The following is a 72,089-nucleotide window of genomic DNA, read 5'->3' as shown; positions in this document are numbered from 1 at the left end:
TATGTTGGGCTGATTCACATTAATGTGAAGTCCTCTGTATAACTTCCTAGTTTCCTCTTAGGGACCCCAACTGGAATGGGGGCAATTTACTTCCTGCTTTCCGTGTCCCTCCTGCTTATTGCAGAGGCTGAAATAAGGATTTGGATGAAGTACTATATTTAGGATGTGATTTGAGGGAGTGAGAAAGTGAGACAGGGAATAAAGCATGTGTTTATCCCTGGGTTACCATGATGGGAAACTAGAGTTCAGTCTCACTGAGAGTCCTCAAAACCTGTGTAAAACAAAGCTCAGAATTATTACACTGAGGGATGAACAAGGTGGGGTCTTTATCCACCAATTCCAATCATTCACTGATTGAAGGTTGCTTCTAGGAATAAACAAGCACATTCCTGCAGCCAGAAAAAAATCATTCAGGTGAAGAGATGCAAGTACTTGGGTTAGAATACCAACAGACTTTATGGAAATTGTCCACCGAAGCTGCAGGCAAACTCTACGTGAGTGAAGGCATTGGTGGGGATACCAATGGCATCTGCTTACATCTTTTCACCTTATTAGGACATGCATTCTTCTCTGGACTGAAGCCTAGGAAGATGCAAATGAGATCCACATCTGACTAATATGCTTTTCTCTTTCTGACTTTTTCTTGTCACCATCCTCCAAAGACATAAGTAGTGGCATTTCCCACTTGTCATACCTTGCTTCTTCCTAATTCTAAATCCAGTCTCACTGAAGTGCTTTTTGTTTTTTTGGTTCTTTTGTTTGTTTGTTTGTTTTTTCATGGAAAACCAGAACTGGAAGAATTCTATGGGTGACAGCTCTAAGCTTGGCTCTTGATTTGTCGAGTGGAAGCTAAATGAGTGTTCAAAAAAAAAAAAACGCTTTATTGAGATAGAAATATACAACATACAATTCAGTCATTTAAAGTGTGCAATTCAATGGCTTTTAGTATATTCACAGATATGTGATCATCGACACAATCAATTTTTGAGCATTTCATCACCTCAAAAATTTAAATCTGTACCATTTAGCTATCAACCCCTTCCTAGTCTTAAGCAACCACTATTCTAATCTCTATCTCTGTGGATCTCCCTATTGCAGACATTTAATATGAACTGTATCACATAGTATATAGTCTTTCATAACTGGTTTATTTCACTTAGCATAATGACTTAAAATGAATCCATTTCGTAACATATATCAATATTTTTTCCTTTTTATAGATGAAGAATATACCATTGTATGGATATGTCAAGTTTCATTTATCCATTTGTCAGTTAATAAACATTTTGATGGTTTCCACCTTTTGGCTATGATGAACAATACTGATACAAACATTCATGTACAAGTTTTTGTGTATATCTATTCTCATTTTTCTTGGGTAAATACCTACGGGTGGAATTGTTGGGTCATATGATGAATTAATGTTTAATCACTTGAGAAGCCAAGTGAATTGAATAAATACTTTTGCTATATATATAATGCCTGTATTTCAATATTACTAAGTTCCTGCACGATTCTATCATAGATCTTGGAAGCTGAACATTACTCTATAATTTCTCTTTACTTTCTTTTTTTGAATAAATCTTAATTACTCCAGTTGGACCAATATCTTGTTCCGACTAAGGTGAGTATTGCATATTTGAAAATACGGAGAAGTACGCAAATAATTTTTTGAAATGTTCTCTTTACGTGTGTAAAAAATTATATGAGGGTTTGTATGAACCTGCAAGTATCTTTGTAAGGATACACACCAAGCTATCAACAGTAGCTTCTAAAGAGTAAGATGAGGGAAATAGGGAAAACATACTCCCATTTTTAACTTTCTGACACTGGTTACTATATGAATTTTATTGCAATGAGTATATTTTTTAATTAATTAATTTTTTTATTGGCTGTGTTGAGTTTTTGTTGCTGCACACGGGCTTTCTCTAGTTTTTGTGGGCAGGGGCTGCTCTTTGTTGTGGTGCACAGACTCCTCATTGTGGTGGCTTCTCTTGTTGCAGAGCATGGGCGCTAGGTGCATGGGCTTCAGTAGTTGCAGCACATGGGCTCAATAGTTGTGGCCCATGGGCTTAGTTGCTCCACGGCATGTGGGATCTTCCTGGAGCAGGGATCAAACCCTTGTCCTCTGTATTGGCAGGTGGATTCTTAATCACTGCACCACCTAGGAAGTCTCCGCAATGAGTATGTTAAAAAAGGATTTTTTTTGAAAGCCTAGATGATCCAAATGTGTGACCGAAATTAGTCAAAATGTGATGAAATCCAAATATTCTTCTTGGAAAGACTCATATATTTAGATTTCATTAGGTGAACTCCTCGTAGTGCTCCCTTAACTGACTTGCATTTTTTTTATTGACATACAGCATATGTAAGTTTGGGGTGTACAACATGATTTTATACACACACATTGCAAAATGATTACCACAATAAGGTTAACTCCTCCATCCTCTCACATAATTACCTTTTTTGTGTGATGTTAACATTTAAGCTTTTACATAGTTTTTTAAAAAAACCATTTAAAAAATATTTTATATCTTTTGGCTATCAATACATTCAAAGATAACAATATTTTTACTGTCATATTTTATTAAAATTTTACCAAGCAACTTATATGAGACAGCAGTATAAAATTTATAAAACAGCTCAAAATACAGAAGAATAAAGTTTGGTAGGAAATGAGGATTAGAACATACAAGTAAATTTAGACTTTACAATCATCATAGATGCTGCCAATCTATATTACTGGCAGAGAAATATGAATTCACATACCGCTGAGTGAGTGAGGAAAAAGTAGGTTACATAACAGCATGTTTAACATGAGCCCATATAAGTTAAGGTAGCTGTTTAACTGGGGCACAATAACTTAAAACTAGATATTTATTATCTCAGGTACAGGATGTCTTATAGATAGGCAGTTTCAGGATTTTCTCATTGTTTTGATTATACCAGCAAGGACACAGCTTTTTCTTTTTTTCCACTCTGCCATCCTTAACAGTTGTTTTCGAATCCTCACTTTCATCATTTCCTATTATTCGATGGCTACTACATCTGTAGGTGTCATGATGATATTTGAAGCAGGAACAGGATGTATTAGTTATGGACTTGAGTTAAAAACAACAAATTCACTCCCACTAATTTAAGGGTTTTTTGTTGTTGTTGTTTTGGTTTGGTTTGGGTTTTGGCTTGGAATTTGTCTTTTTTTTTTTTTTTTTTTTTTCAGATCTTTATTGGAACTAGTTTAAGTTTAAAAGTAATTTGCAGTATATTAAGCAGCTCGTGAAATCAATGGTAGGGCGGGGAAAAGACCCTTAGTTCAGCTTTAAGGAGAAAATCTCAAAATACATCTACAAAACACACCAGAAACTTCAGCCACTGCCATTGCTTAGCACTAAGTTCCAGGAACTTGGTTTTAATGAATCTTAAGTTTATCACTAAACCTGCATCAACTGTCCAGGTTTGCCTGGTACTGAGCAGGTTCCTGGGGACACAAGACTTTCAGTGGCAAACTGTAAAAGCCCTGGCCAAACCAAGACGAGTACATCACCCTACCTGCCCACTGTTAAGAAACAGGTACCCCTGCCCCTGATGATACCAAAATCCAAATACCTCAACCATCTACCGTCCCTGATAACTAATGGAAACTCCCCACACAGCACCTGTTTCCTAACGGTGCTCACTTTCAGATGCTTCTCATGAGAGTGTCTGATCGACTGGGCTTAAATTGATTACCTGTCCATTTACGAGATACTAACTTCTATGTCGGGCAATTCAAAAGATAATGAGCGGCCATAAATGTGATAAATGTCTACTTCAGAGTGTGAGGGCGCAGTGGCAATCAGTTTGCTCCAGTGCCTTTCTGTTCTATCAAAAAACAGATAAAGTTTCCCAGAAGCCCTCGTTGGCCAAAACGGGTAGGATTTTAGATGAACTTAACATTTTTTTGTTCTTGTTTTACTGTTTGAAATTTTAGAATGAGAAAGTACATTTTTAAAAGCTGTTTTTAAATTTAAAAAGTGAGAATCAAATAAAAACATCCTTAATTTGCTCAAAGTAAAATAAAAGAAAGAAGGAAGTAATGAAGAGGTATATAAACAACACAACATGGGAAAACAGAATAAAAAGATCCTATAGGAGTAAAGATGGTTTCCACATACTCATGACACACAGTGGAATAGCTGTGGCATGGGCCCAGCAGTAAACTAAGTACAAAGGGCTGTAACCAAGTGTGTGTACAGATTATGGACTTTAAATGGTTTGGCCTACGAAGGAGAAGGTTAAAAAGTGAAGAAATGATTTGATCATTGACATTAATGTTGATAAACATGCTCCTTCACTTTTTTTATCTTACATTATCTTTTACAAAGTCATCCCTCACTTCTTATCCTATTTAAAACTTACAAGCAACTCCATTATAGGGATGGGTAAGTTATCACTAACTCCATTACATGTATGAAAAAAGGGAACACCAAGAACTTCAGCCATTTTTCACACTCTGTGAATTAGCAACAAAGTTTCACCTGGAACACTGGCGATTTGTCTCCCTGCACCTTGTTTCTACCCACTGTAAACACATAGCCACCTATTCCGTGCAATGGCACCAAGATGGGAAAGAGAATTCTATCAACACACAGTGAGGGAGGCAGCGCGAATGCCATCTCCTCCTGAAGCTTATGTCACTGTCTAGATGGGACAGATCTTCCTCTCCTTGGTCTCCCACTGCCTCTTCTACTGTCCTTTGCTTCAGTTCCCACACAGCACTGCAGGAGTTTATTTTTATGTCTCTTTCCTCTACCAGCTGGACATTTCTTGATGGCATAGACAGTCTTATTCCTCTTCATATTTCTAGTAGTTGGCTTAGGGCCCAAGACACCGTGGTTGCTTGATAATATTGGTAAATAAAAGGATGAAAAACATAGGTGCAAATATGTGTAGCTTGCTTCAGATGAATCTGAGTTTAGAGTCTACCTCAAACACTTAAGAACGGGGTCCTTGAGTATTTTTACTTTTCTATCTGCAGTATATTGCATTGTTCTGCTATAAAAGATTATGTTGTGTCATATCACATCACCTACCCACCTCATAGGGTTGCAATAAGGATTAAATAAAATACAATTTATAAAGCATTTCAAACAGTGCCTAGAAGTTGATAAATGGTCAATGGTATGTAATGGTTTTAGAAAGTAGGATGACATATTGATGTGTTTTTGTCTTTCCAACTAGAATCAAAGCTCCATTAGGGTGGAAAATTGTCTTGTTCACCCCTTTATCCCTAGTATCTGAAATAGTCTGGCACATAGCATATACTTAGTAAATATTTTTTGAGTAGATGAATGAGTTGAATTTTGATGGAAATATATCATAGGATCCAAAAATGCCTAATTTTGCCCTAACAATCGTGATTTTCCTCCTCTGTGAGTTGACTAAGGGAGTTTTACACATAAGGATTCCAAAGATGAACCAAAGGACTCCTTTATGATAGGCTTTATTGTAAATTTTTTTTATGCTTATAAGTTTTGTGACAAGTGCATCCCAATGCAGATTTCCGAGATGGAACATGCAGCTGGAGCTTGTGAACTGAGTGAGAAATTATCCCTTCCCCTCAGTCTAATTATTGGGATTGTACCAAGTGCGGTACAAACACAGGAGGAAAGTCAAAACAGAGGAGACAAGAGGGCTAACCCTGCTGAATTTTCTCCCTCAGTTGCATTAATGAAAGAGGTACACAAGGAACAACACAAAGAGGTGCTTGATGCTTTGCCCTAGTAACCTGGCCTATCAGTACATGGGGACTAACTGATGTTTTACATTTCATCTGGGGAATCAAGTCTCTTTTGAGGGAGGAGAAAGCAAAGGAAGTGAGGAGCCTCCTTTAAAAATAAAAAATAATTGAAAAATATATAGTATATATTTATAAATGAAATCATTTTTTATCTGTATTCACATATCCTTCCCAGTTATTAAGCACAGTTTGTTACTAAAAGAAAGATAGAATCCATCTTTCCTGGGTCACCATACAAACAGAATGCAAGGTTACACTCTTACCTGTGGAGGATATTAGAACGGTGAACTTGAAACTCAGTAAGCAGAGGAAATAAATCTTGAATGCCCTTCTGGTCCAGGGCTTGCATGATGCTGCATTTTATCCTTCAGTGAAACAGCTGCCCTTAGTAGGTGAGCCAAGCACAGGGAAAGAGATCTGATACCTGTGGCGTAGACCTAGTTTTGAATTTTGAATCCAAAATACCAAATTTAAAACCTGTGTGATTCATGACTCATTTTAAAAAGAAAGTGGCATTGCTACCAGAGTTTCAAACCAGATCAGTCTGATGGCAAAGCTGTGCTGTTAAATTGTCTTCTGCTGCACAGGCAAGGCAGAAATAAATATTTCTTGCTTTTCGATGGGTATGCTTATTCCATGAAGAGCAACTTAATCTTAGGCTAGTGAATAATCTTCTTTTAAATATTGAATCTGCTTTTTTAATGTCCACACAGCATTGTTGGTTTTTTTGCCCTAGACTGTAGAGAAGCACATTGAAAGCAGCAAAGTCCTGATGACTTTCCATCCCTCCTCACAATAAAGCATCATTGCCTCCAGACACACTTCACCTGTTAAGGACCAGACTTGCCTTAGCTGATCTTTTTCATTGCCCTCCCAGAAGTCTTTGTCCATCTCCAATACACCACCCTGGGGTTAGAAACAAATTGGATTCTATGAACCCTTTTTTGTTTGTTTTTTGTTTGAAATTCTGGTTTTAATGGGATTGTAAAGGTTATAATAGAGGAAATTATTTGGGGCAGTGGTATAAGGCACCTCTTCCCTTGGGCTTTCTAGACCCTTTGGTTAGAGAAAATCTCTAATGAGGACAAGGTCGCTAGAATATATTAAATTGCCACATTATTCTGCAGCCCAGGTTGTATTCCTAGATTTGGCCAATAACCTGGCTCATTCATTATTAATTCATTCACTTCCTCAACTAGATGCCAGGAACTGAAAAAAAATATTAATACTAAACAGCAGTTTTTAAGCACTTGGGTATTTCAGGCACTGTGAGTCGTGTGTTTTACATACAGGATCTCATTCCATCCGTACAATTGCTTGATGTAAGTCATGTAAGCCATTTCATAAGAGGAAACTGAGCCTTGAGCAGATTAAGGAACTCACTCAAGGAGGAAGAGGGAAGGAACCAGAATTCAATGCCAGGCGATCTGAGCACATATCAAACTAAAGAGAGTTCTTATTCCCACGGAGCATATACCTCCATGGGGAGCCAGATACTAGAGGTTAATTAGCTAAAGTGCAATCAATTACTATTTGATCATAATTAACCAGCCATTGTACAAGTGTGATAAGGAATGAGAAAAGGGATTGAGGACTATTAGATTCTATCGAGATGTTAGAGAATGCCTCCCTGAAGAAGTGACACTTCAGTCCTTAATTGACACAAATGTTTAGACGGAGTTCGTCAAGTAAAAAGTGGGAGAGGCAGTGAGCTTTGCAGGCGGAGGGACCTACCCTGTGAAAATAAAAGATAAATAAATAAAAGAAGAAACCAACATTTCTTGACTGATTAATAACAACCAGGCTATCTATCCTAAGCCCTTTATAAGGCTCTTATCTCTTTTAATCCACATAGAAACTCTTTAAGGTAGATATTATTATTTATCCTTATTTCACTCATGCAGAAACTGAAACTGGGTATAGTTAAGTAATGTAACCAAACCCACAATCCACAAGGGTGGGACAGGGCTTGGATAGAATTTAAATTTTTGATTATACTTTGTTGTAAATGGGAAGGAGTCTTGTGCAAACTTGTTGTGGGTTGAATAGTGTTTCCACAAAACTTGTCTAAACAACCTTTGGAGAGTGACCTGATTTGGGCCTTGAGATGAAATCATTCTGGATTTGGGGTGACCCCTAAATCTAATGACTGATGTTTTTGCAGTGAGAAGCCACAGAGACACAGAGAAGAAAGCAATGTAAAGGCAGAGGCAGAGATTCGAGGAACACACCTCCAGGTTAAGGAACTATAGGAACTGCCACCAAACACTAGAAACTAGGAGAGATATGGGACAACTTCCTCTCACAGAAAGAACCAATCCTGCTGACACCTTGTGTCTGGGCTGCTAGCCTCCTAAACTGTGAGAGAGTCAATTTCTGTTACCTTAAGCCACCCAACATGTGGCAATCTGTTACGGCAGCCCTAGGGAAATAATACAATATCCTTTGCCACAGGGGAGACAGGTAATACAGTTTAGGAGGATTTATTTATTTATTCAACCTTATTCGCTGGTTATACTCTTTGTCAGATATTTTGACAAGAGTTATGAAAAATGCACATGATGTAAATATGGGATCCACTTTCAAAGACTGTAAGGCAGAAACCGATAGATGTCATATAAAAGGATAGATTAATAATAATAGTTATAATAATCACTCTCATGTATCAAATACTTATATGTCAGGCACGGTGAGTAATAGCTTACACACATTATTTAATTTAATGTGCAAAAGGTACATATATAACATTACATTTAACAGATAAAGACACTGAAGCATGATGAAGTTTACTTACCTTCTTCAAGGTTGTACATGTCTTCCGATGCCAGGGCTGTATCTCAATTTCCAGTGAGAGCATAAAGGAGGGAACGTAATTAAAGAGAAGACATTTGATCTGGGTCTTGAATGATGAGTAACGCTGGGCATTGAGGAACGAAAGGCAAGGAAAAGGACATTATGGGTGAGAGTAACTGAGCGTAAAGGCAGAAAAACAGAGAGTGGGGCTTTGTTAGTAACAGAAAGCTCCAATTTGTTGGAATGTGTTGTACACTAAACAAGAAACATGGGAAACTGATTTGCAATGGTAGATTCAGACCAATTGTTGACCCATGAGTAAATGTCAGGCGGAACTGGGAAATTTTTCTGTGAAGAGATTGGAGTTCAGAAAGATTGTGCTAAAGCAGGCAAATGATCCGATGATTGCTCCAGAGAGATGAATCCCACAGGAGTGTGAAAAATGGACTGGAGACCGGCATAGACTGGAAACCAAAGATCCACTTAGGAGCCAAATGTCATGAGGGAGAGGGGCAGAATCCATTCACATTCCTCGGAAAACAACGCTTAGTCCAATCCCCAACTGCTCATTTATTTAAAAATACCCGTTGAGATTTTCTGTGATGCCCAAGCAGGGATCCATATGTACGTGTCCTGGTTTCATATCATAACTTTAAGGAAAATTTCACAATGTCTGGAGGCTTTGATGTCCTGCCAATGAAGAAGAAAGATGTCCTCAAATTCCTTGCAGCAAGAACGTACTTAGGCAGCACCAGTGCTGACTTCCAAATAAATGTACATCTGCAAAGGAAATAAGTGATGGCATTTACATCATAAATCTGAAGAGGACCTGGGAGAAACTTCTTCTGATAGCTTGTACCATTGTTGTCATTGACTATCTGGCTAATATCAGTGTCATATCCTTTAGGAATACTGGCCACGGAGTTGGGCTGAAGTTTCTTGCTGCTACCAGAGCCATTTTTATCACTGGCCACTTTGCTTCTGGAACTTTCACTAATCACATCCCGGGAGGCTTCCAGAAGCCACGTCTTCTGGTGGTTATTGATCCCAGAGCTGACCACTAGCCTCTTACAGAGCTGTCTTAGGCTAACCTGTCTGCTGTGGCTCTATAACAGATTCTCCTCTGCACTGTGTGGACACGCCATCCTCTACAACAACAGTGGGTCTGATGTGGTGGATGCTGGCCCAGGAAGTTCTTTGCATGTGTAGTACCACTTGACCACCCCTGAGCGGTCATGCCTTATCTCTACTTGTACAGAATCCTGAAGAGATTGAAAAGGAAGTGTAGGCTGCTGCTGGAAAGGATGTGACACAGAGGGAGTTTCAGGGTGAGTGTTCTGTTCCCGCTCCTGAGTTTTCTGATGCTCCTATCTGAGGTTACAGACCTTGCATCTGAAGGCACAGGTGCCCTCTGTGCCTCGTCACCTGTTCCCTAGGGAAGAATGCAGGGTTCAGCCTGCCACTGAATGGGTAGGAATAACCGCTAACTGGTCTTAAGCTGTTCTTCCACAGGCTCTTACACAGAAAAAATGGAATCCAATTGACTGAAAATAACATCAGTTTCTTTAAAACAAACATACAACAACAAAAAAAATCAAAGGCCAGATTCTCTCCTAGAGCATCTAGAAGAATGCAACCCTGCTGGCATCTTGATTTTAGCTTTGCGAGAGCTGTGTCCAAATTCTAACCTACAGAACTCTTAATATGTTTGTGTTGTTTTAAGCCACTAAGCTTAAAACATTGTTCATTTGTTACCACAGCAACAGGAAGCTAAAACAGACAAGCAGAAAAAAAAAGACATTTTAGGTAGTATTATGATATAGAATAAAGAATTTAAAAGGATAATATGATAGTAAGCCGGTGAAAAGGTCCTAACACTGAGAACAGTTAAGATGGAGACGGATAACTAGGCTTCACTAGAGGAGGTACTTCGGCATTCTGCTTGAGATCATCTATCCCTGATCTGAATGAGGAAATTTAAAACTGGTATAAGCTCAGACATTAGCATTTTTTCTGTGATGAATGTTGTGTTTTATCTGTGCCTAAAAAGGAGAAACATGGGCCCTGCTTCAAGTTTTACACAGTAGAGGTAGGGATTTTTTTTTTTTTTTCGCTAAGGCTTTTTGTAAGAGAAGTTTAAGGTTCACAGCAAAATTGAGGAGGATTGTGTAGAGATTTCCCATATACTCCCTGGCCCCACACATGCATAGCCTCCCTTGTCATCCACATCCCCAGCAGAGTGGTGCCTTTGTTACAACTGATGAGCCTATGTTGGCACATCACAATCACCCAAGTCTGTGGTTTACTTTGGGGTTCATTCTTGGTGTTACAAATTCTATAGGTTTGGACAAATGTACAACTACATGTATCCATCAATATGATATATTTTCACTGTCCTATGAACCTCTGTGCTTCAACTATTCATCCCTCCCCCACAAACCCACCGCTACCCCCATAACCCATGGCAACCACTGATGTTTTTACTGTCTCCAAAATCTTGCCTTCTCCAGCATGTCATATAATTGGAATCATATAGTACGTAGCCTTTTCAGACTGACTTCTTTCACCTACTAATATTCATTTAATATGCCTCCGTGTCTTTTTATGCCTTGATAGCTCACCTTTTTTTAGTGCCAAATAATATCCCATTGTATGTAAAAAATATGCCACAGTTTATTTACCCATTAACCTACTGAAGGACACCTTGATCACTTCCAAATTTTGGTAATTATGAATAAAGCTGCGAAAAACGTTCAAGTGCAGGTTTTTGTGTGGACATAAGTTTTCAACTGTTTTGTTTTAAATACAAAATGGACACAGATTTCCAATTAAACTTGGATAATTGAACATATAGTTTGTGTTCATTTTCTCCAAGAGTCTCACTAAAATGACAGTGAAAAAGTTTTTTAAAACTATAAACCCCCAAGGAAAAAGAGGATGGGACACCAAGCAAGATGTTACCCAGAATCTGGTACCCAGCGTATAAAAGCTGGAAGGCTGGTGGACAAGTGGAAAGTGACCTAGAGAGTGGGTAAGTGTCTTCTCTAAATGCCTTTCAGTGGAAGCCAACAAGAAGTCATTCAATTCACGCACAAACCATGGAAAAGCATGAGAATTGAAATGACCAGGTAACTCTGAAAGCAGGATGGTCGGCTCAGGGTTAAAAACAGATGACTTGCTGCAATTGTGTGCAAAGGGGAGTTAGACCTACCCCAGCCTACACAGACAGGCAACTGGACCTCACCTATCATGGAAGAATATAGAAATATATCTCTGCAAGGTGATCATATAGTCCCAGACCTCAAGGACAGAGGTGTGGCTGAGGTCTGGGGTGAGAAGAGATGCCTTACTGAAGTTAGGAAGAAAAATGAAAGTTTTCATTCTGAATAGTAGGACTCTATCCCCAGCTCCTTTCTCTATTCAGCTTCTAGAACACTGCTTACGTAATGTTTTCCAGGAAAAAGCTTGGAGGGCTCCAACATAGACAAGAAGGAGGGTTAATTACCAGGAAGTTTAAGTAAGAATGTTTCCTGATTTGAAGAACATAAAAGGCTCTGCCTCTTCGTGACAAGCACAAAGACAACAAAAAGTCCCTTATTAGATTTTCAGAACACTAGAGATAGAGTACCGTAATGTTTCCAGAGAATGATTTTGAAAAAAAATACGCATTCTTTAGGAATCAGAATGGTATTAGCAACACTAGAAGATGGAAAGCAATGAGACAATGCCATCAAAATTATCGGGGAAAGATACTGTACTTAGAATTCATAGAAGCCAAACTATCAATCAAGTGTGAAGGTAGAAAAAAATCAATTTTCATATTTGCAGAGTTTCAAATAACAAGCCTTGTTATAAATAAATAAGTAGCAGGCCCCTGTTTCTATGCATAAACAGTCCCCTGTTTCAGGAAACTGTGGGAGTATGTAATCCAGGCAGGATATAGGATCCAGAAAGCAAGAAGGTGACACAGAAGAGAGATGGAAAGATGGTGAGTCCCCTGAATGATGGTGACCAGGGACTCCAGGCTGTCATCTCTGTAACAGAACTGGAGAGCATCGAGTGTAGATTGAAGCAGAAGGGCAGAAAGCTTCAGCAGAAATGTATCTGGGGGAAAAAGGAACTGATAGATTACCTGATGAGTTTGATTATATCAAGAAAAATTAGTTCTCTTAGTACATTTTGAGATGGATTAATGACAGGAGTATAGAAACAGTAAAACAACATCAACACATAGAAGGATACAGTTATGAACTCTAGGGAAAAGAAAATGGTATATAAGAAAGGAAATGAAAAGCAAAGTAGCTCTTTGGTTTTGCTGTGAGCAGGGAGAGGTGGATGGCTTGAGCTGGAATTCTAACTCTGTCACTGAACTGTGTGATCTTGTGAGAGTTGCTTGTCATTATTATTTTGATTGTTATATTAACATTACATTTTGATTTAAATAAAATTAGTGAGAGAATGGGGGATAGTGTGTGTGTGTGGACGGGGGTAATGATTATAATAGCTGTCACATATAGTGCTTACTTATTCTATGCCAGGAACCCCCTTATCCTTTAACACACTCACAAACGGACATACACACATGGACATACACACACACATTCCTTTAAGCTTCTCCACAAAAGTGGTGCCTCCTAGTAGCAAGAATTATTAGTAAGTGAAATGAGTCAAAGGACTGCTGTTGTTAAAAAAAAGTTTGACTTTTAAATCTAGGTTCATATATAACTTTGATAAAAGTTAAACTAAATGTAAAATGTATAATGCATTAGAGATATGCTTGTATTGTCTTACTTGCTATGATAAAAAAGCACTTTAATTTCTGTTATTACCAACATTTGGCCTCCCTAGGATAGGAAGTCATAAGCTATTGAAAATTATTCTCTCGACCTACCTTCTTCTGATCTTACAGCCTCTGGGCTAGGAAACACTGTAAGAAAGCTCAGCTCCATTCAAATGGTGGGGCTGCTTTTGCACACTATTTGCATGTTCTGATATTGTTTCAAGACTCATTTCAACCCTGAAGACTTTCCCCAAAAGGAAAATACAAGCGGCCAAAGAACGGGGGTTCATTTGCTCCCACGTCAGCTCGATCTAAAAGGAGTCAGTCACATCAGATCCATTGTTAGCTGCATCTGTCCTGAGGAGGAATTTTTAGATGATGAAGCGCCCAAGGGTGGAAGAGTAAAGGTTGCTGATTGATGCTATTTACCATTGACATTTTCCTTTTCTCCACTCACTAAGTAAATGTGCTAATTTTTCTTTTTTAATATCTGGGGTCATAGCAGTAATGAAACAGGAGAGTGGGCTAGGGAGAAATAAAATATGCTTATTAGAAATTAACTCACACAAGCAGTCTCCCAATGTCATTTGAGACCATAATCTTCAAAGTGATCTAATGATGGCTCTTGTGTACTGTCCATGTGTCTGTGGATAATTTTTCTCCAATCCTTGAAAGAGTTAAATGTATGATGATCATAGGGGAAAGGAGACTATATTTTTAAATATTTTTTTGGTTCACACATAGGCTATTGCAGTAGTTACTTTCTGGACTGAGATCCCTTTGCCTTCATCTTCTCTCCACACAACTTATCAAACTGTTTGTTGCCTGATAACTTCTAGGAATGTTACTGTGCTTGATAAAATCATTTCTTTGCTCATGATTAAATTTTTTTTCCAATTATCCATAAGAAAAAAATCTAAAGTTCTTAATTAAAATCTGAGGTCTCTGAGAGATAGATAGGGTTCTTATTTATTTCTTCTTCCCTGGTATCCAGTAAAAGATGTAGTACATAATTATGACTTAGCAATGTCAATAAACATTTAATTGAATTAACTTGAAATTTAAGGCTTTCTTGTGTCTTACCCTGTCCTGTCTTCTAATGTTTTGTTCTATAATTACTCTTATATTATATGACCCTTCCCTCTTTCCAGTGTTGGATTTGTCTATCCATCCTTTTTCCATTCATCCATTTATCCATTCATAAAATACTTTTAAGGTGATAAATCAAAATACTCTCAGTTTCAAGTAATGGAATCTCCAACTCCAATTGGTTTACGTATTAATTGAATGAGATACATTGACTCAAAAATTTGGAAAATCAGTCTAGTTAGAGGGCAGGTTTCAGGGGTGGTTTGATCAGATTTCTGACTCTGCTTCTTCACAATGAATGACCAAAGATATTGGCACTCAGTATCCAGAGTCTCAGTGAATGACCACAGCCTTTCCATTTTACATAATAAAACCTACCCAACTGTGGTTCTCCCCACGGTACAATGATGTATTTGCTGTTATTATAATCCCACCAGCAGGCACACAAAAATTGTTTAAATTATATAGTTATTCAATCCTGATTTATCAGTGCCCTTTTATTCTTTGTACTAGGAAAGAAGCCACACATATAATAAATAGTACTTGAAACGTTTTCTTGCTGACTTTCAAATAATTGAAATCAACCTGCCGTAGGTTAGCCTTTTTAGCTCAAAGAAAATTTTCTATTTGACCACTAGAGAGCAGCAGTTAGAAAACATTCATAGCTGCTACTGTATTTCATTACATTTTATTTGTTCCTTCTCCAAAATTATGATTAGAGTATGCTTACAACAGATCAATATTCTGTATTTTAAATATTCTATACTACCACCAAGCTATTTATTCACATATTTACTTTGTAAAGTGTCACTTTAAATATTCTTGAAGTTAAATCTTTTCATGCCTTTCATAGCTTTAGTAGCTTAGAAAACGGTGTGAAGAAGTTAGACAGTCTCTAGGTGTTTGCAGCCAAGTGGGGGATTTCAATAATGTTATATGCTTTCTTTCAAGGGATATCATATTCCATAATCTGGAGTCATAAGCATAATGGTACCCAAAGGGAATCTGTAACCCAGGATGATGGACGGAAATAGCATTCCTGTAGGACCCACAGAAGAGAGAGAGAGAGAGAGAGAAGGAGAAAGAGATTTCAATTAGGTAGTAATTTCATCAGACCCAAAGAATATTACATATTACTGTCATTTAATTACTTATTAGTCTGTAAAATACCTTAAGTCAGAGTGATCTGTTTTAGACACCTTCATATTGAAGTGTATATTTCTTTTATTCTCTTTACAAATTGCATCTTTTTTCTATAAATTTTTCCTGGTATTCTCTTATACAATCACACCTATTGAAGAAAAAAGTTTTGAGAGTTTAAAGAAGCTAATACCTTCAAAGTTCTTTTGTGATTTGTCGCACTGCTCTATGTATGCAGTGTAGAATTCAAACCTAGGAATGCTTTTCTGGCCCTAGAAGAGCAATAGTTGGTCTTCATGCACTTTAACACTTGGATTTTTCCAAGGCACAATGTTGTGTAAGAGAATAAAGACTTTTTCCCCCTTAGGTACACAAAGAAATAAATGGAATAAAATGCATACATCTTTCTAATGGTAAATTATAAAGGTAAGATACACACAAAAAGGACACACTACATATATGACTATATATATGTATTTTGGTAAAGTGTATATACTTAAGATTACAGTTTACATTTATTTAAAACTTCCTACTTCCAAATTTTTAATCAGACAGATCACAGGTAAATCAAAAGGTAATGTATATTAGGCCATTAAATATAGCAGTGCAGAGTACTGAGTTATGTATACAGATGTGAGTAAGACAAACTAAATTATTTCTTCTCTCTCTGGTTCTCAAGAAATTGTATAATCATAGGTAATATGACTTCCTGGAAATGTCTCTGAAGCTAACACTATGAAGTAAAGTCAAATAAAGCTGAAATAAAAATTGTCCACTTAAAAACCCTTGGTAAGAAAAAACTCACAGATGAATCCTAGAGCTTATTTGTATAGACTCAGTCTGAAAGAAGTGTGTAATTAGAATGAACATTGATTTAAGAATTCAAAGTCAAACAAAGCCATACTATAAAAAAGCTTTCCAAAGCAGTTTTCTCTTTAGGAATGTGCACACTGTACAACTATTGTAAAAAAGCTATAAAACTGTGCTGAGTCAACTGGTTTACTATACCCCAGAAAAGTACCTGGCCCACAGTGGGTGCAAATATCTCTTAAGTGAATATTTGTTGAATATTTGTTTATAATAAGTAGAAAATGTTGCATTCAAAACAGCCTAGAATTAGACACCTTGAAATATTTTTTGAAATAAATTTGCTTTAAAAATACCTTACCAGTGACTTATAAATAGCATTAATTATAATGCCTTTAAGTATATATAGTGTGTGTATATATATGTGTATATATATATGTATATACATATATTTGGTGATAAGAAAGGAAACTTAACCTTATATTACTATTTCAAAACACTTATAAAATTTTTACAATTTATTCTATTGGGACTAAAAACATTAACCCACTTTACCCCATGAATACCATGTCATTCCTAAATCTTAGCAAAGTGAAGTTTCTTTTTAATGATTATTTCATTAATTCCCAGACAACCAAGTTATTTCTAAGGACATTTAGTATTTGGTCAGGCAATTGCAAACATATTGCCCACAAAAGATACTCCATATTTTTAGGTGTAGGTTTTATTTTAAAGAGTAACAAAAAAGAAGAAGGGGGGGGGAAGAGAGAAGAAGAAGAGGAAGAGGAGGAGGAGGAAGGGATAGAAGAAGAGGAGGAGGAGAGGAGGAGGGAGGAGAGAAAGAAGGAAGGAAGGAAAGAAGGAAGGAAAGGAAGGAAGGAAGGAAGAGAGAGAAAAGGGAGAAAACAGTTTTAATTACATAATTAAAGGCAATTGCTTCTAAAATAATAACATATCCTTCCACCAGAGGGCAACATTTGCAAGACATTTAAATGATCTCGCAAGTATTTTTTAGCACAAAGATATAAACAAATGCAAATTATAAGATTGCTATTGGGTAATATCTTATGTAAATTTCAAAGAATACTATGATAACAATTATTTAAACAAATGCTTATAAAACAATAATACTCAGTAAAACAAGCAATAAATTGACTTTATATAAGAAAGACTTTCAGAAGGGAACATACTTCTTCACATCATTGGAATTTTTTTCAGTTCATTATCAGCCATTTAGTTCAAATACAATAAAAAAAAATCTTAGGGTGGAAAAAATGAAGAAAATATTGTTCTACGTCAATGAATAAATTAATGAAAAAGTCATAGAATTTTACAAGTGGAAGGGCTGCTAGAGATCACGTACTGCAAGCCTTCATTTGTACAAATAAGTAAAGCAAAGTTTACTAAAGTTAAGTAATAGATTCAAAGTTGCAGTGATGGTAACCAGCAGATCCAGGACACACACGCAGGTCAGCTGATTTCACATTTCATACTGTACACCATTGATATTCAAATTGTGATGCATGGGTCCAGCTCTGGAAACTTGTTAGAATTGCTGAATCTTGGGCTCCACTGTAGAGCCATTGAATCAGAATCTGTATTTTAACAAGATCTTAAATGGCAAAAAAACTACTCTAATCCATGCTGCTTCTTCATCAATGATTGCATGATTTCAGGCAACTCATTAAATCTCATTTTCCTCATCAATAAACTGGGAATAAAAAATAAACTGGGAATGAAATTAGTTTGAAGAATCATTATAAAGAATAAATGAGATCATGTAAATGAAAGTCATTCATAAATTATAACACTACACATGTTAGTTATAGTCAATGAAACCTTCTCCTTTCATTGCTACAAGTGCTTGGAAAAAGCAGACAGTTCTCCTAGAGGAAGAATTGTTTAATAATGCAATGTAAGGCTAAAACTGGATGGAAGATGTTAAGGGTAAGGGAAGGTGTCCAGAGAATGGAAGGCTTTTTGAATGTCCCTAAATTAATGCCATATATGTAACTACTAATTTTTCTTTGCATAAAGATAAATCTGATGAAATTAAGGTCACAAAAGTACATCTTCAGTGTTTGGATTTGGGGACCATGCATGAAGAAAATATGTTGGATTAGTAAGCAATATCTGAATAGATGTCTGTTAGGGGTGTGGCTATTAACTTAAGAATAGCCCAAATGGTAGCCTAGTAACAAGGCTTGTAATTTTTCACATACAATATTTTCCACTTGTTTATAACTTTCTTCAAGATTTCCCCTCTGGCTGGGATCTCTCCAAGTGCCACCATCCTTCTCTCACCCAATTTCTGTCACCATTTTTATAGGACTAAGTTTCTCTGCAAGTATTAAGACAGACAAGGAAACATCACCTCCTGAAATCTTTTCTGTACACTTTCACTCTCAGGCTGGGTTACTTAACTTGTCCAATTTCACTCATAAGTATTTGTAATTGTATTTATGTGTCTATTCCCCATGCATTTTGTGAGATCTTTCAGGGAACAATCCCAGAATCTCACGAAATTTTTAGCACTAAATAAATATTTTTAGAATGAATAAATCAATATTAGCAGTAATTCTGATTCAAACACTCATCCTTCTATCAAGAGAATGGAGGAGAGAACCAAATGACATTGATTTCAATAAGGTGAATGTAATTATTTTACTCTACAAACAATGCAATTGTGTTGGATTTGTTGCATATATATTTGCACATACATACATACAGGACTTAGCAATCAGGTTTTCCAGTGGTTTAGATCTCTAATAATTTGGGGTGAAACTTAGTAAAGAATACTTAGAAAAATCATTTTTATGTCACCATCCTAGCTTCACAGATAATTATTTGACTTCTATTTTTTATTTAACTTTCTGGAATTTCAAAATCATGGATATCCCCAAATGAATTAAATTTAATGAATTTGGTCACTAAAGATTTGAAAAACATAGATATTTTGAAAAGCACTAGATGAGTCAAGTCCTGACTAGCTTGAATATTTTGTTTGGAAGAAGGTAATTTAATAAGTTTTTCTTCCCCTTTTTATAGTTGATCACTTTTGGGGGTAGATACTATTTTGAGGCATTCCAGAGTTTTAGAAAAATCTTGTTCAGTATTGTAATAGGAGATATATATTTTTTAATGCACATCAAAATAAGAGAATGATGCTTCCAGTATCCTTTTCTTCATTATAATTTATAACATACAATTTGATAAATATTAAATTTAATAATGATAGATAATTTTAGCTACTCCTGAAATTTTTTTCAACTATCCATTCAGTGTATGCTTATTCATTGTATTATTTGGCCTATTTGGGTAATATTCTTACATGATTCTGTATTTAGAGCCATACTTCTGAGATTTGGTACCAGAATTCCTAAGAAAAATAAACTCCCCCTGTTGGCTTAAAGGAAATCCAAGGATTTTGACTTTGTGAATGTGGTTCAAGGACAATCTGTTTTGTAACTATTTGCCTGAACTGCATCTAAGAGGTTTGTGATTCACATCAAATGCATTAATAATTAACATTAAGCTTGCATAGTTTTCTTGCTTTGCTTAATGAAATAGATTTGTTCATGCTATTCCTATATATGTGAAAGCAAATGTCTTACATGAATGTCTCTGTGTAATTCTCCTTTAGGAGAAGATGGTACAAAAAAATTACATTTTAAAAGATTATAAGTAGTTTTAAATAAATCTTAAAAATATCATCAATGATAATTTGTTAAAAAGCACAAGGTATAGCCACAAATTTCATCATTATATTTCAGCACTATGCTGAAAATTAGTTAAGTGAAGAAGCATACAATTCCAAGGAATTTATATTAAACTGCTTGTCTTAAATTTAACCAAGAGCACTGAGGAAAACTATTCTTTTTAAAAATTATTTCTCTATTCCCCCTCTTTCCTCCCCCCCCACCTCCCTCCTTCCCTCCATCCCTCTTATCCTTCTTTCTTGCTTCTTCCTTCTCTTTCTTCCTTTCTTCCTCCCTTTTTTCCTTACCTATCAGGGGTTAAAACAAAACATGAATGATATAATTATGCACTTCGTGTACACACGCTTTATATTCAAGGGAGCCCAGGTGCTCCTTACCACAAATGTAAGTAAAATATGTTGTAATCATCCTTCCCTGCAACACTGTCAGAACCGGCACCAACGTGCTGGGCAAAACATAGGAAACTAGAAGTAACTTGTCAATTTTTAATAGAGTCTTTCTCTCTTGCAAAGCCAAATGCACCATTCTCCCTGCAAACCCTGACAATGATGACATCTTCTCACTTGGTTTCCATAGCATCCATTCCTGAAGATCCCTAGGATGGTCCTTGGTCAGGGCCATCCTCCCAGTTCCCTTAGAAAGTTGGCAACCTGGCCAGCCAAAAGAAACCTCCCCCTTTCCTGAAGCTTACTCTTATCCGTGGTGCTGAAGCATTTTCCCGACAAGCGCCCACACGGGCGCTGTCAGAGGTGCTGAAAAAAAAAAATCTTCCCTGACGCTGCCCAAATCAGAACTGTGTATCTGTTATTTACTCACGTCCTCAAAGAGCAGCAAGCTTTCTCCATCTTAATTCGACTCTACCGCAGAGCAGAGCTTGCGCCGGCGTGATTGGAGGAGATCATGGGCAAGGAGGAAAAACTAATAGCAGCATCGCTCACCTGAGAACTGAGATGCTCCCATGAGTTTTGGAATTGCTCCGCTCCTTACAGCAGAGGCACCATTTTAAAAAGTGCTAGTCTTTTGATTTTGTCCTTACACAAGGGTTCTGTGGTATTTCCGCCCGCGTTTAAAAGGCAGAAGATTTGACAGCAACAAGGCTTTCAAAACCGGGAATTTGCATTGTTTTCCAGTGGACTGACTTCCAGGACAAGGACTCGTCTGCACCCGCCCAAAAACCATGGTACTGCGTGCGCCCTTTGCCACCGGATCCTCCCCTTCCAATGAGACTTTCTGATTGTGTCTACCAACTCTCCTATTAGGAAACCCGTGGGTTGCATGCAGCTATTCTGTTGTATTCCCGTTCTCACTCTCCCTCCCTTCTCTCACTCTCACTCTTGCAAGAGGCACAGGATACCATTCTGCTGAGAAGAAAAAACCTACAACTACCTTAAGTGATTAAGACAATATGCGCAACTCTCGCCTTTCATAGCTATCTCCATTTAAATCTGGCAAGAGCCGACACCAAGCTTTGCAAGAATGGAGTCGGTAAAACAAAGGATTTTGACCCCAGGAAAAGAGGGACTAAAGAATTTTGCTGGAAAATCCCTGGGCCAGATCTACAGGTAAGGGAAAGCAAACCTATGTTTGCCTGGGACTCAGCACGAAAAAAAAAATCTGCAGAGCTATTTCCTTAAATCCTGGTTGCTTAGAGAGATTGTAATATGATCGGAAAATCTTTTTTGTTGCTCACTGATGGAGCAGGGCTGCTCTGGAAACCTACTTATTAATTCAGGAATGTTGCACTAAATTAACCTGTCTGGTGTGTGTGTGTGTGTGATTTTTGTTTGGGTGCCTGCAGGTTCTTATCCTTTCCTACAGAGGATTTATCCCCTTTACAATTAAGAAACGACCTACACCTGTTCAAAGAGCCTTTCTTTTGTTGCTTATAGTGACACCAAATTACATTCCTTTAATGCAGAAAAATGAATAAAAAAGACAATCACCTAAAAATTAATCAATAAAATTCCAAAGAGTAGTGGCAAAAAGAAAGCTGGGTCTCAGCTTCAAAACTATTTGAGTAGAGAAGCCCTCAGTGGAATCTTCCTTCTGTACTGAAAGAAGAATCAAAATATATCAATAATTGATCGCTGAAGCAGTGCCTCTCTTTAAATCTGAAACAGTGTGTATGTATTTTTAATTATTTGACCTCTCCTAGAAGTCTATTTCTCGCATAGGAAATGTCACAGTGCTTTTAAGAAAAGCCATAATAATAACCAGCCAAATGACTTTGGAAGTACTAGAAAAGATTTAAAATTTTAATCTTCCCTGTAGTCACTGTACTAATTATTCTGTAAATTTCACAACTTTAAATTTTTTAAAGAACCTTTTAAAAATATTTTAAACGAACACACATTTTTCTTAATAATATGAAAATCAAGAAGAAAGGGCAGAAACAAAAGGATAAACGATTCTAAGAGAGCGCTAATTTTTGCATGTGGGAAACTGAAGCCTTTGGAAACGTATAGGATGTGCAAAGAACATGACCAATGTACCTCCCAATTTTCCAAGTCTCTCTGGTTCTGGTGGGCTTCTTGCAGGCACCATCATGCACCTATGCGGCAGTAGATACTGCAAGGGCCCTGCAGTCCCGCAGCTGCCCTGGAAAGAACTGTTCTTTCCCAGCCCAACTGCCATCAGGTGGGGAGTTCAGGTGCAGAGTTTAACTTGGCATATATGAGTGTATGAAGCTGCTATGAAAAAAATCACATTAGTTGAATTTTTCACTCTTAGAACAAATAAATTGCCATGTGCTCTAACACTGAAATTGGACTTTAGGAACGAGAACTAACACAGCCGCAAGTACCTTTATGATTTGTCCCCAGCTGCTATCCTGGAGAATTTGGAAGTCTGACATTTTTTGCTGCTAGCCTCAAATTGCTTGACAGCCATCTCCTAAGTTATGCATTCTTGAAATTGATTTAAAATTTTCATTTGCTTTACCTGTGTATATGAAAACGATGGTGTGTGGATATAATTATTTAAAGGGGCACACATAGAAAAAGATATATGGTGGATTGAAAAAATCTGCAAATTGTAAACGGAGAGGCTCTTTGTTTAAATATCCATCTGAAGGGTCCACGGTGTGTTACCCTTCAGATTCCTCTTCTTCTTTTTAATAGAAATTCCACGGATATATTGTGGACCAGGACAACACTATCAGCTTTTAGTAAAGCCATTCCATCACTCTGCTTTCCCCTTTCCCCTCCCACCAAGGACGAAAGCCTAAAAGCAATTGAATCAGAGGGGTGAAATCTTGTGAAATACTATGCAAGTTAAAAAACACAAAACGAAACAATTCTGAGATCCTCTACCTTGGCGTGGAACATCTTAGCAGAGTTGATTTGGGGGCGCATTCGTATATCTGGGAGTCGCATTTTACGTCTTTGGAAATGGGCCCATGGCATTTTTCGGTGTTTGTAACCGAGATAGTAATGACGCAAGATTGTGAATAATTAATTATTCATGTTCTGGCTGTAGGAAGCTTAGGTGTCGGCCATATGTTGCGGAGGCCTTTGTTTCAAACTGGGGTAACAAGGGATAAAAGAGTAAGCTGTGTAATAGGAGAGTAAACGTTGAACTGGCACCCTGGGGCTGGAGGAAGGGTTAGGAGAGTGCGTGACACTCAAAGAAGGTTCACAGACCTTCTCCGCGTGGGCACCGGACGGGGCAGGCCTTAGTCCTCGGAGGCTCCCGGGCTCAGCTGAGGGGCGGGATCCTGGCGTCCTCAACCCGGAAAGCTTCAGCTTGGCTAGGAAGGAAGGGGTAGCGCGGGTGCAGGACCATGCCTGGGCCCGCACTCTGGGGAGCAGCGCTGGGGAAGCTGCATGGCTGGCTGAAAGCGGCTGTCTCCAGGGTAGCCCACTGCGGGTGGGAGCTGTCTACACAAGCGCTGAGAAGGCGCCTTTCGAGTCACCCCTTCCCTTTACAAACTGCAGACCCCGCAAGAAAGTTAGGCCCAGGCGTTGTATGTGAATCAAGGCGCTGTGGGATGGATCCCGAGGGAATGGGGACTGGGCTGTCATAGGCCAGAAGATATTAAAGTCGAAGAGATGCTGCCGCGGGGAGGGAGACAGGGAGAAGGCTAGAGAGCCCTGGAGGTCCTGAAGCCTGGGGTCAGCCCAGCACCCTAACCCCTGAGGGCGGGGAAGCAGTTCAGGGCCCCTTTCCCCTGGGTCCCCCACCGGTCCTGGGAACTAGGAATGCGCTGGCGTCGGGAGTGCCTAACCCGCGGCGTCTTTACCTCCCCACGCTGTGCCGCGCAGGGTGCTGGAGAAGAAGCAGGAGGCCGGGGAGACCATCGAGCTGACGGAGGATGGGAAGCCCCTGGAGGTGCCTGAGAAGAAGGCGCCTCTGTGCGACTGCACGTGCTTCGGCCTGCCGCGTCGCTACATCATCGCCATCATGAGCGGCCTGGGCTTCTGCATCTCCTTCGGCATCCGCTGCAACCTGGGCGTGGCCATCGTGGACATGGTCAACAACAGCACCATCCACCGCGGGGGCAAGGTCATCAAGGAGGTGGGCAACCACTGGCCCTGTGGTTTCGCAAAGCCACTCCACCTGTGTTTGGGCCCCACTACCCCCGCGGAATGAGGAAGGCTCGGCTGCCGCCTCGGGCCCCCTCTAGCACCGCCCTTCTAGACTGGGCCGCGGCAGCCTTAACAATCCCTTTTCGCTCTGGAGCAAGTCACTTCTGTTCTCTGGGCCTTCCTTTCCCCCCCTGCAAAGTGGAAAATAGCATCTAGCTCACTAGGTTTTTGAGAAGAGTGACTTCATACAAGGAGTTGGTCCTTAATACTGTCCGCTAAATCTAAATCGAACTGATTTATTTTACTCGGAGAAATAGAGCAGCCGGTTAGCTATAATTTCCCCTGACTTCTTCCAATTCTCACCAAACATTCTGAATACTCAAAATGAAAGAAAACCGAAAAACAAATCAAAACAGCTGTGCACATATATCGGCAGTTTTAGCCGAGAGGTCTTTAGGAGCCTCCCACCTGGCTGGAGGAGAGAGGAGCCGCAGCAGCGCAGGACAGTCTTGGGGTCACGGGGAATCCGGTCCAGTAATCTTCTGACGTGAGTTGGGTGACGCCTAGGGAGAGGAAGGTCAACGTCAAGGTCACAGAAACCCGTGGGTCCGGACTTCCTGTTTAGAGATCTGTGCGAACGTGAGCCAGGCGGAACGAGAGTTGGGGGCTGGGATGAGAAATTCGGGGTGGGCTGTGGATGGGAAGCTGTAAGCGGTGATGGGCCCTGGCTATTCCGGGAAACCCTGCAAAGTGAGTTTGGTTTCAAACTTTATTCAAGGGGGTGGGGTGAAGGGGGTCCCCAGTTCCCTAGGCCAGATAAGGGCTCTTTCACCTTTCCTGTGCGGATAGTTCGCCCCAGTTTACTGTAAGATTCACCTTTTGCGGAGGACCAAGCTGGTGAGGGCGGAGTGAAGGCCCTGACCTTCCGACACACCCCTCTCCGGCTCTTCAGACCACCCCTGAGCAACACCTCCCTCTCCACTGACTCCCCCAGTTTCCCCGGGCTTTTCCAAATCTCTCTGGCCCGTGCCCACCCCCACTTTGCTGGGACCATCCTTCCCACAAGCTCCTCCGACTTCCGCACCTTCCATCCCATGCTCCCCACCTTCCTGCCCCAGAATCTCCCCAGCTGGGTTCCATTCTCCAAGAGAGTCCACTACTGCGTGGGCGGCGTCGGCTAAATGGACCCGGGTCGGGTGTCTCTATTCCCAGCCAGCGAACAGAATCTCCTCGCGGAGACTCCTAATGTCGCAAACTCAAGCCCTGATCCGACCTTCCCGGCAGTTGTCGGGGAGCAAAGCCAGGACGGCCGGCTTCGTTATTAATCACAATCCATTCCAAACGAGCACGATTCTTCAGTTAAAAGAGGCATTTCTTCTCTGTAATCTATAAGATTATACCTCTGTAAGAAGGTATAGATTAAATTTTGTTAGGAAACGAAAATTAAGCCACCCCCACGCCCGGAAAGCAGGGAGTACCCCGGGCGGTGAGGGCTGCTCGACCGAGAACTACTGAATGTGAATTTTCAGTCCAAGCACTGACTCTACTCTCTCCCTCTACCTGTTTTTTGTTTGTTTTATTTGTTTTGTTTTTGTTTTCCTACTCCCATAGAAAGCCAAATTCAACTGGGACCCGGAAACCGTGGGGATGATCCACGGTTCCTTCTTTTGGGGCTACATCATCACTCAGATTCCGGGCGGCTACATCGCTTCTCGGCTGGCAGCCAACAGGTAAAGCGGGGGCTCAGAGAGGTGGGGCTTACACCCTCCGAGGGGCAGCGGAGGCTGCGGGCAGGAGCGACAGCCCCACCGGGATGGGGAACTTCTGGACGAAGTCTCCTAGTCCCCTGGAACCCAGTCTTGGGGCTGGAACACCGTGCCTGTTTCCAGAATAAGGCACCCCAAAGGATTTGAGCTTCCCAGGGCGGGCGCACGTTGCCGCCGCCGCCCACCTGCCCTGGTGTAACCGGCTTCTCGCGAAATGGTCGACGTGCCTGGTAGGAGCTGAGGCCAGGCGGGGAGCCGGGGAGCAGAGAAGGTGCCGCCGAGTGCACAAGGGGGTGGGGGGCGTCACTGCACTCTGGTCTGCACGTCCCTCGGGTGCCCCAGCTCCGTGTGATGCTGACCTCGCGGTAGGAAGCAACGAAAGCCCGCCCAGATGGTGCTCTGGGTCTGCAGGATTTGTTTCTATGGAGCCAGGCGGGAGCCCCGGGTGTGATTCCACCTGTTAATGAGCTCTGCTGAGAAGGGGCGGGAGTGGGGAAGGCGCTCAGCTGCTTCCAGAGGCCTCCAGCCCGGCTGCAGTGGTGGCTGCAGCGCAGGTCCTAGCGCCAGCCCTCAGGAATGCCCCCAGCGCCACCTGCAGAGGCACCCCCAAATATGCGGCAAAAGGACTGATGGGATGGGGGTGTCAAGGAGCACAGCCTGGCCCTCCAACGGTGAGAGACATCTTCATTTGCTTCACTATGTGTATGATGATAAATAAAACTCAATACTCCTTAAATCTAAGTGTAAAGCTGAGAAAGAACAGATGCACTCGCCCTTCCAGGTATTGCTGCATAGAGACCCCAATAAAGACTTCCGGTCTTCTTTCAGCCTGTACCTATGACTTCACCCCCTCCCTCCCCGCTAAAGGTCAAGTTTTGCTGGAAAGTCATCTAGAACTGGGCACCTCTCTAGTCTTGATCTCCTCTCTGCGTTCCTAAACTGGTCTCTCCTTATCCCTCAGTGAAATCTCCCAGGCCCCTTCCCTGGGTTTTGTCACCTACAATGTCATTCAACAGAGGCGTTTTCTTGCCCAAGATTTCTCAGTCATCTCCAAGGCCTAGGAAGAGATTCTTGGAAATTTATTTTAGGCGTAATGCCCCTAGGGTGAGGATTTTTGGACTGTCCTTCAAATCTCAAGAGGAGGGTGCAATAGATTAGCAATAGTGCCTTTTGAATATTGTCTTTACCCTGACATGATGGTTAATACACAGACCCGATAGGAGAAAAAATATTCTTTTAAAAAAGGTATCAGTTTAAACTGAAAATTTATCAACTGCATAGAGAACCCAATTTTATGAATGGGATAAATTTTAAAAACTGATATAAGGCAGAATAATTTAAAGGAATATTCCCTTAATTGTTACTGATAATGAACATGTTACATTTTTGACTCTTATATCCATAATGCAGTGTCTTGAATCTTTTTTTTTCCTAAAAATATTTTCTAAAACAAATTTCTCAGAAAGATACTTCAAACATACATTTGTAAAATATTTTCACTTCAGTGGAAAAACATCCAACAATTCACCAAAAAAAAAAAAAAAAGACAATATAAAATGTGAAATAAAAATATAGTGGCTGTGCCTTTAAGTTTTTTTTCAGAGTCAGAATCTTCAGCTTGCCAAATGTTAAAATGCAGGCATTTTCCTGCCAGGAAAAAACACCAGGGACCTCCAGCTTTCCCTCTTTCTAACATTGGGAGGTCAGTAAACAGGTTTTCCTAGTTAAAAAAAAAATGCAAGCTCATTGCTATCATTTGTGTCATGTTTAGTAAAGAAAAGACTGATGTTAATTCAGGTTCTAATTTATTTGGTAGATTTTCCGCAGGGGAAAATTTTTCTTAATTTTAGAATTATTATTTGGATCCAAAATTACTTTACCTTCCAGTGGATATTTAGAGGAGAGAAACAATATTTTCATATACAATGTTTTGTGTGCTTCCGGGCTGAGAAAGTCCAAATTGATTGTAAAATATTGTGAACAGATAGAAGAGTATAGGTTCAGTTCCTTATCACATTTTAAGATTTTTACATATTTGCTTTATTTTTAAAATAATATTACAAAACATATAGTGAGAAATATACAGTGGAAGCATCCTGTGAAAACAGCTTTAAAAATGTATAGCATTCCCTTTTCTGATTATAAAAGTATTACATAGCAAATAAGAGAAATATATTAAAAAGAAAGGATAATAAAAAATCATAAATAACTTAATCACCCAGAGATACCTTCATTGACAAGCTGGTGAATGTCCAATTAATCTTATACATGCTACATAGAATTTTATCTTAGAAGAACTTTTTTAACACAAAACTTTAGAGATTTTTAGAATTGACTTGAAAGATGTAATTTCCTTTTTCAAAAACAGTAAAAACAACACAGCAAGACCAGTTTTCCACCTACAAGCATTGTATGCCCATTTTCCCTTCCCTATAGATCATTTAATAATAGAACAAGATTTCCCTTGGGTAGGATCCTGGGGACAGAGTCCTTCCCTCTAGATGTAAAAGAAGCTCACATTGGAAAGTATTTGCCATCACTGCTGTGGGTGGAACTGGAGTAGAGGAACTGAAGTGTGTGGAGACAGCTCCTCCAGAGAGAAAGGCTTCTGGTTACACCTCCTGGCAGATTTCTCAATGAAAAACAAACAGTGATGATTTGGCCTCTCCATTTCATGAATTAAGCAAAAACAGCCCCACGCTTGGTCAGAATACAGATTCTTGGCTCTTTTTCTGGTCCAATTCTAAGTATTCTTGCTTTCCTGAACATTGAGAAGAGGAGGTAGGGAAAGCATGGGGAAAGGAAACTGGGTCTCAGGGAGAGCTCTTGCATCATTTTTTTCTTTTGCCTCTCCTTAAAGGGCTATTGCACATTCTGGGCAGGAGAATTTAGTCAAATCCATGGAGGGCTTTAGAATGGGGAATCAAAGGAAGATTTCTTACAAAATCTGTTATATTTTTAGATGAGAACATATTGAATACAGTGATAAGAAGGTATTGGAGGCAAATTAATTTTGTCTTTAAATAATAAAGAGCATAGGGCTTACAGTAACTCAGATATTTACAAATGTGAAATTGCTAAAAACTATCTTTATCTTGCATTTAGAGAGCAATGAGGAACCTGGTCAAGTATTTAATGGGAGAAATAACAAACGTTTTACAAAGGCATAACCAAAGTAGTTCAGATTTACTAAAGGAAGTTTGGTCAACACTGTATTTTTAATGGATGTTATTGTATTCATGAAGACTATTCTTGCCTCTGCCTATGTGGCAATATTGTTTAAGCCCTATTTAAAAATTTTCCCTATCCTGCTTCTATCCTCCTGATTTCCCAACTCTGCTTTAATTTTCTGTGTAGCACTATTGTCAGCTATCATACCAGTATTTTTCTTAGTGATCTATAACCAAGAAATAACTGCCTTTCTACAATAAAATGTAAGCTCCACGAGTGTGAGCGGTTTTGTCCATGTTTTTACACTGCTGTGTTGCTAGCATCTCAAACAGTGCCTGGCCCACAATAGAGATTATGGAGTAAATGAAATAAACATCACAACAAAGCCTTTTAAAAAAAGGAAACAGTACATAGTGGTTAACATATAAGCTCTAAAGCCAAATGGCAAGAGTTCAGGCTCCTGAATGTACTACTTAATAACGGAATGACATAAAACATTATTTAACCTCTCTGAGCCTCAGTTTGTATTTCTGTAAAAGGGGACTAATCAAACTGTCTACCTGATATAAGTATCATGACAGCTAAATAAGAGAATATGTGTAAAGTTCTTAAATATGCCTAGCACTAAATGTTGGCTGTTATCATTTATTTTTAGTAATGTTAATTCAGAAAAAATGAAAGAAAAATTCTCTTATCACTCAATATCACTTGTGTTTAAATTTGCAAAAGTATTTAGTATCAGTAATGCAAAAAGATTATTTCTATTGTGATAAAAATTTCTGCCTTTTCACATCAGATTTCCGCCTTTAAAATTATTTTCCCATACACATTATTCACAATTTAAATTATTACTGCCTGGAAATGCCATAAGTTTCATTTGAAGGCTCATAAAGCGCTGTCTTAAAAAATACTTTTAGCCAAGAGTATAGAGAGTGCTAGTATTTCAGTGCATGCCATCTTTGAATTCTAGCCAGGCATTATAAATGCACTTAGAGAAACCCATTTAAGTTTGAGGTTAGACTTCTCTGATGAAAATTAAAGATTATCCCCCCATCCTTTATTCAAAGAGGGTTCAGTCCCTAGTGTAACATTTTATCTTTTCAGGTATTTCTTGGGTTTCTAACTTGACTTCTGCTGAAAACAGTTCTTCAGATAAGAGATTGAGGATCACATGTATCTGTAGCATATAGTGAACTCCCTATAACAGAAAGAGCCTATATGAGAAATGTCCAGTTCTAATATGGGCTCTTTCTGTTATAGGGAGTTCACTCTGAGATTGTCATACAGAGTGAAGTAAGTCAGAAAGAGAAAAACAACTATTTCATATTAATGCATATATGTGGGATCTAGAAAAAATGGTACAGTTGAACTGGTTTGCAAGGCAGAAATAGCGAGAGATGTAGAGAACAAACGTATGGATACCAAGGAGGGAAGGACAGGTAGGATGGATTGGGAGATTTGGGATTGACACATATACACTAATATGTATAAAAAAGATAACTAATGAGAATCTGCTGTATAGCACAGCAGTTCTACTTTACCTCGCTGTACAGTAGAAACTAACACAACATTGTGAAACGACAATACCCCAATTGAAAAAAAATAAAGAACTGGACAGGGCTCCTCTCATCCAGTTCTCTCAGTTTATCTAGCAGGAAAGGAAATAGGGAATCAGGGAGGTGGTGACTTGCTCAAAGTCACAGAGATTGTGACTAAAACCAAGGTATCCAGCAACACATGACCACAGGCTCTCTCTACATTGAAATTTAACATCTCTGCCTGATATAACGTGCTTTATTGCCAAGTTCACTTTCAGTAGCAAGCTGAGCCCTCTGCTTTCTAAATGAGTGCCTGCAATCTGTCATGACCCAAATCCAGGACAGAAATCCAAGAATTCGAGAAGGCTTTAGCAGGCCCAAGGGATTCTTTGGCAGGAGAAACGGACTGTATTGTTGTGTGTGTACTGGCTCCCAAATGATTTGGTCATAACATGAGCGATTCTGATCTTTTCCCTGCAAAAGGCAAAATGCAAACTTGATAATGACTTAGGCAAATAGTGTGACTTTTTTGGAGGAGAAAACATGGTATTTGGAAGTTTTTCTCCTGACTCAGCTCTTTGGCAGTTTGGGCTTCTAGAAGACTGCAGAGGTTTGAGTGTGACTAGGATAGCTTAAACCTTCTGTCTACAAGAAAGAAGAGGGTATTCCTTACAATTTTGATTGATACAGCTCAATTTGCACTACTGATATAAAAGAGAGAAGATTTATACTTAAAAATGAACAAATTCTAATGCACGGATTATAGAACTGTTTACTAATGTGCATTTGCATTTATAAAAGTGGAATTTGATACACTTTAGATAAATATTCTGTCTTGCCTGATTATGAAAACATGAGAAAGATGTTTAGAAAGGAACAAAAACACTAAGCACATCTTCATATTTTAAGTCCAGAAAGAAATAATTTTACTGGTGTTATTCTGTCATTTTCCTTCACAGAAATAAAATAATGAAGATGTGCTTTATTTGTCGTAATAAGCATTGGAAATGGATTCTTAAGTCTCATCATCAAACACACTCTCTCTCCTGCTCCCATCATTGTTTTTCCTCTACACTTACTTATCCATTGCAACATCAATTGCAAGCAGGAGTTTCTTAACTCTCCCAGTGAGAAACATTTGGAAATTCCTTTTGTGAGAAAATAATTCAGACTATGAACATAAAGCCTGCTGCAAGAGACCACCGTCCTGCTATGATGGAATTGGTTTATAGTCATCCAGGTTTTTAGGGCCAGAGGTGACTCTCTCTGTTTCACTCATCTAGCTGCCTATCAAATATCTAGCCATCTTCCCATTGTGGGCTCTATAGGTTAGGTATCTGGGGCAATGCAGAAGAGGCCTTCTTTTCTCTGACAAAAGAAAATACCCTTTCCAGGAGATGAATAGATGTATCTGGGAGGAGGGGTCCCTAAGGGCTTGCACGTGGTTTGCTGACACGCGCTTCTCTCTCCTTCCATTCTCCTCTCCTCCCACCCTTCCTAGGTCTGGCTTCCCCTGTGGCTGCCACATCCTACAACTGCAGTGCAGAAGCAGCCTCCGGGGGGAGGGACATGATTTTGAGGGAGGAGAGAGTCAGGTGGGCAGCTGGTAGAATGATTCTCCCGCTGCCATATGCCACTGTTGGGGCTGTCTAATTTCTCTGCCATGAGTGATGAAGTCATTTTTACAACATAATGAGGTACCAAGGGACCCAGAGGGCTGGCTTGTGTTTGTGTATTCCTTTTTTAATTTGGGAATGGGGGCATCAGATGTGACAAAGAGAGGCACCCGAGTCCTGATTTGATTAGATTAAATCCATTAAACAGCCTGAATCAGTCTATTCCTACAGACCCTCTAGAAGAGGATTAGTGCCACACCTGGGGTGAGGAACACTAGATCCCTGTTAAGTGACAAGCCCCAGCACAAATGGAAATTGATTGATTCATTCTGGGAAAATAGATATCATCTGTAGAAATGACAAGTCACCAGTGTTCCTGTCACCTCTTCCAAGCAAATCCTTGTCTGGTGGGCTTGATATGTGAGGGTGTTTGTGGTTGTGGGTCATGGAAAAGTAAGATTACTGGGAATTTCACAACTAACTCACTCTGAATCACAATGAATGTTAATCATCAGGCAGGGTGTGATGTCAGTTTTCAGCAACTGCACTTGCTTTTCCAAACATTTCTGTATCAGGGATACTATATGCCTCTCAATGTTGCCAATCTGTTTAGTAACATAGAGCCTCCTCTCCCTCCCTCTCTCGTCTCTCCTCTCTCTCTCTCTCTCACACACACACATCTTTTTTTTTGCCTTACAGTGTGAAATAATTATATGCTCTTACATATGATCACTTTAAGAACACTGGAGAGTGTGTGTGTGTGTGTGTGCACGTGCATGTAACAAGCAGAGGAGAAACAAGTAAAATGAGGTTTTAACTTGAAAATAAGCAAATTGAATTCATCTTAGTATGTCATTTGCTGCAAAGGAAATCATGAGGAAAACAATTTTAAGTAGCTTTCAAGTGGTTTATTATTTTGAAAACTATCTTAGCAAGCAAATGGCTCTTATTTCATTTCACAGAGATTGGAATAATATTCTTTGGGACATTTAGAGCACCCATCAGTTTTTCATCCTTTTCTTCAGGCATAGAAAAATTAAGATTTTTCATATTTAGTTTGTACATTTCTTTGCCTTTTTTTTTCTCAACCCAGTTACTTACTTATATTCACACCAGGAGTGGGTTTTCAACGTAGCACTTTAGCTGCCAATTATGAGGAGAAGGGCTTTAAGCAGAATAAAATATCATATTAGCTGAGATTCATCTTACTATTTGGAACTTCAAGTTCAGCAATGTTTAATTAATAATTATATAGTTTGACTATTTGTTCAGCAAAAGCAATATTTAAGTTTAGTTCATTGGTAAAAAATTAGTGTATTTTGCTAGAATTTTCATTGATGGTTTATTTTTATATATGGTACTGTTATAAATATAAACACACTGACATAAATATACTGCCTGGTATTTCATATACTGGTATAAATACTGCCTGATATTATAAAGAACCTAGATTTACAAGTCAGAGAATCAAAAATTTATTTAAAATTGGAAAAAAATTAATTTGGGGAAATTTATTTCCACAAAAAATGTTTTTTATGTAAAATATAATATTCCTTTATTTTTCTTCACATTATTCACCTTTATTTGGAAGAAGCAGTGATCAGAACTTACATGAGTTTCTTTACTGATATGGATTATAAAGCAAAAAACAAAACAAATGGAAAACCTGCGCTGTAAATCAGAAATTGGATTAATTTTACAAATGTGTAATTGGCTAATTATATTCAATAGAGTCTTAAATGTCTATTCTGTAATCAAATTCGTTAAAACATTCCCAGATAAACTACATTATTATTTGATATATATTAAAGTTTAACATTTAACCTATGGAGAGGCATGGAAAATGCACCCCCAAAAAAAAAAAAATTCCACAATGGAATTTCAAAAGACAAAAGGGTTGTAAAAATGAACCTGAAAAACAGCACAAATTTTCTGTTTGCGCCTCCTGAAGTCAAGCAGTAGCATGACTGTTTAGTTTATATGATGGAATAGAGGACAGCCATCTCCTAATGTGTAGTTAAAGAGTCTAGAAATCTAGCTTTTAGATTAAAATGGGAGAAAATAGAAAACGAGGTCCGTTGCACGGAAACACAGAAGAGACACTCTAATCGTGTGAGGTGGAGAGGGGTGAGTAAGTATCAGAAGAGCTTCTCAATCAATGTGAAGTAGATCATTCGGGTATAAAATTTCTGCATCTCCCTAAACGGTACATTTGTATGGGGGGTGGGGAGAGAGAGGACATGAAATATAAATTGTCTTCATAATTGCCTTAGTTTTCCGTTTTAGGAGGCAGATGCAATTAGAATTAAATAGAATAATAAATATATGTATCACTAAACTTTTTATATATATCATCATTCTTCCTTACAGCAACTCTGTAAGGTAGACATTCTTATACTTGTTTTACTGCTGAGAGAACTGAACACACACTAGCAGAGTTATTTTCCCAAAGATCACTATCTGGTAAGAGGAAGATCTAGTGTATGAACCCCAGTATGTCTGATTTCAAAAGATGTGCTTCTTTACTAAATATATTTCTCCTATTGAATAGATTTCTGTGTGTTCTTTTAAAAAAATCCATTTTATAGTCTTTTTAAAAAAAATTTATTACTTAGTGCTTGGCTGAGTCCATAGGAAAGAGCAGCACAGCTGTGGAATAGTTTAAAATATTTATTTGCATGGTTTTGATTTTTAGACAAGTCTTTTGATCAGAGGGTAAACTTGAAAAACAGGTAATGGCAGGTATTATTTTCAGGGCAACAATGCCATGAATTGCAATTGCGTGTCAGAGAGGTATGCTAAGGAAAATAAAATTCACAGGAATATTAAATGTTTCTTAGTGTATAACCTATTTCCTTCTGTCGAGATATCAAAAATATATTCAATGCTTATATGTATTTGTTTTTGTAACATCAAACTAAACAAAAATGATTACCGTCAAGCATAATACAACATATACAACTACGTTAAATACTGATAAGTGGAGAGATTCTTTAAGAGGATAATATATCACCTCTGAAGCATTACCACCTGATTTAATTTTGAAAGCAGAGCTTCAAAGACAGTGGTTTAAGAAGCTGATGAGGATGTTGTGCTGAACAGAAAGTATAATGGCAGCTGGTTTCAGGAGTGTCCACGGTGTTATTTGGAACACTTAAGGATGAGGCCAGATTGGGCCATGTACTTGAACTCAGCAACTATTTCAAGTGAGGATTTATCCACAGGAGTACTCTAAATTCTATAGGCCGTACCTACAGTCCTAGTTATTCGATGAGGGTAACTCAGCTTCCGAGGATTGTTAGCATACCCAGAACAGCAGTTTGTCTCCATTAAAAACTCAAGAACAAATAAATGGTCAATTGATTTTAAAGGCTATTGGGATAAAGAAAGCTCAAAGAAGAAAGACCTGTTATCACTACGCACATCTCAGGAAGGGAAGATTTCATTTCCCTCAATTTAAAATCTTTATAAAAAAGTAACTGGTGATCATTTTTTAAGAGCATGCCACATGCAAAGTATTCTGCTATCATCAAGGAGTTTGAAGAAATGAAAGACCTAGACTGTGTCCTCTAAGAGATGCAAATAATGTGGAGGATGGAGGAACACATGATATCTTTGGTGAAGTCTTACAAAAGTGATCTACAGTGCTTTAGGAATATCTGAGAGAGGCAATTAGCTGGAAAGGAAAGGCGTGTGTGTGTGTGAATGGTGGGTAGGTATTGGAGTCAAGTATGTGGGGATGCCAAGACAGTAAAATTGATCTGAAGGAGGCTGTCAATTTTTGTTGGTTTGTTTGTTTCCTCTCAGGTATTTTAAGTAGACTATTGAGGCAAAGATTGAGAGGCTGATGCATTTCAATCAATTCTATATGCCCTCAGAATGGGAGTTAGAATTCATGCACTTTAAGTTTCTAGAAATTCAGGATGATACAGAACAACTTGGAATCCATGGTCACAGAAGTAGCATTACTAATTAGGGCAAAAACATTCTGGAAAAAAAAGGTAGAGAAAAACAATTATCTAAAAACTCTATTGAAAGTTAGGGAATTTCTATGTCACGATAGGTAATATTATAAACCACTTACTGTTAACCAGATACTGCCTCCTTTCATAATTGATTTGTTTAATCTTCATGATAATCCCTTGAAGTATGAAGACATATTATTTCCATTTTATAAATCTAGAAGGTAAGGCTTAGAGAATTCAAGTAGTAACAACTTACACAAGGTCAGCACTAGTAAGAAATTAGAGTTGGAAATTGAATTCATACAGCGTAACCATAGAATGTGTATTCTGTTTTTTTAAAGCTCTTTATTGGAGTATAATTGCTTCACACTGTTGTGCCAGTTTCTGCTATACAACAAAGTGAATCAGCTGTATTTATACATATATCCCCTCCCTCCTGCGACTCCTTCCCACCCTCCCTATCCCAGCCCTCTAAGTCATCACCCATCATCTAGTTGATCTACCTGTGTTATGCAGCAGCTTCCCACTAGCTATCTATTTTACATTTGGTAGTGTATATATGTCAATGCTACTCGCTCACTTTGTCCCAGCTTCCCCTTCAGCCCCCTCCCCCCATGTCCTCAAGTCCATTCTCTGCATCTGCATCTTTAGAATGTGTATTCTTTTTTATTAATTAATTAATTAATTAATTAATTTTATTGGCTGCATTGGGTCTTCGTTGCTGCACATGGGCTTTCTCTAGTTGTGGAGAGTGGGAGCTACTCTTCATTGTGGTGCAGGGGTTCCTCATTGTGGTGGCTTCTCTTGTTGTGGAGCACGGGCTCTAGGCACGTGGGCTTCAGTAGTTGCAGCATACGGGCTCAATAGTTGTGACTCACGGGCTTAGTTGCTCCGTGGCATGTGGGATCTTCCCAGAGCAGGGCTTGAACCCGTGTCCCCTGCATTGGCAGGTGGATTCTTAACCACTGCACCACCTAGGAAGTCCTAGAATATATATTCTTAACTAACGTTATGTCATGCTGCTTGTATGTCCCCAAGAAAAATATGGCAGCTGCTTGGTCAATTTAGTTAATGAGGACAGTCAAAACCAGGTCAGAGAACTTCACTTTGGGTCTTGATCGAATGATCTAATTATGGTTTGTATTTTATAAAGGACATTGTCCTTTTCAGCACGCATTTCCATTCCACCCTTGCTGCTCTCCTGTGTAATAAAAGGCGAGGCTCTTACTTCAGCGATGACAAGCTCTGTTCTCTCTGGGCCTGCCCCTTACCCCAGATATGTCTCTTTTGTGACAGCTGGGGGAATATCTAGCATAGTACTGCTAAATCAATGATTCTACTATCAGGAAAAGCAACATCAGCATCACCAGGGAACTTGGTAGAAATGCAGATTCGCAGGCACCACGCAAACATAGGGAATCAGAAGCTCTGGTGCCCAGCACTCAGTGTTTTGAACAATCTCCCTAAGGTGATAATCATACAGGAAGAAGTCTGGAAATCATAGTGCTAAACTACGCTATATTCAAGAACTTCTTTTCCATACTCAGTTTTACTATTTCTTCCGCTTCTTTTTTGAAGCTTAGATTTTGTTCATAAAAAGACAAAACCCTCCCAAAATGAGCCTCTCCATTTAACTATTTACTTCAAACTACTAGGTACAAATTAAATAAGTTACAAGGATGTAATGTACAGCACAGGGAATATAGGCATTATTTTATAATAACGTTGTATGGAGTTTAATCTATAAAAATATTAAATCACTATGTTGTACACCTGAAACTCATATAATGTTGTAAGTCAACTGTACTAAACAAACAAACAAATAAACCATAGGAGGGACAGAGTAGAATTCTGCTCTCAGTCTCCACTGCTGTGAGCATCCACTTTCAATAATGTTTTTGTCTTTCAGTTTTTATCTTTGCTGCTGCTGCTGGCACTATTAGTGCTAGTATTAGTTCTGCCACTATTAAAGTACAATAGAGCTTAGTGGTTAAGTACCTAGGATCTACAACCAGACTGTCAGTATAAACCATATTCTCCACTTAATGTCTATGTGACTTTAGCAACTTATTTAACTCACTGGGACTTGGTTATTTTATCTATGAAATAAGATTGGTAGTAGTGGCCCTCTAATACAGTTAGTTTAAAATGAGAATCTAGAACAGTGACTGGCACACACCAGCATAACACCATTGGCTATGATTATTTCTATTTGACTGACTCACATTTTTGGATTTATTTTTTATGTGCCAGGCACCAGACTAAACCTTTCAGGTATATTATTTCATTTAGCCTCACAGCAATCCTCTGAAATATAATAGGTTAATATAATCATTGAACAACTCCTAACACCTCTTAAATGCTTAGGATATGCCAGACATTCTTCTGGGTGTTTAACTTGTAATAGCTCTTAGGTTCTGTAAATATCCACGTTTTGTAAATGAGGAATGAAGCATAGATAGTAAAATAAACTGTTCAAGATCACTCAAGTAATAAGTAACAGAAATGGACTTTGAATCCCAGATGTCTGGCCCTAGTAACCATGCTCTAGACCATTACACAGCACTGCCCTTTTTATAGACAAGGAATCAGAAGCCTAGAGAGATTAAATAACTTTCCAGTCACATAGTTACTAAGAAGCAAATCTAAAGTCTTACAAAAGTTTCTGTACAATATTTATGTCATCTTTTTCTCTTTAGCACTTTTACTGACTTTGGCCCCTTTACTCCCCGGCAAACCTTCATCTTACCTGAACTTACATGCATGCTGGTCACCTTCTGACTCCCTGACTTCATAGTTTCCTCTCCCTGCAATTTCAGTAAGCTTCATATTTACTTGACTTTAGGGACATAATTGATTTCCCTCTATGATCACCCTAAACTCCATCATCTTCAAGATGTCATGGACTTATGGTCTCTTCTCTTCCCTTCCTTGTCCTACCTACATTTCCTCAAGCCCTGCTCACAGCTTCCGTGTTCATTATCTCACTCCTGATGTTCTTTCTTCTACTCACGTGTACCACTATGTACAGCCATTTTCAGTACTGTTCTAGTTTATGGTATGTAATGTAATCTCATCTATTATTTGAAGCTTTGCGGATCCATTTCCTCTTTGGAATGTCTTCATTCTTTTTTAGATCAACCTTCCAAAGCCCAACTTTTAAGTTTCCTCCTGAAGCGCTGGTTTCCTGGTCACCCCAGCTGGAATGGACTTTTCCCTCCTTTGCTTTCCATTTGTACTCTTGCTATAGCCTTAAGGATATGTTGTCTCATGGCTGCTTATCTTTCCTTTTCTCTTCTCCTACACCAAGGACATCCTTGTCTTTTTCTAGGTGCCTAGTTGCATCGTGTAGATGAAAGAGCACAGATTTATAGATTTCCATATCAGAGAATTCAAATATCAGCTCTACTGCTTGCTATTTTCTTGCACAGTCTGTCTCTATTCTCTGATTTGTAAAATGAAAGGAAAGTGTGACTCAGAGAGTTGTTGTGAGAATTAAGTGAATTAATGTAGATGGAGAAAGTATCGTAAGTGTTCTGTAAATTTTAGCTCCCTTCTCCTCCTCAACACATTACCATAAATATAGTCTCACAGAGGTTTGGAGTGTGAATGCAGAAATGAGTGTTGAATGAAGTGGCTGCTTCAATTTTGGCTGTATGTAGTACATCAATAAAAAGTGTAAACGCTTCCCACATTGGCCAAGAATTTTGATAATCATAATTTTAATTACTTGGATATAGATTTGGATATCATTTTCATAAAATTAGAAAAGAAGACTAGGTTATGAAAAGTTTGCTGGATTGTATTCTTAAATACTTAGAAAAAAGTCAATCCATTTTTTTTTACATATTAAAGATATATTTGAAGTACATATATTTTTTAAGAACTTTTATTGAGATACAGTTAACATACAATAAACTGCATATATTTAGAGTGTACAATTTGGTATTATTTTTTCTTATTAGTAATGTGTATATGGCAATCCCAATCTCCCAATCCATTCCCCCCCAACCCTCCCCACTTTCCCCACGTGGTGTCCATATGTTTGTTCTCTACATCTGTGTCTCTATTTCTGCCTTGCAAACTGGTTGATTTGTACCGTTTTTCTATATTCCGCATATATGTGTTACTATATGGTATTTACTTTTCTCTTTCTGACTCACTTCACCCTGTATGACAGTCTCTAGGTCCATCCATGAAAGTCAATCCATTTTTATGATGCAGTGGCCACTAATAAAAAAGGATGGTTAACCACATTAAGAAAGTTACAAGTAGGAAGCATTTAGAAATGTCACAGATTATATAATTTGAAATACTGTATTCAGGATAAGAGTGGAAAGTAAACATTGAAAGTAGTCTATTGACATTTTATCTCAGGAACAGTAGTATGATTTCAAGTGGCTTTGTGATTATGATTAGTTAAATTTAAAGTTAGAATTCTGAAACACATTACTAACTACATATTATATGCATAATTAGGTATAAATCCCAGTGGCAAAACCCACTGACTTTGGAATCAGACAAACTAGATTTGAAGCAAGGACCCTCTACCTAGAGCTGGTTAACGACTTGGGCAAATGATTTCACTTATCTCAGGCTTGGTTTCTTCATCTACAAAATGGGTATATTAATAATGCCCATGTCATTGGGTTGTTAGATGGTTGTGGGTTTTAAGGCATGTGAAGTGTTAGCATGGTGTCTAGCCAGTTAAATAAACACTCATTAATTTTAGCTGTGACTATAGTGTGAGTTGAGTAACAAATAGTTCATAATTGATTCAGCTCTACTGGCAGGTGATTTTGTCCCCCAAGGGATATTTGGCAATTGCTGGAGACATTTTTTGTTGTCCCAACTTGGAGGCATGTGCTACTGGTATCTGGTGCATAAAGGTCAAGTGTGCTGTTAACATCATACAGTGCACAGGACTACATCCCACAACAAAGAATTACCCATCCCCAAATATCAATAGTGTGAAGGTGGAGAAACCTTGAACTAACGAATGGATAAAATTCATCTCTCTCCAGTTTATCTAGAGATAGCAGTATTTTAAACTCTTTCAAATAGGGAGAAAGAAACTGATGATTGAAAGCTATATTCATAGAAAATAAACATGCATCATTCTTTCAAAATAAGTACAATATTAGAAAAGAAGACACACATATTAGATAAACCTGGATAAAAAATAGTACAGTGTTTTTTGTTTTGCAAAGCTTAGCATGCAGAATTATCACCTGGACTGCTTATTAGAGCAGATTTCCAGGCTTCACTCCTAGCACATTCTGTTTTGGAAAGTCTGGAGTGAGAAATCTGCATTTTTAATAAGCACTCCAGGGAAATCTAATATAGTTGGTTCATGGATGACAGTTTGAAGGAATTCTTCCAAAGGGGCTGAATGCGGTGGATGAACATATGAACACTTTTGAAAATCCTTTAGCCTGATGTAGCCCTGCTTCTCTTTATCCTTTATGGCTTAAGCAACCCTGGTCTCATTATTATCATGCATGATGAGCAAAGTGGGAGAGATCTACAGAAAGATACTGTTCAGTATCAAGACAGCCTACCCATATGCCCCAGACTCCTGTCTTTTACTCTTTCCACCTTTATCCTCTCTGTTGCACCTCCATCCTGTCTCAGGTACCATTTACCACTAGGTCCAGGAAACATGCCACATATGTTCCCTTCTATCTAGTTCCTCTCAGTCCTAAAGGAAACCTCCAAAGTGTTCTGGGATTTACACACAAGAACATGTGGATTTCAGTCTTGAAAGAAGAGAAAATTCTTTCACCTTGTAATCAAGCATGAAAATACATTTTAAATCAATTTGAATAACAATTTTGAATTTTTATTTTATAAAGACAGGTTATGGGATTTTTGCATTTATTTTCTGAAAAATAAATCCATATTTGGCAGTTTAATATCACTGGGTGTGTGGCGTTTTAATGGGAATAATCATTTCTAGACATAGAAAGTTTCTATTTTGTGCTAAATGTTTAGGAAATAAGTTATTCTTTAACTCAAGCACAAAGCAAACAGCACAGAGGAAGAATGGAACAGAATACTCACCTCCTGAGTGACTAGTTCCCTCTGTGAAGAGAAGCCACTGAGGACAGGCAGATATTAGGCTACATCAAGTAAACAAATGTATTTGACCCAGTCTATGATTCATAGAAAAGGAGCTGATCCACTTCAGCCCTTCATAAAGTCATTTCTTAAATTTCCATGGCAGATTAACAATAATCAAGGCCCCTTTCAGAAGCTCACATCTTTAATGGTTACATTTAAATGTGCCCTGGGAAAAATGAAAGATTCTATAAGGCAACCAATCTTGACTGAATCCAAGGCTCAATGTTTGACTTGAAAAAACTTGCACAGAACATGCAGCTTAGCTCATCAGAGATAATGTGTCCCCAAATTTCTATGCCAGAAAGTGTTTACAAAATTACCCATTTAAGGGGATATTTTTCTTGCTTAGGATTAACAGTATGAAAGATTTTTTTGATTAATGATGGAATGGAATTTTTACTTTCAGGTGGATAAAAATGTTAGCAATGCTTTCTTGAATTGTTGTTTATATGTATGCAAGTAGAGGCACATCTCAGACAGAATCCCACCACCTACACACCTACACAAAAAGATAGACAAACCTGAGATAGACATATTAAGTAATTATTATTTCTAACATGTCCTGTGGGAGCTGATTATGAGATTTGTTGGGGCATTTAAATATGATTCCATTCATAAAATTTTATACCCTACTTCATGGTATCACATGAGGCACAATTCCATGTAGGCACTTATTATTTCCTTAGCAGCTCTTCAGTGTGTATCTGTTGTGTATCAGGCCCTGTGCTATGCATTAGAGATACAAAAGTGTATCTGAAAAACAAGCTCTTGCCCTTAAGCAGCTTACATTGTAGACTGATGTATAGACCAAAATCATATACAGTGATTCATTATCTATTTGCAATTTGTAATTAGATCTGTGAGGAAAGTGAACAGAATTATTGGATCCTTCTTTTATTTCTTGTGCTTCAAATGATGTAGCAATTCAAGATAGTCTAAGTATATCTGCTATGGCTAGCCAATCAAGTTTAGAATATTCTTATTCTTTTGGAAAAAAACAGTCTACCTTAAAATTGCTCATAGTTAACTTGATCTGAGAAATGTAGATCTATTAACTCCTTTTATTTTTCAGGGTTTTTGGAGCTGCCATACTTCTTACCTCTACCCTGAATATGCTAATTCCATCAGCAGCCAGAGTGCATTATGGGTGTGTCATCTTTGTTAGGATACTTCAGGGACTTGTCGAGGTATGCAACTACAGGATGACATCATTTTAAAGTTGGCATGCTAATAAGAATCAGAAGATTATCTTTGTTTCGACCTACAAATAAATATACTTTATTAGGTTGTGTCTACAGAGTGCTAAAAAAAATTGGAAGGGTTAGAAATCAGATATCTTGTCTTTAAATGATGATAAACTACAACTGTGACTATTTACCCCCACTTTCTAGAATGGAATGGTATTAAAGAAATGTTTAGTGACTATTTGACTTTAAAAAAAAAAAGAGCAGGCACTTTTGTTACTGTGCTGTGATAAAAATTTTGAGTCCATCGTCTGCTGGTGAAAACTCTGAATTAATACCTTTGGAGAATTTCATAACAAGCCCCTGTTGGCTTTTAATCATGATCTGAGTTTTCACTAAAACATTTCATTGAATGTATACTTTGGGCATCTAACTCTAATGATTGGCTTTTGCTCTATCGGCTTGTAGCCTTTGTAAGAATATCAGTTAAAAACTTGAGAAGGGCGTACCTGTTGCCCCTTCTCTTTCCATGAAATATGGTGGGGGTAGGTAAGTCAGATACATTGCTAAGGCACTGAAAACAATTTCCTGTCTCTCCAAAAAGAAAGAAGAAATGATAGGATCAAAATAATAGAAAAAGAATATTTTAAAGATTTTAAGTTCTAGACATTAATTTCAGGAAGTATGACCTTCAAGAATTTGTTGCTTCACCTTCCTCTGAAGGGATTCCTTGTATATGGGAATCACTGAGTTTAATGCCTCACAAAAATGTCTCTCAAATTATTCAAACTGGTCAGAATTGCAGATGAACTGAGTAATAGAAGATCTTTTCTTTGGACTTCATCAGAAGAAAAGGGAGGTAGAAGGAAGTCTTGAAGGGTGGGAAGAATTTGAACAGGTGACTAAAAAAGAGGCCGTGTCTTACCTGGTCTGGGCTGATTAAAATGGAATTTCACGGAATCAGCAAAGAAAGGCCCATTGAGTGGCAGCTCCTCCTAAGACCTTGTGCCCATTCTACGGAAACAGCATCACATCAGAGAAGTGAATGTACTTATATTTGAATGACCCTGAACCCTAACTGGCAATGTATATCTTCTCCCATCATAGGGTGTCACCTACCCAGCATGTCACGGGATATGGAGCAAATGGGCCCCTCCTCTAGAGAGGAGTAGATTGGCAACCACCTCCTTTTGTGGTGAGTATTATGGCATATGCAGTTATGGCAGGTAAAAGCTTAGGAACAACTTTGATAAGAATCGGAAGTTGGTAAAGCTCACCTGTAAAATCAGTTGAGGTGTGTCTGTATGTGTACATGAGGAAAGGTTTTTGACCCACTGTTGCAATTTCTTTAATTATAATTGGTCTCCTCAAATCCTCCACTCCTTCTTACATTTTGTATTTTTATAGGAGTTTGTTCATTTCATCTGGGTTTTCAAATATCAATATATTCATGAATTATTTTATTATAATCTTTTAAGTTTCTTTTAAATTATAGTATTGTATTACTTTTATATCTCTGGCTTGGGTATGTAGGTAATATTCACTTGTGTAGTCTTGTACTCCTAAGGCTAAGTATGTAGGCATATATATGTGTTTGGATGTGCGTGGGTGTGAGGGCACATGCACCCAAGTGTGCAAGGGCATGTTTGTGTGATCCAACCAAGGAACGTGAGATGAAGTCAATAATTATTATTGATTTCACTTACCTTTCTCCCATTTTCTCTTCTACTTTAGGCTCCTATGCCGGAGCTGTGATTGCAATGCCTTTAGCTGGCATTCTTGTACAGTATACTGGCTGGTCTTCCGTATTCTATGTCTACGGTATGTTGCATTTCTATACAATAGAGTTAAAAGAAATGTGCATAAACTAAAACACTATGATAGATCAGTGAATATACTGTGTAACTCATTATCTTTATTAAGATTCCTTTCCTTATATTCTGAGAAGATCAAGGAAATGATCTATCTCTGTGATTTTCTCTACATTGTTATTTATTGTTTTTAAAAGCAACCACATTGCTGATGGAAACGTTGTAATGTACGGTTTGTGTTGTCCTTGATTATAAAAAAATTAAATTAGCTCTTGATTCAAAGCTGAGTAAGAGGAAGAAGCTGGGCAGCACCCACTACTATTTTTGGTTACTGCTTTCTTGGTCATTTCCCTGATCCTGCTTCCTTAAGACTCAATAGGGGTAGAAAACTGAAAGGTGGTATTAGTGCTAATGCAAAAATTCAGTTTTGTGGTGAAATATTAGCAGTCAGCTGCAGCAGAAGCACATTTTAGTCCACATTTCTCCATAATTAAAGATTAAGCCCCAAGTAGAAAAAAAATGACACGAAACCCAAAGTCCAAACTCCCTTTCTGTTCACTTTCTAACCATAATCTGGAAGCTTACTAATTGAAAGTATCCCTATAGTTACTCTCTAAGAGACACTTTTTTTTTTGAATTTTTTAAAATTATTTTTTGGGGGGTACACCAAGTTCAATCATCTGTTTTTATTGAGACACTTTTTAATAAAGGGGAAAGAATAAGTACAAGAGATCTGGATTCCAACTGATGTTGTCACTGATTAACACCATTTTTGAACATGGGCAGGAGAATCTGAAAGATTAATGAAGTCATGGAGAGTAGAACAGTATCTGGCTGCTTCCAAATTTGCAGTGATTCATTCTCATTGTGAAATGTTCTCATCAAAGCAAATTCTTATATTTATCTGTGGAATGTTATTAAATGTACTTTATAGTAGGGGCTCTTATCCTGGTTCAAAAGCCATGATGGGTTTTGGATTCATGAATGCCCTAAATGGTAAGCCATACATGCATTAGTATATGCATTTTTGTCTTCTAGGGAGATCCTTTTTTTTTTTTTTTACCAGATTAATTCATATCTTTTATTTTATTTTTTTAAAAGCCCGTAGTTCAAAGAGGTTTACAGCACTTACTTACAGAGTATATAGTACAAGTTGGTATAGCCATCCATTAAAATTTCTAATTTGTACCTTCGTCCATTACTTAATTGAAGATGTGATGTGATTTTAAAGTAAGAATATTAATTTCCACAAAGGACTCATGGAAATCAACCTCATTATTTCAAGCTGTATCTCATTTAATAATTAACATTGGATGATACAAAGTTTAAATATTAGATAAGCTGAAAATATCATAGTACTTGCTTACTCGCTGTGTGTAACAAAAATTTGGTCTTTGAGCCACACATTCAATATTCATATTTTAAAAATTAATGAGATAAGACCCATATGGCAGCTTAAGTTAAAAAAAGATTATGCATATATAGCAATTAGCTGAGTGTCTGGCACTTTAGATGTATTCAGTTAGTAGAAATGATGATTATTATTAAATCACGGGAGCTCTCACTTATTGAGTCCTTATTTTGTGCCATCCACTGTGCTAGTTGCTTTATGCATTACCTCCTTTAACTTGTTTCCAACAATCTTGTAAAAAAAAGGAATGATCTCATTTCGCAGTGGAGATTTTCAGGGATTTGGTTACAGATTAGAAGATGTAGCTAATGAGTGACGCAGCCAGGATTTGAATCTGGGAGAGCCATATTCCATAACCACTACACTATACCAAAATTTCACACATATTCTGACTCCAAATTGTGTTTGCTGTCATGTTCAGTAATTAAAAGGGCTCAGCACATCAGGAGTTATGGTATTAAGGAACAGTTAGAGATTGAATAGGCAAAAAAAAAAAACCACCAAAAAACAACAAAAATAAATAAAACAACGGTATTAATAGAGATCAGGGGGAATTTAGATTGTTACCCAGGGGGAAAATAGAACAGTATGAGGCAAAAATGAAATGGCCAGTTGCTGGGAAACCAGAATAAATTATGTGAAAGTTTTCTATTATTAATGTTTCAGATTTATACTGCACAGAAAGGGCATATTTTAATGGTGAGCGTGCTAAATAAAGGGATGAAAAAGAACTTGCAATAGTCTGTTTATGGTATTGGAATTCATAACTTTCATCTGCCCAAACAATAATCAAGAGGCAATAGCATGTGCTGTGGTATACAGTCACATAAACTGCTAAATGTTACCACATTAATTCCAGGAGCCCATTTTTCATGTACAATTTCTATTCAGGATAAAACATTCTTCTAGATTTTATTTAATAGTCTGTTTACTAGATCTGGAAATGCTAACAGGAGAGGGAAATAAGCACTTCTTTTCCCTGGAAAAACAGACCACTGCCACATGTTAAAGACAGGCTAAAATAAAAGGATTCACTCCTAGCGAAATTTTTTGAAGACAGGAATTTTGTCTGGTTTATCATATTTCTGTCACTCAGCAGAGTGCTGGGAAGAGTGACTGTTCAGTAAATGTTTGTTGGGTGTATGAACATGTTCCAAATTACACCACTCAATAATTATTTATTGTGAGTTTCCTGTGTATCCACATTATGTAATAGTGATAGAAAGATAAAACTACAGGACCAACCTTCAGGGTGCTTAAAGTCTAGTGGCAAAAGACAAACAGAGATGGCTAGATTCTTTCAGAGAAACATAAGTTCGAATTCATATTCTGTAGAATGTCACAAAATTATTGTAATTTTATTCCTGCAAATGACTGTTAAATGGAAGTGTTTATGATGGCTTTTCCTTGATTTCCTCCTTTTGAACTTTTGCTTTCAGGAAGCTTTGGAATGATCTGGTACATGTTTTGGCTTTTGGTGTCTTACGAGAGTCCTGCAAAGCATCCTACTATTACAGAAGAAGAACGTAGGTACATAGAAGAAAGCATTGGAGAGAGTGCAAATCTTTTAGGTGCAATGGAAGTAAGAACTTTATTATGGTGTCTGTTCCTATTCTTGTTCTCCATCTCACCTCCCTTCGACCAACCAGATTATTTTATGAGTCCCTATTCAGTGACACTAATTTGGTATCAATCATGGTGATTTTCTTCATTCCATGCATATTCCCTGACCTAGAAACAATTGCTACTTCCTTCATCTGTGAGTTCTTTTTTTTTGTTTATCTTTTCTTAAGCATCTTTAAATCTCAACTGTATTATAGCTATGACTGTAAACCTCAGCAAGTTTTTAAAAACTGTTCAACATGGCTCATAATTGAAACAAATTCAACTAATATTTGTTAAATTTAGAGTACAGGCAGTGTCAAATCACCTAACACAGTCATGAAAAGGGCTATTTTTTCTTCACTGAATATTCTAAACCTAAGTTTTATACATGTGTATTTCTATGTGATTTAGTAAACACTGAAGCATTAGCTTGCCAACTATATGTAGCTAACTCGAAAAATATTCTTAATATAATATAACCCTTTTATTGATAAAATAGTACCAAATTTTTATGATTATTGTATGGAGATCAAGTATTATAAAGGTAAAGCTGTAAAGCCTTTCTCTGATTATGATTTAGTTTCTTGGACAGGATTTGCCAAGGTAAAGACAAATGCAATTCTATATCAATAACGTAAATATTTTAGTATGCATGTTAATACATCATAAATAGTAATTCATGAATAACCATCTGATGCTGTAAAAAAATAAAATAAAACAAAGCAAAAATAATGTGTTTAGGCAGGCTCAGTAATTCAGCACCTAATCAGTAACTCAGTTTCCTTACGCTAAGAGTTGGAAGTTACTGTGCATTGGCTGCAGAACCAATGCTCCTTATGCATTATTCTTCTCCTCTTTCTTTTAAAGGCTTCTACCCAACTTCAGTTGTATTCTATTTCAGCTCTGATTCTTTACTTCATTTGTTAGGGAAGGCCTGTCTTTGACATCTCATTCTAGGTAAAAACATCAGTCACCCATTGTTGCTGAGGATATCTTGGCCTTTAATGAATAATAAAAATGCCATATTGGATATCACTCAGAAGTGAAACCAGTACTTAAAAAAATCTTACATTATAATTGTTCCATTAGCTAAATAGACTGGCATTAGAACGTTCCCTTCCTGTTTCCTTATGTAAATAGACTGATAATTTCTTTCTAATGGTAGCTACTCAAGAAGCAAGTGGTGATGTGGGGATGGGGTGGATGTTGGCTGGTGCCAACCAGCTCCAGTTGCTCCGAATGGAATCTAAATATAGGCTAATCTATGGTGACTTCAGTACCTAGCTTCAATTTCTAGTCAAAAATAATCTCATTAACCCATATCTTCATTGATCAAATATACTTTTATTTACCAGTTCTTGAGAGGTTGTGTGTCTAGGTTAGGCATAAAATTTTTAAATCAATAAGAAATTTAGTTTAAGTGAAAACCAATTTCTGGAAATGACCCAAAAAAGAATAATTGGTAGATTGATAAAACAGTATAGATAAGCTCAAATTTCCCATTTTCTAGACCATACTGTTTTTCTAGACATAGTATTTTACTTCTTACTGATTTTTTTAACTTTCCTGAAGTAAATTTAAAAATGAGATCAAGTGGTAATAGGATTTGCACTTTATCTATTTCGAACTTTTTATTGTGATCAAGTTCAATATATAGCAAAAAGAATAAGTAACAGGAACATCCATTTATCCACTGCCTAGAAACAAAAGTGTTTAACAACTTGCCTTATTTATTTCACTTTTCTTTTCGCTGAATGATTTTAAAATAAATGGGGTGTCATAACACTTTACCCACAAATACATGCATCTCTAGAAAAATAAAAATATTCTTTCATAATCTAAGTACTATCATCATACTTAACACAACTGAAAATAATTCTCTAACATTATCTAATACCGAGATCATATTCAAGTTTTTGATACCCAATTTACCTAGTCAACATTCCTGTCTTTTGTAACCATTTGTTTTTAGTCTGGATCCAAATAAGGATCATATATTGCAGTTGACTCTAATGTCTCTTAAATCTCTATTTTTTCTTTAGAAAATAGTTAGAAAAATACACAAGTCATAAGCGAATAGCTTGCTGAACTTTTATAAGCTAAACACACCTGTGAAGCAAACAGCCAGTTCAGTAAATAGAATGTTATCAGAATACCATAAGCCCTCCTATAGCCACCAACAATTTTTTAAGGTATATGATTAGACACTTTTCTTTTACATTTGATGAAATGTTTTGCAGCCTGAAGAAAAAGTACTTAATGGAGATGATCCTGGTATGAATTAAAAATAACACCTTCTCAGCAGGAAAAAATTATTTTCTTCTTATAATGTTCCAAAGTTATTACTTATTCAAATATCATGCTATAATAAACATTCCTTTTTTGGTCATTTTCATTATCTTTGAAATAAGTATATTCGTCTGGCACCATTTTTCCAGAACATGTCAGAAAAAATTCTTTTAAACCTGCAGCTTTTGGATCCATCTATAATGGTGTCACTAAAACTTTTATCTAAAGTGGCAATACTCACTATTTATTATTAGGACAGGCTTTTGTTTTTCGATTTGTCACTTGCAATCACCATTATATATCTTCATACTGTATTGCTTTAAAGTGATCTATAAAAAAGTTTCATTTGACTCACAATCAATACTAGCAGTTGTGAGATTCTATATCCAGGAATACTTACTAAATCTGTGTAAAAAATGTTTGCCACCTCTTTTAGTAATTTGGTCAGGTTAAGAAATCAAAGCTAACATTAAACACAGTTATAGTAGGCTATTGTTTCTTCACCAAACAGTATTTCAGTGTTCAAAATAAAGAACTGAGACAGTGTTTGGGACTCTGAGAGATATTTTAAGGTCTAAAAATATTAGTCTTGGGGGAAGATACTTGCTTTATATTTGAGCATACACAGGATCTTTAAGTATACTAGGTATAATTTTTTCATGTGTCATAAGCAAAGCCAATCATATTTAAGAAAACTAGTTATGAGGTACCTGTGGTGTGCTGGAGAGCCAAATGCTTTAATACAGATGTACACCACGTGAACTTTACAGAATCTTGCACTCCAGTTTCACAGAATTTACACTGATATGCACTGGCTATCAAGAGAATTTGTAGTTAGGTAGTGTTATCATTGACTTTTGATAGGGTCTATAATATTGCACTCTTAATTTTTCTTATTTTTCTCCTCCTAACTATTGATACATTGAATTTTCAACATTTTAAATAAAATGTGACAGATACCAACAAGGTCATTGATTTGGCAGTGAGTTTTAGCTGAGACCTGATCTATCACTGCCAAAACAAAACAAAAATCTTGGAAACTAGGATCTATGCTTTTGGAATTACTCTTCTATAAATATAGAGGCTTGTATGTTTCTAAAACTAAATAAGTTTAATCAGAAGGAGAGACTAATGTCTTTTTTTTCCTTCTTCCAACAATTATTTATGCAGCTAAGGTTAACTAGACTGTGGCAATGAAAAATTCATCACCTCCTGCCTACGTCCTACTCATGTCCCAACATATACAGCCCAACAATGTGAAATATCTACTATTCCCATTTAAGTCAGAAAATATTATAATGATCAGAATGGCTCTCTTTTTGGGATTTCAGAAATTCAAGACTCCATGGAGGAAATTTTTTACATCTATGCCAGTCTATGCAATAATTGTTGCAAACTTCTGCAGAAGCTGGACTTTTTATTTATTGCTTATTAGTCAGCCAGCATATTTTGAGGAAGTCTTTGGATTTGAAATCAGCAAGGTATGTAAAATTTATCCTTCTTTAACTAGAGCATTATTTTTGTACTTAAGTGACTATTAAATTCCTTTACCAAGATTTTATCTTCTAAATTTTATGAGTTATTCATTTATTTATTCAACAAATAACTTCCAGTAAACAAAGACTCAGTAAGGTGTTCGAGTGCCGACTGCATTCAAATGACTGCTAGAAACTGCTCTTTGTTGCTGGGAATACAGACAGAATAGACCTAGTCTCTGCCCTCATGGAGCTTACATCTTGGTTGGAGTGGGCAGCAGTGTAGCTTTTTCTCTGTAAATAAACATAACCCCTTTTAAGTTTCAGGTCAACGACAATAAACAGTGAACAAAAATTATTTTATTAAAATGGATTTGTATTTGTATAATTATCAATCTAACTTTTCTTCAATACTCTCAGAAATCTGTCTGACTAAAAGATTTTAGGATAGCAAAAATATCTGAAAACATTCTTGTATGTTATTTATCCAGTTTAATCATTTAGCAAGCATTTGTTGAACATGATATGTGAAGATTTATGTGTTATATTCAGGAAAACAAAAAACAAAAAACCATGGTTCCTTTCCTCAAGAGTTCACAGCTTGGTGGTGTAGACAAAAATAATACATTTCCAATTACAGCACAGCATGCTCAATGCTATAGACATTTATTTGTAGCTATGAAAACATAATCATTTTGAGATTTTTAGAAGGATAAAATGAACATAAAAATACTACTTTATATTTTTATAAGGGTTTGAAATTTGCAGATTCCTTTCATATTCATGAACAACCTTATTTGGTCAACCAGCTGGGTAACTATCATCATTTCTTTTGAAATGATGGAGAAACAGAAACTAGGGGAGATATTTAAATTGCCCAAGGCCAAGCTAACAATAAGTGACAGAATCAAGTTTAAGTCCATGTCCTTCGATTTATGTTTCAATTCCCTTTACTACACCATTCAAATTCAGGTAAACCGTAATTCATTTAAGCATGTCACAAGTATTTGTTCAGTGCTATCTCTGTGCCGAGCCCTTTGCTGAATACATTTGTCTGTACTGGCCATGAACTTGCCATTTCTCTTCATGTCATTACATAAGTCCAGCTGGGCTCACTATTCATATTATGTCTCTACTTGAAAGACTATCTAAGGCCTGGAGCTGAAGAAAACCCGAGTTGAGGAGTAGCTATTCTAAGAGCTCTTTTGTAATTCCTGTTTCTAAGGAAACTGTTTCCTCCATTCCTGAGAAGAATGGCTGCTTTAGACAGGGCTCTTCTCTCTGGAGCTAATCAAACATTGCAGGGTAGCCTTTGGGAGCTCTGAGAGGTGTTATACTTCTCAACAAAGGCTGCTGGAGGTGTGAGTCCATTTTCACAATCTAGGACAAATATGACACTGAGAGGCTATTAATAAAGTCAGGTCTCGTGGGGGAGAGTGAAGGAGCCAAATGATGTTAATGAAACTGTGTGGTCATTCTGGCCTGTAGCTCCAATTAATGGAAAAGGCCTGAGTAAAAGCAATGATATTTTGCAAAAACTAAATATAATAACCAGTTATGTTGGTCTGATTCACTTATTATATTTTTAACTAAAATTTTGGATAAATTCTACACACATAGATTGGCCTGAAGATTTTGACTATACTGCTTAAAAAAAAAAAAAAAAAAAAAGATTACTGACTTACCTGAAAAATGTGAAAAGGAGGTGATGGAGGAAATAAAGCATGGGCTTTGGATCCAGGCTGACATAGTCCCAAATCCAAGCTCTGCAGGAGACTATTGTTACATAATCTTGGGCCTGTCCTTGAATAAAGTGTCATCTCAGTTCTCTTACCTGTAAATAATGGTATTAAGTCCATCTTTTAGAAGTGCAGCAAAATTTAAGTGAACTAAATATTTACATGGAGGATGGTTCTAACCAACCTTAGTTAAACTGAGTATCCTATAGACAAAACTATAAGTGCAATGGCTTTTTCATACACACACACACACTCTTTCTCTCTCTCTCTCACACACACACACACACACACACACACTCATATATAAAACCTCTCAACCCCTTGAGAATGGCATAACCCTTCTAAGTCACAGTTTCTTTGTCAATGCAATGAGAATAATAATATTAAAAATTTTCCATCTGAAGTGAGAGGGAGAATTAAATTGCTTGGATATTTAAGCTCTTTTAGAGTCATTTAATATCTCAATTAATCATTAACCATCTCAAGTCCTAGGTCATGACACCACAGTATACAGCATTATAAAATAAAACAGAATCTTTTCTCAAATCTTCATTAATCTATCTTGAAAGAGCATATTTATACAAATAATAAACATTTATCTAGTACTTACCGTTTTCCAGGAATTGCACTTCAAAGTATACTTAGTAAAAATCTTTCTTGGATCTTTAAATATATACAGAATTTACTAAGTCCATATGTGTGGTAATACACAATTAATATGTGTTTTATTTGTAATTTCTGCCCCCATGATGCCCAGATGACAATGTCTTATACATAATTATTGGTCAAAAATGTGTGTTGAATTGATGCTGGCAGGTTAGGTTTTAAATTGGGCCATTTAGTATGAAATTAGTACAGAAACTATATACTGCTGTTTGATAATGTGACCAAATACTGGTATTTGACAAGGAAAATGCCAGAAATTGAGAACTGATCTGCATTTTCTGGGCTCTTAATCTATAGAAACTAAATATAAAACTCATAAGAGGTACATATTTAAAATGGAATTAAGGTTTTAGCCTTATTATGAATTAAAAATGAATTTTAAAATAATCTCTTCAAGGTTTGTCGAATGTATTTCTTTTCTCTCTGACCCTGTCTCTGTCCTCTTTCTCTTCCCCTCTCTTGCTAATGATGAATTTTTGCGAACATGTTTAAGACTATAAAATGGATGCATAAATGTGAATCACTCTGCGATAAGATTCAGGATAGTTTACTCATAAACTCAAAATTTACTGACTCATAACAGAAAAAATATTATCTTACAGAAGATAAAAAGGGATCAAAGTAAATTTACTTAGCTTTTCTCATTTATTCTGTGGAAGTTATTGCTTATTCTGGGAATAAGTAATTGGTCATTTAGAGACAGTATTGTTTCCTTCCTTTGTCCATAAAGTGCTTATGAGACCATTAAATTGCCCACATTACTCATGGTCATGTTTTGTTTTTCATCAGGTTGGCATGCTATCTGCTGTGCCACACTTAGTAATGACAATTATTGTGCCTATTGGAGGGCAGATTGCAGATTTTCTAAGAAGCAAGCAAATTCTTTCAACTACTACAGTAAGAAAGATCATGAATTGTGGTGGTAAGTACATAAGTGATGTAAAGAACATGTTCTTATTTCACAAAGTTCTAACTGACATGAGTGAGTCAGTTTTTGCTATGCACATCAAATATGCTGTTAAATTTGCACCCTCACTGTTCAGTCATAATCATACTCATTCATAATCGTTCTTCCATTTTCAAATTTTCATAACTCCTAGTTTTTAAAAGTTGCATAACTATTTGCCCTTCCTACCATTGAAACTTAAGGTTGTTTTGATGTTTTTATTAAAACACAAGTCTTCAGTAACCTCTGTGCATAAATTATTACTGTTATTATTTTTAAGATAGACTCCCTGAAGTAGTTTGTTAGGTCAAATACTGATGTGTGGTCATTTTTAACAATTTTGATTCATTGGAAAAATTTACGTAAATTTCTGAAGTATTTTCATGTGTCTGTTTTTGAAGGTTTTGGCATGGAAGCAACACTGCTTCTGGTTGTTGGTTATTCTCATACTAGAGGCGTAGCAATCTCGTTCTTGGTACTTGCAGTGGGATTCAGCGGATTTGCTATTTCTGGTAAGATAATTTAAAAAAATATGTACTTGTAACATTCTGATTTTTGTTAGTGATAAAAAATCTATATATTCTACTTTACCCTTTAACATTTGGACTGTTGAGAAAGTTTACTCAACATATTTCCACTAGAAAATAAAAATAATGAAACATTTAGAAATTATTATTTGGATTTGTAACTACTCACTTTCCCCCTGCTTACCCTTACTCTTTTTTTTAAGTGAATATCTCCTCCTCTCTGTGGAGTGAGTATCACATATTAAGTATTGGAAGCAAATCATATCTCCTTCCATTCTCATTATATCCCTGAGTTAAATTATCAAAAAGTAGTTATTAAGCACATACTATGAACCTGGTATCTTTTAAGGAGGGTGGTGAGTGTGATAGAGGATATTCTCTAGTCACCTACTTCTGAGAGGTTTAGGATTCTCTGAGTCACATCTTATGTGTACATTTCAGGTTTCAATGTTAACCACTTGGATATTGCTCCAAGATATGCCAGTATCTTAATGGGCATTTCGAATGGTGTTGGCACATTGTCAGGAATGGTTTGCCCTATTATCGTTGGTGCAATGACAAAGAATAAGGTACGACAAAACAAAAGAGATATTCATTTGTAGAATGTTCTCACTCGTGGTTGGGAAAAGCATTAATATGTTCTCTTTGGCATTCTCTTTGTGATGTAGTCATCACACGTCTGAGTAGGGGAGATAACTGAGGTTCAGAAGAGAATTTCTCTCTAAGAACACTGAGGGAGCCCTCTTCCTCAACCAATGAGTGTTATGCTTTTCAATACCTTTTAATATTTCTGATATGCTTGGTGAGGCAAAACAACAACAACCTAGTTCTTTAGAATAGACAAGTGGAAGTCTTCTGAGCTTTATTTGTAAACATCAATTCAGGCTTCTCCGTAGTGATTGGTGGAAGAGTATTGTTATCAGCTATTTGTCTTTATAAGTAGAGCTTCGAAATTATGGTTTACTAAGAGGAAATAAAAGAAGTGGGAGAAAAAAATAAGTAACTTAATGGAAATTAAGAGAGATTATGAATATTTAAAAAATTAGCAGAACATAGATATATTTGGAATTCTATTTCAGAACTGCAGATCAAAAAATTTGTAAGTAATGGAAGCCATAGTATTATAGAACATTTCTATCACAGTATTTGCTTTATATAAGCAGAGCAGGGTTTTCCCCTGATGATAGCATTTTATGAAAAGCTTGATGGTGAAACATTCAGAGCTGTTAGGTTTTTTCAAACAGGGGGAGTATGTTTTCACAGTGCCACTTTTTGTCACCGCAGTCTCGTGAAGAATGGCAGTATGTCTTCCTGATCGCTGCCCTGGTCCACTATGGTGGAGTTATATTTTATGCAATATTTGCCTCAGGAGAGAAGCAACCTTGGGCAGACCCTGAGGAAACAAGTGAAGAAAAATGTGGATTTATCCATGAAGATGAGCTTGATGAAGAAACAGGGGACATTACTCAAAATTATATAAATTATGGTACCACCAAGTCTTACGGTGCCACAACACAGGCCAATGGAGGTTGGCCTAATGGTTGGGAAAAGAAAGAGGAATTTGTACAAGAAGACGTACAAGACTCATATACTTATAAGAACCGAGATGATTATTCATAACAAAGCTAATTGCTGGATTTATTTTTAGTGTTTGTGATTAAATTAATTGTGATTGCACAAAAATTTTTAAAAAATGTGGTGTAAACATGTAAACATATCAACCAGGCAAGTCTTGCTGTAAAAATGAAATCAAAACAATCTCATGAAGTTACCATCAAGTGCAATCTATAGAAGTTGTAAAATTCCATCATTTCCATTCAAGTCATCCATTCTTGCATTTGTGATTTAAAGATTGACTGGTCAAAATCATAGAAGCAAATAGTTACTCATTGAATTCACATGAGCTAAAACTCATCACCATTTAATAAAGCACAACTAAAACAGTTGGCACATCCCATCCTACAAAGGTTAGGAAGCCAAAGCTACTTGATCATGCAAAATGCACTTATGTACTTGTTACACTGTATGGCAAGATATTTGCAGAAGTCCTGTTAAAAAAAAGTGAAGTTGTCATGTTGGCTGCATCAGGTGTTGGCAACATTTATGAGTATAATTTATGGAGTTGAGATATCTCTCATGCAGAGAAGAATGTTGTGGGCTAGCAACTAGCAAAGTGTACTAAATAATTGTTGTTATTACATAATGTAGAATATTTTGTTGATTCTCAAGAGGAATATCTTGCAGTGTTTTATATGAAATGCTTGGGCACAAACACTTATATCTGTGAAAAAGAACTTGTAAAGTGAGGGGTATGCTTCATGTTCTTCCATTCATTTACCTAACAGTATAAAACACTTCACACTTCAATAGAATCTGACTTTTCATGTAGCATATCACATAACTTTTTTGCAAAAAATATTAAAAATAGACTTCAATGTATTTTTTATTACAACTTTGTACTGGTTGTAACTTGCATTAGGAAAAAAAAAGATGCATACACCATAAAGAATCTAATAAGAGATTTACTATGGAGATATAGCCCTTTAAATGCAATATTAACAAAAAAAAAGAAATAGAAATGATATAGATATCTTTCTTCCTTAATAATTAATATATATGAAACGTGCCATAGAGCTATATATAATATGAAAAGATAATAGAGATATTGTAAGTAGACGATTTTATTATTTAAATCCCCGTTAAAATATTTGTCTTAAATACATAGGACAATAAATTATATTAAAATTATATCTATATATATCTGTATATCTTATACATATCCATACACAGATACATAATAAACAATCTTCACCAAAAAACCAAAAATAGCATACACCTAATGTTGGGTTAGGGGACTGCAATTTCTACTTTCATAGAGTCATAGAATTTTAGATGGGGCAGAGGCATTTTGCTTGTCATTTCTTAATATAACTCAACAAGAATTGCAACATTTGTGTACCGAGCAATAAGTGCAATGCATAAAATTTCCTGTATGTATATTATCTTCATTTTGCTTGTGGTAGCTGTTTGGGTGGTTGGAATGATTTTTTTCCTTTAAAACATTAACATCAGACCTCTTTATAATGTTCTAAAATGACAACAATGCATTTCCCAATTCAACTTAAAATATTATTGGTGTGTTTAATTGTCTATTCTGGATATTTGATCTGTTCATTGTATTGTGCTAGTGACTGGAGGCCCTGCTAATGCAAATATAAAACATAAAGTTTGTTTTAAAAATGCAGACCATTCTTGACCTTAAGATAATAAAAATATCTTTTGCTTTGTGTCTCAAAGTGATGTAATGTGATCATCGCTTTTGTTGTGTTGAATGAAAAGATGTGGACTATCATTTTGTTGCTGAAAAAAAAAGTGTTAATAAAATGCTCTATTTATCCTTTTGCAAAAAACCAATACATTAATTTGGGTTTGTTTTATGTCTTTGTAGCTTGGCTTTGTATAGTTTAGCTTGTGTACGTCCCAATGAAATCAAATGTAGGCTCAAGAATATCAGCCTTTTTGGCCTCTTGAGGTTTAATGGAAGAACGTGGCATTGTGTAGATTGTGTGGGATGTGGTTCCCCAAAGAGACTTTTACATCAAGAAATAGGTCTTTGAGTCAAATTCTATCAATGACTCTCTTCTCACAACTTGTGCTAAACTTTAAAAAAATTAGGAATAAAGCTCAAAAGTTGTCAGGTCAGTTGATGCTACCTAATTTTGATTGTACGTGTACATTGTGCTGTAACTGCCCTATTTTGTGTGGAGTATCTTATGTAACGCCACAAGGACCCTCCAAAGTAGATACACTTTTTATATCCAGATTACAAATGAAGGAACTGAAGCTCAGAAAGCTTAAATAACTTTCCCAAGGTAAAATTGAATCATGAAATTTTAGTATAATGTGTCAGCCAAACCAGCAAATAATGCGCAAGATTTCTCAGGGAAGCCAATGGAATGTCTGTCACTGGAAAGTTGATCACTTGCTCTGATTCCCAATTTTACAGATATGTAGAAAGGGAAACCATCATTATATAACTTTGGTAACTGAGATTCCTAGAACTTATTACTTAAAGGGACTTTTATGGGATTATTTAGTTGACACCCCTTATTTAACAAATGAAGACACTGAAGGTCAGTAAGGGAAACTGACTTGATCAAGAGGACACAGGAGATACTATGGATTTGGAAAGGAGTCATGATGATTAGCTGTGCTTTTGCTTTTATTTTTATTTTTGAAACAGATTTTTGCTTAAGGAATTAAGAATATTTATTGGCTCAACCACTACTCCCTATCCACCACTCACATAACCTCAGAGTGGGAGATGAGGGAATATATTTTCTCTTCCCGGAATCCTCTGCATAAAGAAAAACCAGCCGGAGATCTAGCCTGATTCTTAAGGAGGCCCACATGCCACTTTTATATAACTTGATGGCAGGAATAAAAATGTCTTAATCTAACACTCTATAATTTTCCCAATTCCATGATATAAAAGTTTATAGTTCCTATAAGAAAACTGTTCTAATGATGTCGCTAAATATTACCACTGGCTACACTCATTTACTCTGATCTCAATCATGCAAAGTCATCTTCCCTTTCGTTTTCCTTCTCATCACAATGCCCACCCCCATCTATACCGTCGTATGTGTCTAGTATTTTGTAATTTGCAAAATGCTTTCCCACGCATTCTCTCATTCTATCCACACATCTGCCTTGTAAAATTGAAAGGCTGCCTACCAATATTAGTATTTCTGTTCTCCAAGTAAGGGAACTGGGTCTAAGCAGTAGAATTAACTTCTTAAAGATTTCCCAAGCAGGATTAGAACAAGAATACAGACTATCTGGCTACAGCAAGAGAGTAACTTATTTTTTACTTTTAAATCACTTTATTACTCTTCTGATTATAAATGTAGGATGGGGGAGGGGATCTTCATTAAGGAAAGAATAGTATTAAGAACAGTGAAAAAAGGTTAATCAAAAATCTTACTACCTAGAGATAAGCACTGTTAGCATTTTTAGGTTATTTTCTACAAAAATACACAGAAAACTCCCATATACTTTGTGATTTGCAAATTTGAAGTCATACTTGACCTACTGTTGCCAACTACTTTTTTTCATTTAACAGTATGGCATGCATATTTTCCTTTTTGAATACTAGATTTCTATAATCTAATATTCTATTATATAACATGTGCTATATTTAATCTATTTGTTTGCGTGATACCTTAGTAATGAACACTTCATTTTTGCACCCTTTTCCTTTTATCTTTCTGCTTGTGTGGTGTTTTGGGGAAATGTGAAGTCACATATACATATACCTTAGTTTCTATAACCATGGTGGATATTTAAGTTACTATTTGTAGTTTATTGTTCCTGTGTTTGTCTACAGAAAGTGCTACTGGCAATTAGCTTTTCTGGGGTTCCTTTACTAGTTCACTTATTCATTCAGTAAATGCCTACGAAGCAGCTACACTGTGCAATTAGGGGGGATACAGTGGGGAGAAAACTGCCCCTGCTCTTTTGAACCCTAAAGTCCAGTCCCCTTCTTGAGGTGTTAGCAACACCCCAGCTGCCCAGTCAGACCACACAGATGTGATGGAGAGATGAAGCTCCTGGACACCAGAGACTTGCTAATCTCTCTGAGAAAGGATTTTTTCTTAATCCCCCAAAGACCTAAAATGGGCTGCATTCAATGTGCTCCCTATGTCATTTTTTAAAACGTTTCAGGTGATGAAGCTTTTCTCAGCCTCAGAGGTGCCTGTGCTTCAGGGAGCCTGGGCTGTGGAGTGGAGATGGGATGGGGGATCAGCACCAATTATCTCCAGTGCCTGACTCTCTGCAAGAGGCGAGAGGGGTGAACTGAACTTCTAAGTGCATTTTTTTCTTCTCCAAGTTTCTTTCTGTTGGTGCTCCTCCCCTGGGTTTCTAAGGACCTATGTATTTTCGCTTTTCCTTTTCCCCCCTCATCTGCATGCTGCTTCCCTAAGTTTTAACCACAGATAGTGGCTATTGACATTTAATTCTACTGTAGTGATGTAATTAGCAGGTTTTTCTTTCTTTCTTTCTTTTTCTCTCCATCCTCATCTCAAGCAAGACCTTAAAACTCAATTTTCATTCAGCAGCTGTCAAAAGCACTTTATCTGTGACGGTTGTTGGCCTATGCTATACAGTCCCTTAAAATGCTCAAGCTTGTCCAAGCTTTCGCCTGAATGCAGCAGGCACCTGAAAGCTGCACAATCTGAACTATTACCCTGTTCCTTGTCCAAATTCAGTAGCTTTTATGGAATGAAACCCTTGAGAAACCTCTCCAGTTTTGTTAAATCACATTTGAGGACACGTTTTATTACTTTGCTTAATGTGCATTAGATAAAGATCCTTGCATTTCTAAGAGTTTGAGGAATTCTTTTCCTGATGCATTAGAGCACTGTCAACAATGGGCTAGGAAAGGACCTGGGATTCAACCATGGCTCCACTGTCTGCTTCTCAAGGAGCTTAGAGACGCACTTATTGGCTCAATTGTTGCTTTTATCTCCCTTTCTCATTTTCGTTTAGTTTTCATCTTTTACTGTTTGTTGGTTTGTTTAGGTGTTATTTACCTTTGACTTTATTTTGAAAAAGGATGCGAATAAGGGATCAAGTATAATAATTATGATAATAGGAATTATTTATAGTTTATGAAATGCCAGATACTATTCTCAGGGTTTTATGTGTATTAACATAACATTCACAATAACACTTGGTCGTAGATGCTACTATCAACTCCATTTATAAATGAGGGAACTCTGGCACAAAGAAGTTAGGTAACTTATCCGAGGTCATACAACCAGTGGAGTAAAGTTAGAAAGTGAACACAAGCCATCTGGCTCCAAACCCTGTACTCTTCACTACTATCCACTGCCTCTAAATAGTGGTGTGACTTTTGGAAGTTACTTAACTCCCCCGAGGCTTAATTTTTTCATTTGTAAAATGACAATCTAACACCTCATCAGTAGCTGGTTTTGCAATTAAATCAAATAACAAAGAGATTGTTAGCACAGCAAGCTGCACGTAGTAAGTGTTTAACAAATGTCCTTTCCCTTTCCCCTTCCTCATTATACTAAGTAAATATTAGGTATTAACTCTTCCATTATAATTTCAATGTCAGATTCATCAAAGTGGACCATTTTGGAAACTATCTCTAGAGAAATTTTTATTTTTACCATAACTAAATTACTCAGACTGGTTCCCTAAATTATTTTTTTTGTATGATATCAGTTATGTGACACAAAACAAGGGTAGACTATTAAACACTATTGGATGCTATTTATGTAAAATATATACTTATACAAATTTAAGAAAATATGTACTGCATAGTAAAAGGATAAAGACATAGATTGGAAGGATACACACAAAAATATTCATAGTGGTTGCATCTGGAGAAGAAGGAAGAGAATAGACCTGCAAAAAGTATAAAAGAAATTTCAAAATTGTCATCTTTTAGTTTCAAAGACAATCTGAAGCAAATATGAGAAAATATCAATATTTGTTTATTCTTGGAATTCACATATGGCTTTTTATTATATTTTCATGGTATTTTGTTATATTTTAAAGTATAAAACAAGCAAACCAGATAAGATATATTTCCCAGTGAACACAAGTCCTATTTCTCTCCAGTTTTTTTTTTTTTTAAATCTCTGGGATGCCAATGAAGATATTGTCACAATCTTCAAGAGTATCTGACAGTTCTCTGAAGCCATAGAATTTAATACAACAGCTTTGGGAGAATGTTCTTATTTTATAAAGTCAAGGTAAAGGTAGAATTATATGCATTTTACGAACAGATTTATGAATCCAAATGAAGTTCTCCTGCACAAAGCCAACAAAAGTGTGCATGAGAATAAATGTCACAGATGAAAGCCATCGTTCTGACAGATCTCATCATAGTCTATTGGACTGCTTCTCAAAGATTAAAAAAAAGGAGTATGGGTGGGTGGAGGGGCATGTCTATCACCATGAATTCCGGGTGGAAATTAGTATATTGCCATTAGTCTAGAGGCACATTAACTTTTTCAATTTCCGTTGCAATAGGATCACAGAAAAAAAAACCAGAATTGTTTAGGTTCAATCCCTAGACCTGCCACTGCCCCTTTATGTAATTCAAGGCAAGTGATGTTGGCTCCCTGGGCTTGGGCTTTCCCATCTGGAGAACAAAGGGATTGGTTATCCTGAGTGGTTTTTGAACATCCTGCCAGCTCTGAGGCTCTGAAATTTTCTGACTTTAACTCTCGCTGACAAATAGCTGATTTTCTCAAGTTAACTTGATGAAATATTATAATTGTTCTCAGAGTCCCGCTAAATAGAAGACTAAATGTTTATCTTCTGCTTACATTCCTATTGGCTTTTTATTTTAGTTTTTTATTTTTTTAAGCTCTTTATTGGAATATAATTGCTTTACACTGTTGTGCCAATTTTTGAGGTACACCAAAGTGAATCATCTGTATTTATATATATATCCCCATGTCCCCTCCCTCCCACAACTCCCTCCCACCCTCTCTATCCTGGCCCTAGCCACCCATCTCAGTAGCTAACAGGATGGACACTGTTGGAGTCTCCCTTCATCCTAGTGGGCTTGTTACTGTGATGCTCTTTTCATCCTGACTTGAGATTTGGGAATTTCATGAAACCGCTTATTAACTAACCACCCTGTCATGAGTTGAAATACTTGTATGAAAAACATGAGTCAAAGTTTCTATAACACGTCACACTCACCTTTTCCTGGTTTAATGGAATATATTATAGAGTCCTGGCACTGGAAAAGATGTAAATACATGCTCAAACCCCTTCCTTCTATAGATGCAGAAGCTGTAGGTAGAAAAGTGAAAAAACAGGCTCAAGTCTACCCAACTAGTTAGTGGCAGAGGGGGTAACTTGGACTTACATCTTGGGATCCACAACAGTATTCTTGAGATTAAACACACACACACACTCTTTCATTAAGTTAGTTTTTCAGGAAATAAATATTTATTGAGAATGTATCATATGGCTGGTCCTAGGAATAGAGTGGGGACAATGACTAAATGATTCCTGCCTTCATAGAACCCTTACTACAGTGGGGTGACAGATGCTAAAAATAATGAACAAAAAAAATCTATTACAATTGTGATAGACGCTATGAAATAGAAATATAGGTGCTCTGAGGATTTCAAATGCGGGACTTGATCTAGTCAATGTGTTGAGGAAAATTTCTTCACAGATGTGACATACAACGTGAGACCTCAGAGGTAAGGAGGAATTAGCCTGGCAGAGCCCTCTAAGAAGACAGTTTCAGAAAGAGGAAAGGGTGTGTGCAAAGACCCCAAGGTGGAAAGAGCTTGCTAAGTTTTTTAGTACTTAGTGTTAGCCCTCCCCAAATATTAATGAGTATACATGGGATTTAACTAATACATAGAAATGCTAATCAGCTAATGCTTAAATCTAGCATGCTAAAACATTTTTTTTCAAGTGCTACAATATTTGCCTATGCATTCCCTCATTCAACATCTATTAAGCTATGTGCAGGCCTGCATTGCACTATGAGGACACAAGAATGAATTAGACATGGTCTCTGCTCTTGAGAAACCCATGATTTAGAGGAGAAGAATGATGTACATAGAAATAGGTATAGAATGTCATCAGAGCAAATGAAAGAGGTCTTCATGTATATAGAATCTTTCATCTGGGCAGCAACTCTTGCATATCAACACATATTCACAATTATTCCTTCCATAAATATACCACTTAAAAGTTTTCAGAACACTTTTACATGTGATGTATCACAATTTGCACTTAGACACTTGTTTGTTTATAACTTTAGTGTATATTTCTCCCACTAAACCATAAATGCTATGAAGTATATCTTTTGTTCTCTATACTATATTCAAGGTCTAAAATAGATTAAGAACTCAACTAATAATTAATGGAAAATGCATGGTCATATTTGATATGTACAGAAAATTATACAGGTAGGCAGAAAGATATTATCCTTATTAAATTAATTCTTCTTTCCAGAAAGGAAGACAGAGAAAGAGAGAAGACATAGAATTAGAATTTGAAAGTGGAATAGATGTTTGTCCACCTTATAAGTGGAGAACAGGTATAGAGGCAGAGCCCCCATCATTAGCAGATCATGGGGGTGCATATACCATGGTGTGTCTGGAGGAGTGAGTGTGATTGGACTATCAAGTGTGCTTAGGAGCAGATATGAGGCTGGATATGATGATTAAGTTGGTCGTGCAGTGCCGTAGATGCCAGGCTAAGGTACTCAGATGTTATTTCATGGTTGAAGGAATTTTAAGTGTGGCCTGAGTGATCATATCTGTCTGGTAGAATACTGCACAGGAGTGGGGAGAGACTGGAAGCAGGTTCTGTACAAGAGTGTCAAGGAAGGCATGGGCAGAGGTTGGGGGAAGAGGGCATGCCCTGGGGACCGTGGTGTATTTCTAGATGTCCAGACAAAAGCTTCTCATATTCATGTCCATGTCTACCCACCCACAACTCAAACCCTAGAGCAAGATGTGGATAATGGAAATATATTAACAAATACACAATTCATGCTTTCTGCACCTTGAATAGTGATTTCAAGACAGTGTGATCCACTTGTCCCTGGCTTCCACAACTCTAGACGTAAAGAACCATGCACAATATTTCTGAGATAATACTTTTTCTTCTTTTTCAAAATTCTGTATGAAACTCAAGGTTTATATGCAAGAAGAAAGATATCTCAATATTGACTTTGTTTTCTCTCTCATGTCAAGGGGCATATTTATTCCAGAAGTGTCCCCAAGTTAATCTTTCCTCAAGGAAATTGATGCATTCAACTAAGGGAACAATAAACTTGCCCTAATGGTAGATTCACGTTAAGCTTTGGCCATATCCCCATTAGTTTTTGTGTTTTCCCCCTCACCCCCCCACCCCCCACCTTATTTCTTCCTTTTTCCTTGACAGAGCATAGTTGTTCATGATGCGTCTAGAAACATAAATGAAAACTTGATGCATCACCAGAGGGCTTTCAAGGTCAAAAATCACACTTCTTCATCAGTAACGATGGACATTGTGGTTGCCTGTATTGGGATTTATTAAAACAAAAACAAAAACAAAAACAAAAACATAGAAAGGGCGGGGTGATCGAAACTATCCCCCTCACTAGTGGTTGCCAAGCGCAATGTTATGAGCACTGGACTTGCCTCCACATCACACCTCTAATAATGAATCAGCAACCACTTCATTTCTCTGGGCTCAGTATCCTCATTTGCAAAATGGGAAAAACAATGCATATTTCACTGAACTGGTAAAAATTAAGTGAGATAATTTGATTTGCATGTTTTGTAAACCTTTATAAGGTGTCAAACAAATGCAGGAATCAGGTTCCATTTGGTTGAAGGTAATACTCTCGCAGAGGCTCCCAGTAAAAGGGAAGTATAAACTGGATGAAGTATATTAGACCACGAGTAACTATGAATATTTTATGGTATATTACAGATTTTCAAAGTCCCTCCAGACATTCTCTTTTATTTGATCCTCACTTCAATGCTGTGAGGCAGAGTGGAGAAGGATCATTACTCCCCCTTTTCTTCCAAGTGAAAAAAATTAAGACTCAGAGAGAGAGAGTATTTGATTTGTCCAGTCTGGGGTTAGAACCCAGGACTAGTGCTAATTTGAATACACCACAGTACTCATTCTTAGATGAGGCAGACCCAAGTGACATAAGTCCCAAGATGGGTGGTAGTTGGGAAGAGCTGATCTTGAGGAAGGGTAGGTTTGGTAGGGAGACCCCTGGGTGGCGGTGGGCAGGAGCAGCCACGTGACTGCATGGAACCCTCGTGTGGGGTGAGGAGAAAGGTGGGGAAGAAGGGAATCAGGCTGGTGCATCATGCTTTCCTCTGCTCACTGACAGCAAGTTACTTTTATTTCCATGCAGCCCTTATTTATCAGTCTTCTTATTATTTGTGCCTAAGTTAGTGTTTCCCAGTGAACTCACTGAAGGTAGGAATCATGTCTTATTTCTTTTCAGATATTCCCATGTTATCAAAAACTATGCCTCCCACCGAATAAATACAAAATGGAGAGGAGGGAAGCTCAGAATACCTTTGAACTAGTTTCTTCTTGCTATTGTAATGAAGTACCACGAAGTGGGTGGCTCAGACAGCAGAATTTTATTGTCTCACAGTTCTGGAGGTCAGAAGTCTGAAATCAAGGTGTTCCTGAAATCAACAGGAACACGTTCTTCCTGAAGGCACTAGGGGATGATCGGTTCCAGGTCTCTCTCCTAGTTTGGGGTATTTCCTTGGCTTATTGACAACATAACTCCAATCTTCACATGTCATTCTTCTCCCTGTGTGTGTGTCTGTCTCCACGTGGAATTCCTTTTCTAAAGATACTGGTTACATTGGACTGGGGACCCACCCTAGTCCAGTATGACCTCATCTTAACTAGTTACATCGGCATTGGCTCTATTTCCAAATAAGGTCACATTCTGAGGTACTGGAGGTTAGGACTTCTACATATGAATTCAACCTAGAACAACATTCCTTTGCTGTTAAGAGAGCCTACCAGGCTGTGCATTTTTCAGAGCTTGTTCAATTGGTGATCACAAAGCAGGTATTTTTAATATTCTCTCTCCATTACTCCTCTTTACTATGGGTAATAAGACTCTTGCAAAATGTAGCTACATTTGGCTTATTGTGGGCATTGGTTTCCCAGCATTTTCTCTAAGACATGCAGTAATGTGACCATCTGATCTTATCACTAACATGTCCAGAAATGGGAGAGTGAACATGCATTCTGGACCGCGGGGAAAACATCACAGAGACACCGCATGGCCATTCTGTTGACAAGGAGTCTGTCTGACAAGACACGTTGTCGATCCCCTCAAGGATCAGATGGCAGAAGTCCTAGATCAAAGGGCAAGAAATAAAATGAGCACTGAAGACAAGGGCATGAAACAAGTGTACTTGGCTGTGTGACTGGTATCTCAAATCACTCAGGAGGCTGATTTCTTCCATTTGGCAGTTTGTGTCTTACTCTATGCTTAATGTCACTCAGAAAATTCAGCAAAGCTATGCAGTTTAATGGCAACAGTAGTCACTGCAGGAGGTAGAGCAATTATTTGGTGTAAGTATTTAGGAATCAACAACTGTGTATATCTCAATGTGAGATGTGCAGAGTATATGAAACTGAAAAGTTTTCTGAAAATCAGAAGTATTCTTCTAGGGCATTCTGCTTCTGGGGTCTAATGAGGTCACATAACAGTTAAATCTGAAGTTCCCTCCTGGCTCAATGTCCAACTTTCTTTCGGGGGAGGGTCCCTTGGGCCGCTATACGCGTGAGAGTCGCTGACGGGGCCTCTGCTGTATTTGCTACCAGGGAGATGATATACCCACGGGTCACTGCCAGTGCTACTGCTAGAAGTTTTATCAGGGACTCTTCCTGCTATCAACATGCTGGCCTGAGGGGATGTGGCTCTCCCACAGATACAGCTTCTACATATGGCCTGTCTCTGGCTAATGAATTACAAAAGGGCAGATGAGATTTGAAAGGGACATTGTTCCTTCTGGTTCAGGTGGACTGAAGTCAGGGCATATTGCTTGGCACACAGGATTTCAGCCCTCCACGGTTCCCTCAGCCTGGCCCCCTTGTGCAGACTACACTTTGCACCAAGTTATGAGATGTTTCTGCAAGCTCCTTTTTAGCACTCCAGTCTTCCCTGTAGTCATCCGCAGCACACGTCAAGACAAACTGAAGATTTTACAGAGATTTATCAAAGAAAGGATCCAGGATTATGGGCGAAGTTTTCAATACAGAGATTTTTCAACTGGTCACTACTGGGATTAATAACTCAATAAGGACCAAGCATATTACGCAAAAGAAAGAGGAAGGCTAGAGTGGATATGGGGATAGAGAAAACTCATACCCAGCCGAAAGGGGGCAGCAGCTCCTCAGTTCCAGTAGACTATGGCCACTTTTTCCCAAAAGAGTGAAAATCCAGATATTTATGTGACATCTCACAATTTTTTTTAATGTTAGCACACATAATGGCAACTCAACAATCAATGTTAGCTTAGCAAAATTTCTCCAGGACGATTTGGCCCTCAGGATTCCACTTGGAAATTTTGGGGCTAGCAATTTTAGAGGCTACATGGCTTGTAAATTCCTCAGGCATCTCTTAGGATGTCCCACACTCATTTCAGGCCTGATTTGCTGGCAATATCTAGGGATAACTCCCTACCTTCCTCTTAGCCTACGTCCCTGTAGCAGAGAAGACCGTTTTCCTTTACTTTCAACTATGCTCAAAAACATCTACCCACTTCAGAGGCCAGGCTCTAGAGATCAAAGAGAGAGAAAGCATTTGCCTCCTCATCTAAGTCTAAAGGCCAAATTCCATGTATTCAACAAATACTGACTACGTGGCCACACATTGGCAGGTATTGTTCCAAATGAGTATGTATGTCATGGAGTTTATTACATGTCTAGGAGACAGATTTTTCTAAGCAAATAAATTAAAAAGATAATTTCAGAATGTTATGTGTTAGGGCAAAAAATTAAATAGGGTAGTGAGATAGAGAAGAATGGTGGGAAGGTGGAGTTCTACTTTAGATCCAGCTGTCAAGAAAGCCTTTGAGGAGGAATCAAGTTTTTTAGAAGTAAAGCCTGCAGTGGGGATTCCTGAGTGACTTGTTGAAACTATACTCTGAGTAGAAGGGGAAATAGGGAAAAAAGAGGGTAAGAAGAGAAAGCAAATCAGGGATGTGGTCTCAGCTGTGGGTCCCTTAAGCCTGGTCCCACCAGGAGCTCTAGAACATGAATTGCACCACACAACTGGCTGGAGTCAGTCAGTCATTGACCTCAGTCTGCCCCTTGGTGAGGGGTGGGTGCACAGCCTCTTAGGCTAGGGGGCTGAGGGCAATTCTTTGTAAAAGGTGTCAGCTGTGAGCTGTTAACTAGCAATACTCCCAACAGCTGAGAGTGGGTGCACTAGCATAGCAGTGGGTAGGTACCAGTCCCATTCACTGTGGGGAATAATGTTTGATCTTGGCTCTGGAAGTAAGAAACAGCCAGTCATGCAAATATCTGGCGGAAGAGTACTTCAGACAGAAGAAAGGGCAAGTGCCCTTTCCATCATGGGAATGAGTTTGGCCAGTGCTTCTGGGGCTCAGTGGAAATGTGGGGTATGGGATGAAATGTAGCTGGAGAAGCAGATGGGGTAAGAAGACCTGTATGTATTTTCTTTTTTTTAATTTATTTTTATTTTATTTATTGGCTGCATTTGGTCTTCGTTGCTGCACACGGGCTTTCTCTAGTTCCAGGGAGTGGAAGCTACTCTTCGTTGCGGTGCGTGAGCTTCTCACTGAGGTGTCTTCTCTTGTTGTGGAGCATGGGCTCTAGGTGCATGGGCTTCAGTAGCTGTGGCACGTGGGCTCAGTAGTTGTGGCTCACGGGCTCTAGAGCGCAAGCTCAGTAGTTGTGGCACATGGGCTTAGTTGCCCCATGGCATGTGGGATCCTCCCAGACCAGGGCTCGAACCTGTGTCCCCTGCATTGGCAGGTGGATTCCTAACCACTGTGCCACTAGGGGAGTACCTGTATGTATTTTCTTGTAAGTGCTATGAGA

At 37.6% G+C, this 72,089-nt stretch overlaps 1 protein-coding gene across 1 annotated transcript; it reads left to right on the top strand.

Annotated features, from left to right (window-relative positions):
- Nucleotides 1–21,476: 21,476 nt before the first annotated feature.
- Nucleotides 21,477–59,709, top strand: SLC17A6 (solute carrier family 17 member 6). Its single transcript, XM_057749918.1, has 12 exons — nt 21,477–21,669; nt 24,370–24,622; nt 26,245–26,363; nt 43,885–43,999; nt 45,104–45,191; nt 45,731–45,817; nt 48,658–48,800; nt 52,444–52,593; nt 55,782–55,914; nt 56,340–56,450; nt 56,907–57,034; nt 57,750–59,709. Exons 1-12 carry the CDS (start codon nt 21,584–21,586, stop codon nt 58,083–58,085), a joined length of 1,749 nt encoding a protein of 582 aa, XP_057605901.1. The 5' UTR covers nt 21,477–21,583; the 3' UTR covers nt 58,086–59,709.
- Nucleotides 59,710–72,089: the final 12,380 nt, after the last annotated feature.

Source organism: Hippopotamus amphibius, chromosome 9 (genome assembly GCF_030028045.1).
Source record: "Hippopotamus amphibius kiboko isolate mHipAmp2 chromosome 9, mHipAmp2.hap2, whole genome shotgun sequence".
Taxonomy (NCBI): Eukaryota; Metazoa; Chordata; class Mammalia; order Artiodactyla; family Hippopotamidae; genus Hippopotamus; species Hippopotamus amphibius.
This window is presented reverse-complemented; position numbering and strand designations above follow the sequence as displayed.

Coding starts and splice junctions, on each gene's coding strand:
- SLC17A6 (XM_057749918.1), top strand. CDS start 21,584: ATGGAGTCGGTAAAACAAAGGATTTTGACCCCAGGAAAAGAGGGACTA. Junction 21,670..24,369: donor TCCCTGGGCCAGATCTACAG/GTAAGGGAAAGC, acceptor TGTGCCGCGCAG/GGTGCTGGAGAAGAAGCAGG. Junction 26,364..43,884: donor TCTCGGCTGGCAGCCAACAG/GTAAAGCGGGGG, acceptor TTTATTTTTCAG/GGTTTTTGGAGCTGCCATAC.